At 40.8% G+C, this 55,405-nt stretch overlaps 2 protein-coding genes across 8 annotated transcripts; one reads left to right on the plus strand and one right to left on the minus strand.

Moving 5' to 3' along the window:
- Window positions 1–477: 477 nt before the first annotated feature.
- Window positions 478–26,918, minus strand: LOC149314001 (peroxisomal trans-2-enoyl-CoA reductase-like). 2 transcript variants are annotated; one of them, XM_089520346.1, is made up of 8 exons: window positions 26,765–26,918; window positions 21,170–21,303; window positions 8,586–8,751; window positions 7,192–7,273; window positions 6,674–6,770; window positions 5,231–5,338; window positions 2,958–3,069; window positions 478–936 (listed from the first exon to the last, which is right to left on the minus strand). In XM_089520346.1, exons 1-8 carry the CDS (start codon window positions 26,889–26,891, stop codon window positions 848–850), a joined length of 915 nt encoding a protein of 304 aa, XP_089376472.1. In that variant the 5' UTR covers window positions 26,892–26,918; the 3' UTR covers window positions 478–847. The 2 variants fall into 2 exon arrangements, with proteins under 2 accessions (XP_089376472.1, XP_089376473.1); XM_089520347.1 differs by lacking the exon at window positions 5,231–5,338.
- A 946-nt stretch (window positions 26,919–27,864) lies between these two features.
- LOC149314002 (transmembrane protein 169-like) lies at window positions 27,865–53,854 on the plus strand. 6 transcript variants are annotated; one of them, XM_089520351.1, is made up of 5 exons: window positions 27,865–27,962; window positions 34,326–34,440; window positions 42,824–42,950; window positions 45,302–45,737; window positions 48,390–53,854. In XM_089520351.1, the coding sequence occupies exons 4-5, from the start codon at window positions 45,434–45,436 to the stop codon at window positions 49,010–49,012; spliced, it is 927 nt and encodes a 308-aa protein (XP_089376477.1). In that variant the 5' UTR covers window positions 27,865–27,962; window positions 34,326–34,440; window positions 42,824–42,950; window positions 45,302–45,433; the 3' UTR covers window positions 49,013–53,854. The 6 variants fall into 6 exon arrangements, with proteins under 6 accessions (XP_089376477.1, XP_089376474.1, XP_089376475.1 ...); XM_089520348.1 differs by lacking the exon at window positions 42,824–42,950; XM_089520349.1 differs by lacking the exons at window positions 27,865–27,962; window positions 42,824–42,950 and adding an exon at window positions 29,186–29,210.
- The last annotated feature ends 1,551 nt before the right edge of the window (window positions 53,855–55,405 follow it).

The raw sequence follows: 55,405 nt of genomic DNA on the forward strand, positions 1-55,405 counted from the left end.
TCCCTTCCCTTACATGGGGGATCCGTTCCAGACCCCCGCGTAAGGGGAAAATCGTGTATGCTCGCACCCCATTGAAAATAATGGGGTGCGTGCACGTGGCACTCACACCATTCATTATATTGTGCCAAGGCTTCAGCGTATGCGGATAGCCGCAGATGGAGAGCCCACATATGGTGCGGGCTCACTGTATTTCACCTTCTCTCAACTTTAAAGGTTTACTTCCTTGACCTGGCAAACCCCAGAAGTTGTGGGCCATATTTCCAGCCAACAAGGCTCAGTACAGCACAGACAAGATGTTCTCAAGCTTCATGTTAAATATTTTTACTGAACATGGAAGGCAACTTGAAAACAGACATAAGTGATCAGTTTACTGTACTCTAACATGTGTCTTTTTAGGAGTTCTGGTATGCACGGGAATAATCAATGCAAAGCAATCAGAAAGCAGAGGATACAGAAAGAAGATGATAACGAACTGTAGACCTTTGACCTTATTCTCTTTAATTCCTTGCCAATAAAACATATTATAAACAACTTTGTTGTTGCAGCAGGAAGAGTTTAGAGTTCAAATTGCAAACAGAAAGATTATGAGACACATCTGCATTTTCAGATCAAAGCAAGTTAACAGCACGTTAACAAATGGTGGCTCCTTGGATGATTTTCCTGAGACAGAGTTTCTACAAGGCGTGTGTGTGTGTGTGTGTGTGTGTGTGTGTGTGTGTGTGTATTATAAAAGTACAGATTGGTATCCCAATGAGCTAGTGTTCCTGAAGAAAACTGCAATAAATTATAGAAAGGCAGAAACTATCTACTGACAATAATGGAAAGGTACTAATCCCAATTCATTGATTTATAGCTTTGACAGAGATTTTCCTGAAAGCATCTTTTTTAATGCTTTCCAATTGTCTCCATCTGGAGCAGGTGGCCACCTGTTATGATCTGTGAAAGAATAAAACACAGTTTGTTATCTTGGAAAGCAAACCACTGATAAACCTAAGTTCCATGTTCCTTAAAGGGGAAAAAGGCTTTATTAAACCAAGATTAAGCAAAGGCATTAATATACTCAAATGTTTTATCAAATGCCAGAAAATATATATTGAATGTACACAAACTGACTTTTCCAGAACAGAGATTAGGTTGAGACAAACAAGCAATATGACTGAGAGGACCATAGGGAAGGGGCAGGGTGAGAGTAGAACTATAAGAACAGTGAAAAAGTTGAAGAGGGCGCAGAAACACTTGTGCTTTCTGAGATGTCTCTAAGCTACTTATTTCTTCAGTATACACAATAGCCCTATTGATATACTACAATAAAAGTCACAGGAGGGTTCAGGCACCTCAGGCTGTGCCTGTATCAGCATGGTTTTTCCTCAATTGTCTAGTGTTACTCACATGAGTAACAGCCCATCACTCATTGTGCTCCATTTCCTAAGGTTTTTGTACCGAAGTCACATTTCTCATTTTAAGTGGTAAAAGTTCAAACATGATTCAGATGGATAATTTTTAGTTGATTTTGTGCCACTGCATCTGTGTCCCCGTTCATCTAAATATAACATTAATTTTGCAGCAACACTTTAAAATCTCTGCATTTTACTAACAAAATGGCTCTTTCCTTTACCAGCTAAACCAAGTGTGAACAACTTCCAGGCTGAGAGGACCAAACTGCTTCCTTGAACTCTCAACCTCTACCTTCACATTGTTGAAATTGAGCAGTGCATTGGCTAAATAAGACAATTCCCCTTTAAAGGATTTTGCTTTTCAGGTTAATAATGTTTCCAGGTGTGTTATTGACCTTGGTTGGTCAAGGGTTGTCAAGGATTTTTTGCTGCTGTAGTATTGTATAGCAGGATGGGAGCTTGTGGGTGAGGACTAGTATCACATGCACCCACATGTTGTCCTTCTCTGAACTGAACAAATAAATGGTTTTCTAGTATGCTGTGCTAACTGGAGATCTTGGCTTTTTGTTCCTGAACAAGCCAGGATTCCCAACCAAGAACAAATACTGATTTGTGATCCTAGTTCAGCTAGTTGTGCCATCACGAAAAGTGGGAGAAGTTGGGTTGTGCGTACCAGAATACATCTGTTTTCGCAGTAAGCCAGGGTTCTCCAAGATAATAATAATAATAATAATAATAATAATAATAATAATAATAATAATATGATTTATTTATATTTCCCACCTCTCCCTGTGGATCGAGGTGGGATTACAGCATAAAAAAATTACAAAAACACAATGAAAAGTTACACTAACCCTCCCACCATTAAAATTAATAAAAATTTAACAATTAAAATAATTACATCAGTAACTTAATCTACCAATAATCAAAATGGAATGGACTGTTAAAGGCAGATGGGGCTATCCTTTTTTGGGAGGTCAGTCTGGGAAGGCCCGCCGGAAGAGATCCGTCTTGACAGCCTTCTTGAAGGCATCGAAGGTAGTAATAAGATGGATCTCCTCTGGCAGGTCATTTCACAGTTTCAGAGCGGCAGAAAAGAAAGTCCTATGGGAAGTTACAGCTAATCTGGTTTTCTGTGGATGGAGTAGATTCTAGTGTGCTATTCCATTGGAACTTCATTTGTACTAAAAAACCTATCAAAGAACTACAGTGTTCCAATGCAAATTCATCATTTAGTAGGGAAAATGAAAATTCTGAGTCAGCCATTTTTAAAGAAAGCACGTATAATTGTAAAATATAAAATGATAACTTTCTGGGCCACTCTCTTAAATGAAATGAAACTTGATTAAGTTGATCACAGCCTTACCATGCATTGTACTAGAAAGGTAATTTCTAGCATGTGTGAGTGTGTGTGATAGAGAGAGAGAAACTCAGCGGCTTCTGTACCAGTTTCCGTATATCACACTACATGAAAATCTCTTTTGAGACAATACACCATCCTTTGAATGTCTGAGTGGCTAATTTTTTCCTTTAAGAAAAGTGTGTGTGTGTGTGTGTGTTTACCTGGAACTTCCCAAGGAGAACCATATAAGCTCTGTCCACCATCAATCTTCACTGTTTCACCAGTTATAAAGGAGGCAGCCGGAGAGAGCAGGAAACACACCAAGGGAGATACCTTGAAAGGACATTTATTCATTATTAGACCAACACTGTCTGCTATATCATACCTCCTTCATAAGTGAAATTGGTGCTTTACACATTCAATAACTGTTCATGGGGCAAGGGTGTGATTGTGGAATCAGGCTTCATCGCTATCTGTTCACAAAATGCATGTTTTGATGCATGTCTGCAACTTGTAAGCACTCATACATGTGCAAGTACAATGCACATATGTAACAATGGCCCTTCTCCTACTTGTTTCTTAAATACACTGTGCCATCCATGCACATATTCTACCCAGATTGTAGAAGGAATCATATTGATAAACTCTCAGAACTATATTTAAAAATTTGGTAATATCAGTTGTAACAACTGCAACTTTGATAGTTCTTTTAAATTGATTTTTTTTAGATTTAGTTTTACAGATCTGTTATAAAATTACGTAACTCAGTTATTTCCTGTGATAGCTTTTCTCTTGCAGAGAAACTGCATCCCTCCCTACGGCACTCTTACTTATTTGGCAATTGCGAATACGCCTCCAGCAGTAAATAAAGTATGAATGGCGCTGGCTAGACAGGCCCTATGGGGTGCCGTCGTGATGTGCAAGGGGCGGTGCTTTCAGACGCCCCTCACATGTGATGAGGGCATCAAAATGGCGCTGCCATTTGATGCCTAGCATCTGCACGTCTCTGCGCCCTTGTGACACTGCAGGTGCGCCATTGGTGCCTTGCGGCGTCACAACTGCGCTGCAGAAAGAACCTGCTTTTTGCGGATTCTTTTTGCTATGCGAGGGAGCTGCGCGGTTTGTCTGCTGTGGCTCCCTTGTGCAGCAAACCACAGCAGCCGGAGACCGCCCTTTTGGGGCGGTCTGTATCCTGCCTATAATACCAAGTGCTGTGTAGACAATGGCTGCATGAGTGTCATGGGTACATAGAGCATACAGAGAACACCTATGACAGAATGATAAAATATAACAGTTTCCCACATTTTAGCTTTGTGAATACACATCTTGATTTAAAATTCTTTACAGGCAAGTGCTCCTCTCCTTCTATCACTCATGCATGTGAGAATGCATGTAAGCTTAGGGATGGGCAAATCCAAGGGCTATCTAGAATAATGAGTGACAGGGAGCTGTCACAAGTTCCATCATGTTGAGGATAGTTATACTTGCACCTTATTCTCCTCCCCAGTGTAACTATGGAGCAACATTGCAGGAAGGAGGGATGTAACAGCCCACCCAAGCAGCTGCCTAGAGTTTCAGGTGGGTCATTGTTTGCCAATTTGTCATGTGCTACTTGAAAGCAAAAGGCCTTTTGTCGTAATTTTTTATCATTCTTTTAATGTCTTGCCTTGTAAGTATGGTGCATGTTGCATTTTTAATGCTGAGAGTTCCCTTTCCAGTACTGCAGCACAAGTTCCTCACAATGTAATACATATTCCACATATGAGCACATACCAGCATTTGGAAGTAACATATTCAAAGGTAACAACACTACTGGGCAACACTGTTATTTTTCAAGAGAAATGTAATAATAAAGTAGAATATCTTCTTTTAAACACAACGAGTAACATTCAGTCACCATTATTTGTTTACTTATATTTTAAAGTAAAATATACCCTTCCTATGTAAAATGTCACTCCAACAACCTTCTTTACCACAGATCAGATCACATTTCTTATACCACCTAGTGTTCTCTTAACAGAGCAATGGAGTTTTCTAGGTACTACACGAAATAGTAGACTGCTGCCTTCTCACTTACTGAACTGTGAAAAAGAGAGCTGTTGCTGGAGCAAAGAGTTTCCCTACTGCTCTGACCAGTGTGGGATCATTATATTCAAGGTAAAAATAGAACAGAGTCCTTTCCTGGGCTATCTTACATTAGGAACATAAGTGGTGACAAGTAAGATAACATCCAAAATTGCATATAATGTAGCATGCTGCTTTGATGGCCAAGGTAATAACAAGTACTTTCAGTTCCAGACTCCAGTTCTTTTTGAAAGACACATTTTAAACAGACACAGTCTCACATGCACTGGGTCAATACCATGTATCAATAGGTATCTTTCACTATGAAGATTGTTTGTGCTCAACTGGGGACAAATCAAGTCTTCTGAAGATTTGCAAAATCACTTAGAATGACCCTTGGTGCCAAAAGATCACATTGATACCACTGTACCTCTTCAGGAAGTCCTAATCTCTTTGCAGGAATCTTTTCAATGCACTGTTTAAACATTTCTTCACCACTGTTGTAATTTGCAACAGCAGTTTCTGAAAATATCACTCCCTGTAGAAAGGACAGGTTTACAGTTAGATTCCTTTATTATGTTTTACAATAATATAAACTCCAATAATTTTTTGGAACTAATGATCATCTTTTAGAACAATATGACAAATTGCCCAGGAGACCAAACATGGATTTATCTAACAATTAACAGATTCCACAATAAAAGCCAACCCTTCACTGCTGAACACTAGCAGTAATCTCTGCTGTTATTCACAAGCATTCATATTTGCCTAAATCCTGACTTGCATTAATTTGCGTATACTTTACCAAGAAACAGGGCTCTACTTGTGCCACGATTCCTAATATGACACTTTGTATTTGTGCAGTACAGTATTCACCTGAAGAACTTTTTTTTAATGAGCATGAACACCCCCATAATACAAACTGTGGGTCTAGTCTGTCAGCTATGAATATAAGCTTCAGGTATGCAGACATATTATTTTGAAAAAACTCAGAAGTCTCAGCAAAGATGGAAAACAATGCTCACAGGACAAGGCTCAATATCTTAAGTAGTGTCTTTTTCCTTCCCATGACAAGTCAGAGCATGGATCATATTTTTGCCACTCGCTTCTATGCCAATAAATGCCACCTACTCACCACAAAACAATAATTTTATTTAGACTTTAAACTGCTCTCTCATTTATTTGAGGGCAGTTAATATTTAATACTACTTTATAAACCACTAGATGGCTGCCAGAGCTTGAAAGCTCCCTTGAGTTCCAGCTTTGGGAGATAGACAAAATATAAATCAAAGTTAAACATAACACTGCTACCTTTTGTTATGTGGCAAGAGCCAAGACTGTTACTTTTACACATTTTAATGGCAATGTATAGAATTTTTGTATTGTTGTTGCTGTGTACCTTCCAGTCCTTTCTAACCTATGGCAACCCTAAGGCGAACCTATTACAGGGGTTTCTTGGTAAGGTTTGTTCAGAGGGGGTTTGTCTTTACCTTCCTCTCAGGCTGAGAAAGTGTGACTTGACCAAGGCCACCCAGTAGGTTTCAATGGCTGAGTGAGGATTCAAACCCTGGTCTCCAAAATCATTGTCCAATGCTCAAGCCACTTCACCATGCTGGCTCTCAGAATTTTTAAATACTGAGTAACATTCACTCATTTCAGAAATGTGTTTCTGGGTTTGGTTTGGGGGTTTTTTTTGGTTTTGTTTTGTTTTTTTGCAATTTAGTGGTTTGAGTTCATAGAATTATAGAACACACATATCTGCTCCATCTCAGCAAAAAATAAATTATTGTCAAATAATAATTTGGCAATTATCCTGTGCATATGACTCCACTCTCTCAGACACCAAAGTCTGTCACATATTTTCATCACCTACCGGAGCAACTGCATTAATTCTCACTCCACTAGAGGCCCACTCGATGGCTAAACTTTTGGTCAGGTTATCAACTGCAGCTCTTGCTGCACCACTGTGCCTGTGATGAAAGACAATAAAAAGGCAGAATCAGCTTCCATCACAATGGAGAATATGGCAACTTTATTAAGAATTGATATTATACAATCATGAGGCCAGTGTAATAAAACTGTGACAAAGCAGTCCTGAAGATGTTAGCCATAGCTGCTGGCGAAACATCAGGAATTAAACTCTTCCAGAACATGGCCACATAGCCCGAAAAACCCACAAAAAACTATAGTCCTCAGAAATTTCCCTGTTTAAGAATCATAACAGGGCAGTCAATTCTGGAGTATTTATTGTTCCAGAAGTACTTATTATCCCTAACAATCACTTGAAAACACACTTATTCAGAGCTTCAGCTCATATCAGTGTCCTTAATATATACACAAGTATTTGTAAGAATAGCATCTTAAGCAAAAAGAAAAAAGCAATAGCCTTACGACATGCCAGGCATCCCTTTCCACATGTCAGCCACAATGTTGACAATTGCACCTCCATGGTCTCGCATCCAAGCATTGTACACTGTATGGAAACAGAAAAGAAAATTAAGTATGAATATTTTTACATTCAGAAGTGAATGGTATCCAATGGCTAAAACACGCAGGTGCACTGAATGAAATCTTGGACTAGTGCTGGGTTTAAGAAATTTGAAAAAAATCAATGGTTAAGGCTATGGAAATAAGTCTAATCAACATGGCCATAGCTTTCTCATGTAAACATATATTCAGTAACAACAACGGTGCTGATTGCAGACATTCAACAGAGGATTCACATAATCTTTATATCTGCATAACACAAAGGATAAAAATGTAACTTGCTGCCTTTCTGGTCTGGTGATTTTAGAAGGAAAAAAAGTATGTATGGTGTTCCTACTAATAGCTAGGTCTGCAATCAGTTAAGCCTAACTGTTCAAGGCAAGAATGAGGAATCAAAACAAAAATGACTCTCTTTGGAAAATCAGAAAAAAGTAAGCTATTTTCTCCAGCTCTGCTTGTCCCTCTTTCTTAAACCTCACCAAATTAGGGTCTTTATCCTAAGCTAAGGCAATAGCAATCAAGCACTATTTTAAAGTGTCAAAATTAATAAATTAATAGTGTGTTGTTTTTGGCCACTTTAGTTGATCTTAATGTTTCTAATATATTTGTTTTAATTTCTATGGATAATTTAATTGTAGCTTGTATGTCACTGGGGTTGATCTTGGGCAAGTCACATGTTCTCAGCCTCAAGAGGAAGGCAATGATAAACCTCATCTGAACAAATTACCAAGAAAACCCCAGGACAGGTTCACTATAAGTCAGAAACCTAACTGGAAGGTACAGAACAACATAAGCCATTTTGGAAAAGGCAGGATATAAATGATATAAATGAATTGCCCAGTAACAATAAATAAGCCCAGTGGTTCAGGTATAGATGTACAGCACAGACAAATATCAAAGGGCATAGAGATGCTACATAGCCCTGAGTCTTCCATCTTCAGATTATTCTTGGGAAGAAACTATTGATCAGCTCTGAGGGTCAGGGGTAGCTTTTTTCTTTCATTCTCAAGGGCAAAGGAGAATTTCAGCATGAAAGACAAAAATAAAGGCAGCAGTCTATTTTATCTTTGGATTGAGAGCCTTTGCATTTGTTTCACCTTACCACACTATACCTCTATGAACTAGGTTCTTCAGTTAAAAACTCTTTGGCTCTGGCATCCTGCAATAAATGGTCTCCAAATGGAGAATACACCAGCTAGAATGTGTGAGAGAAGAAGTCAAACTATTACACAAAGAAAGCAGAGAAAAAGTTCTTCCAAAGCTTATTTGCTAAATTTAGAATTTACATTACTGATTACCAGCTTTACAGCAGTAAAAGGTCCCAGTCAAGTTGGTTTCTATCACAGCATGCCATCCTTTTGAACTGATTGCTTCTAATGGGCTAGGAAATTGGCCTCCTCCATTGTTGACCAAGAAATCTATCCTGCCATGAAGATCCAATGTTGATTTCACCAGTTCTTCTACCTACAAGAAACACTGCATGTAGTTTGCTCTGAGTGTTGGACTACAGTTCTGCCTTAATACATTCTGCATTTGAATATTCAGTGTTATGAAAACCTTAACAATGCATTTAAAACAGAAGCCATCCTCTTTCAGGGATGTGTCACCACAGAAAATTACATTCATGACTCCCCGAACCATCTCTAGAAGTACAGTGCAATTATACGCACTGTAAGACTACCCAAAGTACTTAGTACATTCATAACCACAGTAACAGACAAAAAGAGTGTGCTTGTTTATGCAGAATAACTATTAAGGTATTGTGGGAAAATGGTATGTTAAGGAGAGTTAAAAGGTGCATACGCTCAACTACTAAAAACACAATCCTACGCATGACTACCCAGAACTCTACCAATCTCCATGGGACTTGTTGCCCCGTAAGCACATATAAATCAAAATTGTTTTGTTCAGGAAGGAAGGGTTTTCCTATCCAGAGAATGAGATCAGCTATTTTTATTTTTTTAAAGTCTCCCAAAACCAGGATTTGAGAGAGGATTATGAGCTACAATTCAGCAACATACTGCATGTTTACATTCAACTACAGTTCAAGAATATATATCAGATTTCAGATGGCAGTCACTCATTTGAGCTGAAGATTGTACTTCCATGCCAAGCTATTCAAGGAACTACAAGAGAACTAAATAAAGCTGTTATATCAGGATTCAGAAGTTTGGAATCAGCTTATGGAGAGGCTGACTCAGCTGCAATATTTTACTTACATCATCTGCAGATTTGTGCCTGCAAAGGCTTATGCACAATGATGCTTCTTAAGCTATCTGAATGCATACCCTCCAACTGTTTGGCTCTGGCAAGAACAACCCCAATTAATCCTCTATCCTCCTACTTTTTCAGATGCTTTAAAAATGTCTCCCAGTTTATTTTTTCCCCTCCTCCTTTCTTTGTCCTTAGTTTGTTTCAGCTGATGGAAAATAAGTTAAAAATACAAAAGCAGTTTGCACCCAATTAATTGGGGTGGGGTTGAGAGCAGAGAAGGGACAAAATTTCACCCTTCCAGCTAGGTCCAAGCAAGGCAAGCTATTGCAGCCTCTCCTAGCTCATATGTTCTCTTATTAATAGCTTTTGCCATCTTGATCACACTTGCCATATATGTTACACTTTCATCTTTGAAATGTTGGAGGGTATGGGGCTGCCAGCATCCCCCACCCCCCCACCCCCATGTTCCAGGGACTGGTACAATTCTCGTGACTACAACTGTTTCTTTCTTTCTTTCTTTCTTTCTTTTTTAATTTTTATTGCTTAAAATATGAAGATATACAACATTCAACACGATCAACATAAATTAATCGGAAGCATCTCAACTCAGAACTATTACATATAATGATCCTGTATCTTCAAAAATCTTGATGACAAATAAACTTCCTGTTGTACAACATTTGCTTCTGTGTTTATTACTCTCCATATAATAGTTACCTTATAGCACTTCATGTTTCTTCTATTACTCCAGTCTATACATTTGCTTACTTATATTATAACACCCTATTTTCTATTTGTTAAATGAGATTGCTTAATAATATCAATTAAATACGCGATGATTTACATGCCTTTCCATCTGTCGTCACAAAAGTTTTTTAATGACTCCCATTCCCTTTCCACTTCTTCCTCATCTATTCCCTGAATAATTCTAGTTAATCTGTCCATTTCCATCATGTCGTATATCTTCAGTAGCCACTCGTCTATTGATGGTATTTCATTGCTTTTCCAATATTGTGCCAGCAATAACCTCCCTGCTGAGACCATGTATAGGATTTTACGCCAATGTTTTTTCTCTGTTTCCCAAGGGATTCTATTAGTCATGTTAAGCAAATAGATTTCAGGAGTCAAATCGAAATTTATCCCAAGACTTTTTGTTATGCATGCATGAATTTGGCTCCAGTATTTCTTTACCTTGGGGCATTCCCACCATACATGGAACCAGGAGCCTTTTGTATTTGCACATTTCCAACATTGACTACTGCTGTCCCTATGAATTTTAGCAAGTCTGACAGGCGTCAGGTACCATCTTGACTCCATTTTTTTGTAGTTTTCTTGTAAATTTTGACAAGCAGTGAACTTTCGTGTTTTTTCTCTGGCGTAATGCCAGCTTTTCAGTTCAATTGTCTTCCCTAGATCTCTGGCCCACTGTATCATCGAGTCCTTTATCACATTTTCTTCCACTTTCCTTTGCAACAAAACTTTATAAAATTTAGATGTTAATTTATTTTGTTCTTTTCGTAGCACGATATCCAATTCAGTATTTTTAATTTCAAATTTTTCCATTAGAGAGTCATTTTTAAATCTTTCTGCTAGTTGTTGATAAAGAAACCAATGCTTTTGGATGTCCATGTTCTTAATGTTCTCTAGTTTCTTAAACATGAAGTTATTCAAATTATCTTTTGAGAGTAGATCTTCATACCTCAGCCAACTGGAGATCTGAGTTCTATTACAAAACGCCTCGTGGGGTGAAACCCATCCTGGTATTTTAACATAAAAGAGATGCTTTACCTTGAGCCAAACATTAAGAATTGCTTTTCGCACAAAATGATGTTCAAACTCCCTGTTAACTTTATGTTTGTCGTACCATAAATAGGCATGCCAGCCATAGCGATTATTAAAGCCTTCTAAAGCAAGCAGTTTTTCATCTGTCAAGTTTATCCATTCCCTTGCCCAAGTAAGGCAATTTGCTTCGAAATATATTTGTAAGTCTGGCAGGTCAAATCCTCCATTCATGTTAAGGTCAATTAATGTTTTCCATTTAACCCGAGGTTTTTTTCCTGCCCATATGAATTTCCTTATTTCCTTGTTCCACTCTTCAAGTTTTTTCAAATTAGAGATTATTGGGATATTGGTAAACAGGTAGTTAAGCCTGGGTAGAACAGTCATTTTGATGGCGGCAATTCTTCCAGAGAAGGAGAGGTTTAGTTTTGACCATTTCTGAAGGTCCTGCCTTATTTTCTTCCAAATATGATTGTAGTTATTTTCAAATAAATCAATATTTCTGTTTGATATCCAGATACCTAAGTATTTAGTTTTTTTTACGACCTTACAATTTGTAATGATCTGTAATTCACTCTCCTCTTTAGGTGGTAGATTTTTTGTTATTATAACAGATTTTTGCACGTTTATTTTGAGTCCGGAAACTAATCCGAAATTCTCAATGACCTCTATTACTTTATGTATACACGAGTTTGGGTTTTCTAAAAATACCACTAGGTCGTCTGCGTATGTTTTTAGTTTGAACTCAAATTTCTTAATTTTCACACCGAGGATTTCTGGGTCTTTCCTAATTCTGTTGTTTAAATCTTCCATTACAGTTATAAACAATAAAGGAGACAGCGGGCATCCCTGTCTTGTTCCCCTTCGAATGTTAAATTGTTGCGTTCGCTCTCCGTTAATTATTAGTCTCGCAGTTTGGCTGGTATATATGCTTTTTATCCAACTTAAATATCTCTCTCCCACTCCGAGGTTTTGTAGAGTCCTCAGCATATAATCCCAGTTTAGGCTGTCAAAAGCCTTGTATGCATCAATGAAGAACATTCCGAGCTTCCTTTGAATGTTTTTTTCAAAGAATTCAACTAGATTTAGTACAGTTCTGATGTTCTGTTTTAGATGTCTTGCGGGCAGAAAACCAGATTGATCTTGATCTATTTGGTTTATTAACACTTTCTTCAGTCGCTCTGCCAGAATATACGCATAGATTTTATAATCTATGTTAAGTAGAGAGATTGGTCTGTAGTTCTCTACCGAAGTACTGTCTTTGTCTTCTTTTGGGATAAGTGTTATATCATTTATTGTCCAGGAGTCAGGGATGCCCTCCATCTCAATCTTATTCAACATGTCCTTTAAAGGTATTATTAACACATCTATTAATTTTTTATAATAAATTGCAGTAAACCCATCTGGACCCGGTGATTTATTCAACTTCAGATTTCTTATTGCTTTTCTTATCTCATCTTCTGTAAATTCTTCATTTAGTCTATCCTGAACTTGTTTCGGTATTTCCTTCCATTTTTGTATGCTAATGTTTTCTCTTATAAGATTTTCCCTTCCTTCTGAGGTTGGGGTTTTCCCGTATAGATTAGCATAAAAGCGTACGAATTCTTGTTTTATATCTTCTTGTGTTGTTATAATTTCCTTATTTACACATATCTTTTCTATTTGATTTCTTCTCCGATTTTGCTTCAGTTTCTGCGCCAACCATTTTCCATTTTTGTTAGCATTCTCAAACCTTTTTTGTTTAACTATTTTCATGTTTTTTCCCACTTCTCTAGTTAGATCAATTTTTAGTTGTTTTCGTAAAACTTCCAGTTGTGTCATTATTTTCTTTGATGTTGGATTTTGCATTAGTTCTTGTTCTTTTTGCTGTATTTTCTCCTCTATTTTTAGTTGTTTTTCGTTCCAACTGTTTCTTTCTTTCCTGGAAGCTCATCATGGGCTGACAGCCAACAACTCCCAGGGACACTGGCCCATGGACCACTACTTTGAGTAACACTGCGATACAGCACATTGGATAGTGTTTAACACAAGAATCTTTCTTGTTCTGGGGACAGGAGATTAACAGAGTTACATTTCTGGAACACTACCTCAGAACTGAGTGTGTTTGCAGAGGGATTTGAACCAGCTATTGCAAGATTGTTATTTACCCCCAAAGAAAGGAAGACATTTCCAGCTTTGTAATGCAGGACAGAAAAGGTCTGCAGAGAATTGATATACTGAATAATTCACTTTGATCATGGAAGAAAAAGTACAGAGATGTATCTAAATCCCTAAAGGTTAATATTTGAAAGGAAAGAAATGAAGAATATAATGAATTGCCAACTGAGCCATTATTTTAACAACCTTTAAACTACTAGTTTTAGTTTATTTAAAAACCATTAGTATTTCAATTAGGTCATTTAGTTGAACAACCCAATTCCCCAGGCCTTTTAAATTTCTATTTTTTTTCTTACTGCCTAAGATTACCTCACTGTCAACAACAAAAAAGAAAGGCTTGAGTATTCATTTGCCAAAGTGAATGGCCTAGCATTCCCATGACCCTGTTTTACATCTTTTCCCCCTGAATAATTCACTATCAACATAATTTCAGGTTCTGGTTTTTCCTGGATTTCCTGAATTTCACAGACTACAGCAGGTCAAGAGTTCATAGGGGAAAGGACCTTGATATTTTTCCTGAAATACACTAAGCCTATACTGGCTCCCACTTTATCAGAGTTTGCGTGTCACCCCACATTTTGACCCTGTTATAAGGACTATGAACCTAAAACACAGACTTAGATTCCACATTATATAACATGGGTGGAAATTCTGCAGCTCTTTAAATTTTGCTGGACTGCTACTCCTAGCAGCTGGAGACTTTCCTGGACATGGATAACACAGGCACCAAAGTCCATGCACTGGTAACTTCCCAAATAGATTACTGCAATGTATTCTAATTGATGCTCTTTGAATGACTCAAAAGCTGTAACAAGAGCAAAATGTAACAGCTAGTCTCCTGGTGGGAACACCATATAAACCACTGAACACTGGTTTTAAAGGAACTGAAGTGGATGCCAATATGCTTCCAGTATGAATTAAAGGTGCTGATAACACTTAAAACCCTCAACAGCTTGGGACTGCAACACTTGAAGGAGCACCTCTCTCTCTATACACTTACCTAAGAACGGAAGTTTGTTGGAGGGGTGCTCCTCTGTGTCCCCCATCAGTCGGAGCAATACACTGTGGGAGAGCATGGAAGAGGCTCTTCTCTGCTGTGACACCCTTAAAAACCTGATTTGCGCAAATGTAGGTGTCATTCCAGTATTGAGACAAAAACATGGCTTTTTGTTTACACTTTGAGACTTCACTGATTTTATTCAGTTTCAATATGTACTATGGTTTACATTATTATATGTCATTTTAACTGGTTTTAAATTGCCTTGTTTTGAGTGATAAACGGTTTCACTTGCTTTTCCTAAAAATTACTGTTATTGTTTTAAACTCATAAACTGATTTTATTGTACACTGCTGTCAAGTCCTTGAGTACAGGATGGAATATGAAGCACAGGTATATTTTAATACAGTATATGTGTTCCTAGGAATTGCTCCCTTTAACAGAAAATTTAGTACAAGAAACAGAAATAACATAAAAAGAATAGGAATAGGTTCCTACCCCACAGAAAAGAGCAGTTCAACATACCTCAGACATCTTTTAATCAAAATTAACAATATGCACATGTGAAATGAAACCACAAGGTTTGGTACATGTTGCATAAGTTTACAAAACATTTAGAACCTTCTAGAGATCACTTGAAAGCTTCTCCCAAAATATAGCCAGGCTTCATTTTTTTTCTTTTCTTTTTGAAGCTTCCACACTGATTTCCATTTTCGTAGCCAAACTTATGGGTCTATGTTTTGCTTTGTATGTTTGTATCATTGCTATTATTTTTTACATGTTGGGCATAGCTGGAGAGGCAGGTGTAGATGCTTTCCCCTTTTCTATTATGCTATTTGCGATTGCTCAGTAAGACATTCTAGAGGCAGCTGTTCTTTACCTTGCCTGTTGTAGGCAGGGACATACATCAACAGTAGGATCAGCCACTCTTTCTCAGCTCTAGCTTTACTGTACTGTTTACTGCATGCACTTCTGCAACATGTCTGTATTTCTTCAGCCTTTCTTCACCAGTCTTATAATGCTGATTCCTCAGAAAAAGGTCCAGCTAGACAGAGGAGGAAGAGGAAAACAGGGGGCTGCTGTAAAAACTTTGTAAATAAGAAGCTTCTTTTTCAGTCTTTCTGAAGTGAGGTATGTACATTTTAATAAATGGAAATATTTTAATAAATAGCCTGCACACAAGGGATGCTGGAAATACAGTCCAACCACTAGAGGGCCACATGGCTATTACTCCTGCTGTAAAGAATGTGACAAGCAGAACTCAGGCAGACAATCCATATTTCCTTATCAGTACAGAACTATAGCATACTTTAAAATAAGGTTTATTCCTATTTATCTCACTAGGACTCTTCCTTCTAATAGTATGGGACTAGGCTGCAGGTAGTTCAATATCCAACATCCAACGTAGGGCAATCAGATTACATTCTTCAATTAAAAGCGGGGCATTTTCTGCTTCACAATTAGCATATAAACACCACGATGAACGTAGGCAGTTTCCTTCTGGTTATCTTCCAACTTCCATATTGGAGCGGGCTACTGTGGCAAATACAATTTTCAACTCTCGATATCCTCATGGAGTCATATGGTCTCCCATATATAAAACAAGTGGCTAAAAATCTACTTTTTCTTTTGATAGATAGGGTTTTGTGGGGAAGCTGTGTATAGAGTCTCTGCAGCTTCTTTAAAAGGTGAATTTCTGTCCCTAAAGGATCCCAGGAAAGGGATTCACTCTTTTGGAGGGCAGAGCAACGTACGTCTAGATAGGCAAAGGGCTAAGAACAACTCCAAGAGCCACACAAGGTCCCTCCCCCTACTCTATACAATAATCTCTGGGAGCAAGGTTAGAGGCAATGTACCACAGAATACCAGATGTTGGAAACAACTGGAATTGGGTTGTTACATTCATAGCTTCCTTGCAAGCTTATCTGAAACATCTTGCATGTCCATGGTTCGAAGCAGAATGCTGGAAACAATGACTGAACTTCAGTCAATTCAGCAAGACTCCTATTCTGAGCCTTCCACAACACAAAGCGCTTCAGATCCTCTGGACAACTCCCACTGTAACCAGCCACTGGTCCCAATTTATTTACTTATATCCCATTTTTCAGTATACAAGTCCTTTCAGGGTAGCTTACAAATAGGAACCATTAGCATCAACTATAGTACTTCTAAAAAGTGATCAGAATCATTACCAGAAGACAAGTGACAATAAGAGGCCTTTTGCGTGGTAGAACTACAAAGAATTGGATTGTAAGCAGAAACGACATGCCCGTCTCTCTCTCTCTTGCAGAAGCTATGTCACAAACTATCTGGTGGTGGACTATCCTGTAGCGTATTATAATCACCTGCCTCCCTTTTCTTTTTGGAAGTTGCACTCCAAGTATCAGGGCTCTATTTAGTCACTCCAATTGGAGTTCAGTAAATATACATGGCTTTGCTCACACAAAAGACAGAGAGACTGAAGAGCTTTTTCTCTGATCCTCCATGATTCTCCATGCGCAAGTCATAATGCTGGACAGTCAGCAATCAAAAGCACATGGGGAGCCTCTATGAATGTATCAGGTGGTCCTCTTAAAATCTGCTACTTTTTCACATGAGCAAAATGACAGAACCAGAGGCGCTAACAAGCTTTCCTCTCCATATGTTTACTTGAAACCAAGAGGTCATCAGATTGGAGAAAGCTGCCTTATGAAAGCCACTGCTTATTCACCAGTGCTTGGCAACATGGTACAGATTTTGCTGAACTGGCCTATCATTTTAATCACTCCACTAAAACTAGGAAGCATGGCACTGAAAGATAACCAGCACCAGTTGTTCAATAATTATGGGGAGCTCATCCTGTTACTACAACTGCCCATGCCAGATAAAACCTATAGGGTGGGGGAAGGAGCAAAGAAAATTGAGGTCATTTTCATGCATGACAGCTCCCAATAGCTCCATGTTTCCCTTTCTTAGGAAAGGCAGGGAAGCTTAATTGGACTAGCTAAATATGCATGCTACTAGATGGAGAACATTCAAGAGCTAGATACTATAATGTAGCACCAGTGTCTTCTGAACAAAGGAAACTGGCAAGTTTTATGCAGTTTGAGAGCCCTGTGCTAAACAAGCAGAATTATTTATGGCACAATAGTGGAAAAGATCTTTGTTAGAAGGCAAGGAGGCCCCTGGGTGTATGGATGGAGACTCTGCAACTTGCATTCAATACATTATTCCCTAGATGCATTACATGAGTTTCCTGTTGCAGTTCACCTGGGGAAATGGTAGAACTCCAGAAGTCCATTTATGATATAAATACAAGAGAAAAAAACAGGCACTTAGGAAGCATAGCTCGGAAAAGTTATTGGCCATGCTAGATGAGGCATTTCTGGAACTATTTTTCAAAGGAGTAACTAGAATGGGTTAAAAGAAGGCTCACTATTCACCTTTAGAAAAGGAGACTATTTGGAGACCCACTCTGAGGCAGAGAGAGTAAAAAGTGGTATGGGAACCCCAGTTTCTGATCAAACATGAAATATTACTGCGTTACCCCAAATTAGACCACACTGACCCATTTAGCTCCATAGAGTATATGCTGACTGGTAACTGTTCCGTTTTATTCAAAATTTATACCAGCAACCTCCAGGGATTGAAACTGGGACCCTTTGCAAAGCACATGTGCTACCTTTGGCCAATCCCCTGAACACAGCTGGGAATTTTCTGCAAACAAGAAAAAACTGCTTGACCAGTTTTGTAGTAGTATGCTATCAGTTCCTGGTGACTTATTTCTCTGAAGTGCTCTGAGTGCAGCTTTCACTTCACTTTTTAATTGGAAGTTCTCATATGGTTCTTCTTTAAATGAATCTGTACAAGAATCATTTGTACAATATTATATTTTTCTTACCCCAAATAATTATGTATTCTCAACAATTCATATCATTCACATATAACAAACCACTGAATTTTTTTTGTTGACTGAATTCACGTAGATTTGTATTTATTTTTTATTATTAACACTGAAATATATATCAATATTATTTATTATTTTGCTGTGTTTGTTGCTTTATAGTTTTTTGAGTGAGGTCTTCAGTTTTCTCTTTTGCATTTTGCTTTAAAGCAATCACTGGTCAGCATGCAAGTTTTCTGCTTCACTAAGGCTTTTTCCATGTTGCACTAAGCTATGGCTAAGCATTATACAAGTCAATCTGTCATCTTGATCTATTGAAGAACAAACAAATTTCTGACTTCAATTTCAGAAGAGCTGATATAGTTAGAAACCAGTGTGTTGTAATGGCTTGAACCAATGACTAGGGCAGGGGTAGGCAACCTTTTTGAGACGGGGGCCGGGTTGCTGTCCCTCAGGCGACTGGGGGGCCGAAGCCGGGGGTGGAGCTTCCACCCTCCAGGGGCGGAGCCGCATGCCAGGGGCGGAGCTTCCACCCTCTGGGGGCCAGGCCTCCTCCTCTTTGCCGGCCCCTGACAGGGCCCCAGGCCCTGTCAGAGGCCGGCAAAAAAGCCGGCGGGGGCTGCCAGCGCTGGAGGCCTCCCCCTCTTTGCCGGCCCCTGACAGGGCCCCAGGGCCCATCTGAGCCCGGCAAAAAAGCCGGTGGGGGCCGCCAGCGCTGGAGGCCTCCTCCTCTTTGCCGGCCCTTTTGCCATCGCTGGGGCCCTCTTGGAGGGCCCCAGCGAAGGCAACCGGCCTCCCAGAGCCCCCCTGCTGCCGCCGGGGCCCTCTTGGAGGGCGCCGGCAACCAGCCTCCCAGAGGTCCCCTGCCAGCGCCAGAGCCCTCCTGGAGGACGCCAGCGCCAGCATCGGGCCTCCCAGAGGGCTCCGGTGGCGGCAGCGGGCCTCTGGGAGGCCCTTTTGCCATTGCCGAGGCCCTCTTGGAGGGCCCCAGTGAAGGCAACCGGCCTCCCAGAGGCCCCCTGCCGCCGCCAGAGCCCTCTTGGAGGGCCCCAGCGACGGCAACCGGCCTCCCAGAGGCCCCCTGCCCCCTCCGGAGCCCTCCTGGAGGCCCCCGGAGACGACAGCAGGCCTCCCAGAGGCCCACTGCCGCCGTCGGAGCCCTGTTCGAGGGCTCCGGCGGCCGCAGCGGGCCTCCTAGAGGCCGCCGCCAATGGCGACGAAGTCTTGCGCGACCTTCCCCAACGTCGTGCGAGACTTCACCTCTAGGCCACCGCCATTTTCCCCCCCAAAATGGTGGCGAAGTCTCACGCGACCTTGGGGAATGTTGCGCGAGACTTCGCCGCCATTTTTTGGGGGAAATGGCGGCACACAGAGCGGCGAAAAGCTGTAATTGGCGGCGGCAGCAGCAGCCAGGGGCCGGCCAAAAGGCCTCCGCGGGCTGCATCCGGCCCACAGGCCGGAGGTTGCCAACCCCTGGACTAGGGCTTTGGAGACCAGGGTTCAACTCCCTGCTTGGCTATGAAGACTGGGCAAGTGGTATTCTCTCAGCCCCAGAAGAAGGCAAAGATAAATCTCCTCAGAATAAATCTTGCCAAGAAAATGCCATGATAAGTTTGCTTTAGAGTCACGATATGAGAAATTACATAAAGGCACAACAACAGCAAGATGCAGATGAGCACGGCTTTGAAAGCCAAGCAGAAACCACCACCTTGGATTTGAAAAACCAAATGTCAGGTACCAAAGAACAGGAGGAAAAGACTGAGACTTCATGTTTTAAAAATTTATTAATGAATGCAAGATCAATGCATTTCAGGCTTCAGACAGAACTAAACAAAGCAGATCACTCTTGGCTAATTAACATTGTTTTCACTGACACACAATGGTTGAAACGACGCCCAACACGCATAGACCAATTAGGGAATGTATTAAAAGTCAAATTTACTTTTTGTAGCTGCTCTTTTACATGGTTCTATATGGCTGTAAAAAAAAAGTGCTAGTTCATGTGCGTGCATGTATCTTCAAGTAGCCTGTCAACTTATGACAACCTATGAATTGCATAAGGTTTTCTTGGTCAAGGAATCCTCAGAAGTGGTTTTGCCAGTTCCTTCCACTGAAACATAGCCTACAGCACCTAGTATTCATTGGTCATCTCCCATCCAATGAATACACGGTGCTGTAGAATACATTAATTAGTATAAATAAATATTTTTCCATTATCAGCCAGACTGGATAGTCAACGTCACACTAAATAAAACTTGTAATATTAAAGGAAAGTGACAAATATCTTTCTCAGAGAGTGCATCCCAATTATATTTCTCTTCCTAATAAAAGGAAAACCACAGAAAATGATTTTCCTTAATTGCATACATTCCCCATGACAGCTTAAAAAATAATAATTAGAGAGCTTAAGATGTACAGCTCAGTCAAAAGTCACTTCTAGATTCCCAATTGCAAGGGCCAGCATTTGCATTTCTCAGGACCTGAAAATCATACACAGATAAAACTGAATGATCAGGAGTGATTTCACTATGAATCAAGGCGGCTGCTACAGGGTAGAAAAACAGTGACACAAAATGTTGTCAGAAATCTTTTCCAAGAGCTGATAGAGCACTGCAGCACCCTAACAATCACCTCTGTGAAGACAACAGAAGTTAGCACATCCTTCAAGAACAGAGGGGGACAGTGTTTCATTTTATCCTTTCAAATAGATAGGGGTTTTTTTTTGGGGGGGGGGGAAGAGAAATACTATTTATTTCACCAATACAGAAGACACCCAAAGTCAATACACTCCAGCAGTGTATATACCATCAGTAGACCTCTGTAGACCTGCACAAAAATAAACTATTTTTTACCTCTTCTTCTTTGCGAATGTTGCACTGTACAGGGGTCACCTGAGCAGGATTTGAGGATGGAATTTTGGCAGCTAGCTCTTTTGCCGCAGCTTTTAATCTGTCAAGTTTCCGAGAGGCTATGACTACATTGCAACCTGTCAAGACAAAACCAGATTAATATTGGACATTAATAGTAATTGCACTGTGCTTTGGATAGGACAAATGAGGTCTCTTCCTAAAGAACTGACTGCATACTGATGGAAATAAGCCTCCTCCATCATCATTTTCCAAGTCATCAAACATTTTCAGTAGCTTTAAAAATTTATGAACATGGTTGAATGGGATCAAAAAGCTTCTACAACCAGATACTCAGTTTGCAAATTGTACAATCTCAACTCGTGGACTGGAAAATTACCTGACAATTTCCTGCAGCAGTGGTGGAATTTGAATGATAGGAAACAAAACTAGTTTTAGTGGCAACAGGAAAAGATGCTAGATCCTCTTGCCATCATTACTTATTGGCTAACAAGGACATTTTTTGTCTCCTAGGTCTAGACAATTTGATGAAATAATACAACAATAAACCTCATACCATCCTACTTTCGAGGAACTGATCCAGCCATTACAAAAGAATGCTAGGAAATCATAGATCACACCAAAATGTACATAGTGGAATCATCATAAGATACCTATCAGTTGTGCCTTGGCATCCAAGATTTACGCATAGGTTAAAACGTGCTTATCTCGTACCAAATAGCATTCAGTGGCAAAGAAGCTGCACACCTCTAGTTTAGGACTTTGTTTGCTTTCCATAAGTGTACACCAAATTATCATTGGGGTAGAATTCAGAGACACAGCCACGTTAGTCTGGAATATCAGTACACAAGGGGATCTTGTAGCACATTTGAGACTATGTAGAATAAATTGTAGCATAAGCTTTCCTCCATGAAAGCTTATGATACAACTTCTTCTACATAGTTAGTCTCAAAAGTGCTACAAGATCCCTTTGCATGTCAAATCTTCAGTAAAATACAAACACGTTAGTCTTATCACATGCTCAAATTAACACACAAGCACAATGGACTTCTTTTCCCTGATTTGATCTATTCATGCTGATAGGCTTTGAGAATCATTACATAGTTCAAACTTGTGATACAAAATTGTTCAAGCTGCCAAGATGCCAGTTATATATCAACCATGAATACAGCTTTAAAAAAATCAGAGTTTACAATCTGTCTTCTTAGAATTGTGTATAGGAATACCTCAATTAACAAAGCCTCTGAAAATGAAGCTGTTTTTAACAAAGCCTTTTTATGCCAGCATAGCCACACTGGTTCTTCCTTGTCCTGTTTAGCTCAGGAATGGACAACATGGGGCCTGCAGCCCACATTCCCCCATCTGTGCCATTCATGGTCCCATCATGGGTGACAAAAATTTGTTCTACAATTATATAGACCCACTTTTTCCAGGCAAGCATTCTTTGAAGATGCCAGCCACAAATGCCTGCCACGTCAGGAAGAAAATCTTCTAGAACATGGTGGCCACATAGCCTGAAAAACCCACCAAAAACATGTTCCAAAATGACATGCTCTGTAACCACAGGGGTGAGACTCTTTGACAGCAAAAAATATGGGTGTTATTTAATTAATGGAACAATAAATTCCCCTCCAAGATCTCCAGATGGATTACTGCAGTCTCCTAGCCTTCCACAGTTTCCTACCCCAATCCTAGGTGGAGGTTTTTGTGCAGTTTTTAAACAGCATTGGCACTGGGAGTATAGTGGAGGGCTGTAGAAACACAAACTATCAGTATCAGGTTGTAGCAGCACATCTACAGTGAACAGTGACATAAAAACTTGAGCTGCAAAAGAGTAGAATTCTGTTCCCGTTGACCCCACTGTAGTTGTGCATGCCTGTCTACAACAAGCAAGTTAGCTGCCTTCCAAATCCCTTACTGAACATATGTGGACAGCACAACCGAGAGAAAGGAGGAACCAGATGATCCTGCCTCACCAGGTACCTATTTTGGCAACCAAAAGAGAAATAATTAGACAAATGGAGGTTGAAGAAAGAAAAAATATCAGCCCAGGTGCATTTTGGGAAAAGCTTTCAAATGGACTCTAGAAAGTCCATAATGTACTGTTACCATCAGATTGTTTTTTTTTTAAAAAGTATGCATGTGCATTTTGTCAGTTTTCAGTAAAAAGCATGCTGAAACAGGTTGAAGTGCTCTTTTTGTAGCCTAGGAACCCTATTCTTTTCATGCTATTTCTGACTTTGGTACCAAATTTTCTATTAAAGTAGTAATGATCAGAAACACATTAACACATATTACTGATTAACACGAAGCATTAATTCTGTAACTGAGCTACCAAGGATACTGGCAGAACCACAGCCTATCAAGATACAGTAAAACATGAGAGGCCATGGCCTTCTAGATAGCCTACAATTTCCATTAGCCCTAGCAGTATAGCTAACGATGAGAAGTTATGGGAACTATGGTCCAAAAAGATCAGTAAATTCCCTCTTCTGCAGTAAAACCAGACCACACTACAATACTCCAGAAAGACAGCATATGTCAGGTAAACCATTTGTAAGTGGTTGGAGAGCCATCTAGATTCCCTGTGGCTTCACTAATGGTTTGACAGACCTACAGGGGTATGTGTTTTGTTTACGGGGTGAAACAATGTATTTGCATGTGTGACTGTGGTCTTGTATAGCACAAAAGACATAGAAAACAAGGAACTAATAGCAGTGCCTTAAAGCAGGATGCTAAAGTAGGCATTTGTCAAGTGAACTCCTTCAGAGGTGTATACATATCTGCCACAAAATGATCTCCCAAGATTTCTGAACTACACAAGCAGGGTTCAAACAAAGAGATGTGAATTCAAATGCAGAGATCAGAAGCTTGCATCACATCAATTCACATCAAGAACTGGGCAACGTTATAGCTATCACTACTTCAGTCAAGGATTGTTGCAAGAACAAATGCCTGTCTACCCATGCTTTTTAAAAAAGATATTAAATACACAAGCTGGTAACTCTTGAGCTAGAAAAAGAACATCTTTTGTTGTATAAAAACAGCTTTACACAATTATGTTCTAACAGAAGGATACTGCAGTGAAGTCATGCAAGTAACTTGGAATAATTTTTTTTCTGTGGAGAGATGCATTTATATTCCTAAACTTTCATCTTTACTGAGTCCTATCCCCTGCCAGCCCACCATTACAAAAAGTTGCAAAATCTATCAGTTGGTTCTGGCATTATTACAGAACCTTATTCAGTAAGTGTTCAAAATACTAGAAGAAACATATTTCAGATCAGAGGACTGAGGTTTCCCCAAGTTTTCCTTGAGCTACAGCAAAACTTGTAGTATCAGCTTAATTACATTCTTCAGAAGAACAGAAGGTGGATGCAATTTTGCAATGTGAACAATGGTTCCTCATCGCTTATAAAAAGTTATCTGCCTGCAGACAAAGCAGTATTGGAGGGGGGCAGCATTATAAAGGCAAGTTTTGACTGAGTCACAGTGCCCCAGAATTCAGCAAATGAGTAACAGTCAGACAACAGAGTAGAATTAAAGCTAGAAAAGAATGCATCCAATATCCGAGAACGTTTTATGTGCAGTCTTCAATTAAGAGCACAATTTATCACCTGCTATGCAGTGAACATCTCCAGACTACTAGTGTTTTGCAATAATCATGCTCTACATTAGCCTTTCTCATGCCATGTTGGATAGGGAATTGAGAGAGCTGTAGATTATCAATGATCAAAGTTCAAGATTCAAACATGGTTGAAAGTCCAGTGCATTTTACATTAGGGAAAGAGGAAAGCAGGATCCCAAATAGTTGAAGGACAAGGCAAATAAAACTGTCGCTTTGTTTCTTTCAAAGCCATCATTACACTTTCCCACTTGTTTTATGCAAGTGGGCCTGAGTCTCACTGCACCCATGAAACTTCAGCCTCCTGCTGAATTACATGGCAGCAAAACACTGTTAAAAGAAGTATGTTCTCCCTTCACTAAAGTGAACTCATCCCTCCACTTCTGTCTAGAAGGAACCCTTTCTCCTTAAGGATTCAATGGCTGTGTCCACACTGCAGTAATAAGGCAGTTTGATACTGTTTTAACTGACATGGCTCCATGCTGCGGAATTCTGGGAGTTGTAGTTTGCTGTGGCCCCAGAGCTCTCTGACAGGGAAGGCTAAAAATGTCTCACAAAACTACAATTCCCATAATTCCATAGCACTTAGCCGTGGCAGTAAAAGTGGTGTCAAACTAGATTATTTCTACAGTGCAGATTCAACTGAAGTAAATTGCACATCAGCACCAGTTTCTGGACTCACTGTTAATCCCATATAAAATGTCCTGCTTCATCCATAATGATATGTTTGGAAAGGAGCAGACCATCAAGAATGGATCTCCCTCCCCAAGTATCACTCCAGCATCTAAAAAGCACTTTTCCACAGAGGATTTCACAAATAATGACCTCAGGCTACTCTCTTGTAAATTTCCCCATTTCCTACTGTATATACTCATGTATAAGTCTAGAAATTGACCCCAAAAACCTAGGTCGACTTATCCTTGGGCCAATGTAAATACAATACTTTAACTCTTATTAAAGAGAGAACCATCCCTGGTGAAAAGCAAGAGTGGTATCTGTCTCAGAAGCACTGTCCTCTCTCTGCTCTCTCTTCCATTATCCTTTAGTGTGAGCCAAAACCATTATGCCTGCCAGAGTTTTGTAGGTTCTTTGGCATTGTTTTCCTTTGCTTCATCATTTGGATCCTTTGTTGCTTGCCCCTAAGTTTTACCCTGGACTTATCCAAGGGTCATATCAAAATCCATCATTCTGCCCTCGACTTATACATGAGGTCGACTTATAGACAAGTATATACCGTATTTGGTTTTCTTTGTCTGACACCAACACAGTGGAAGGTCCAAAACACACTGCAAAAAGAATCCCCTTTGAGGCCGCTTTAGCTGCCCTGGCTCAAGGCTACAGAGTCCTGGAACTGTGGTTTTGTGAGACATTTGGCCTTCTCTGTCAGGGAGCTCTGGGGCCACAAGGAACTACAAGATACTGATTTTACAGACTAACACGACTATGGCCTCTCTCTCTCTCTCTCTCTCTCTCTCTCTCTCTCTCCTGGAGACAGAGAAAGAGAGGGGCAAGGGCCAGGAACAAAAAACAACCTTGAGAGGGTGCCATGTCAGAAGAGACCTGAAGGGACACAACCTCCACAATTCCCCTAGGGACACATCCTAAAACAAATGGCAGCCCTTGCCCACAAAGGATCCATACTTGCCCATAGGGAACTATTAGGGATTGCCCAATGTCTCCCTGTGGGCAAGTACAGCACTCTCAGCCTCCAAAGCCTTATTATGTTTCTACCTGAGAGGACTCCTCTCATAATTCCCGCATATGCTAGGCACTGACCATAGAGTTGCGCTGGAGGCGCCACAGATGCCCAGCGGAGCGTTCTCTCTAGGAATCTCTAGAGCCTCCAGGGCAGCTTTTGCTTAAATCTGACCATAGAGATGTTATGGAGGACCCAGAGATTCCTAGAGAGGACACATTTCCCCAGGTCCCCCCTCTGGTCCGCCTTCTTTCCCCACCGAGTTGCAAGAGATCGGCGGTGATGGCCTTGCCGATGCCGGTGCCCCCGCCGGTCACGATGGCCACCCGGCTGCGGAACACCCCAGCAGCCAAAACGAGCCCTCCTCCGGACAGCGCGGCCGCCATCTTGGGACTCCCCCTTCCTTCGAGGTCCTGAGAAGAAGAAGAAGAAGAGGAGGAGGGAAAGTGGAGGGAGCCACGTGACCTACCCACCTCCTTCAGGCCCCGCCCCTTCCATTCCTGCTACTGCAAAAAGGAAAGAGGCTCCTCCTCCGTCTGCGCCTTGTGTGGCAGAGGAAGCCTCCCTCTCTCTGCAGCCCAATGGGAGGCCAAGTGTGCCGCTCCCTTCCTTTGGGCTGCCTAGCAGAGGACACAGGCCCCGTAAAATGTAGGACGCCACACAACAACAACGCCAAACAGACTCACGCTGGCGCTTTGCCACGCCCCAAATGGAGGACATTTCCGAATTCCTCCTCTGGGCAGAAGGTTGAAATGTAGGGCTTGTCCTGGGAATGGAGGACGACGCCTGGCCACCCGGATCTATCCTCATCGTCACCATTATTGTTATTACTCATCCTGGTCTGGGGGGAAGAGAGGCAATGGAGGACTTGTCCTGGAAAAGGAGGACGACGCCTGGCCATCCTGAACTATCATCATCACCATCACTATTATTAATCCTGATCGGGGGGGGGGAGGGAGAGGGAGGGCAATGGCGTCCGTCCCTCCCTCCCTCCCTCCCTCCCTCCCCAGAAACACAAAGGCCCCCTCCTCCTCCTGGAGGGCTCTCCCACCGACCCACCTCCTTTAAAGAGGGGGAGGAGGAGGAGGAGAGAGTGGGCGAGAGAGACCCTCCCCTCAGCCTCAGCAGTCCTCCTCCTCCTCCTCTTCTTCTTCCAGGGAGCACCACTGAGGCTGCCTCCTTCCTTCCTTCCTTCCCTGAATCCTGAGGAGCTTCTCTGTCCCAGTGCCTCAACCTCAAGGGTGAGCGATGAGGGTCTTCCTTCCGGGTGAAGAAGCCCCGCCGCCTTGGAAAGGCTGAGGCCAGAAGGGAGAGGCCCCCTTCCTTCCTCCCTTTCCTTCCTTCCTCCCTTTCTTTCTTTCTTTCTTTCTTTCTTTCATTCCTTCTTTCCCTTCAGGACGACATTGTTCTCCTCAGCCAGCCCTCCTTCAGGTGTGCTCCTTTTCCCCACTGAGCAGGTAAGCCCCACCCAGGAGAGTCTCCATCACCCTCCCTTCTTGCTGTTGTTGTTGTGTCTGACTCATGGCGACCCTATCATGGGTTTCTTCCCCCCCTTGGCAACATTCTTCTCCAGAATGGGTTTGAGGCTGAGAGAGTGTGAAATCTTGCCCAAGGTCACCCAGTGGGTTTGCATGGCTGAGCCAGGATTCAAAAAGCTCCAGAGTCATAGTGGTTTCCACCCAACCCTATCCTATGGGTTTTTCTTCTGGGCAAGGTTCTTCCTCAGAGGGGGGGTTTCCCATGGCTTTTCCCTCTGAGGCTGAGAGAGTGTGTCTTGCCAGGTGCAGCAAGGGAAGCATCCTTTGGAATAACCATGCTTTGCAAAGTGCCCTCCTCTGAGGCTGAGAGTGTGTGACTTGGCCAAGTAGGTTTCCACAGAGAATCAATCATCAGAGCCTGGTCTCCAGAGAGTCTGCCTGTCTTCCTTCGCTCCCTGTCTTTTACATCACAAGTGGCTTGAGCATTGGGCTACAACTCTGGGGAACAGGGTTCAAATGCCCACTCAGTCATGGAAACCCACTGGAGACCCTGGGCAGTTACACTCTCTCAGCCTCAGAGGATGGCAAGGGCAAACCCCCTCTGAACCAGTCTTGCCAAGGAAACCCCATGATAGGTTTGCCTCAGGGTCATGGAAACAACTTGAAGGCACACAAGGACAATATGGAAACAAAGAGAAACCAAGTGCATCTCTCTCCTCTCACCCCTCTGCCTTTGTAAAGGGGGTTGTGGTTTCCAAAGGCGCCCCAGCAGGACTAGTTTTAGGCAACAAGAGGTCTCTACCCCTTCACTAGGAAATCCTCTGGCCCGCTTAATTCATTTTTTAAAAACCAACACTGTTCTCAACATAGGTATCCTAAAGAAAGAAGCGGTCACTGGTACCCCAGCAATACACAGATTGACTCTTTAGGATGACATAGATGCATATGGGATGTTTTGGGCATATAGGTAAATTTCTTATTCTCGTGTATCTCAACATGGAAGTGAAGATTATTATTATTATCCCACCTCTCCAAAATGATTGAGGCGGCCTACAATATTAATAACAAAATTCATCTTCATCTTTAAACAGAAGGTGGATAAGCATGTCTCAGGAGTGCTTTAGATGTGTGTTCCTTGTAGATGGCGCTTGCGGTCCCTTCCAGCCTATGATTCTGCAAATCTCCTTTGCGTTGTAATGGGACTGGAGGATTGGGATGTGACTGCAGGTGAGGTTTGAGCTGTGAGGCTCCTCTTTAAGTCAATTGTGGTCAATTAAGTAAATGGAATTTACTCACTCTGCAGTTAGGTGAGATCATTTTGTAAGAGGAAACTAGCAACAGACTTTAATGCTTTTCTGGGCTTGAAATTGCCCTGTGTGTTTAGTCCTGCTCTTTGAGCATCAAGAGTGGAAAGAAAGTCATTTTCATGGCAGGGGTGTAGCCAGGATTTTAGGAAGAGGGGGGGGGGGGGTCCAGACTAAGTGCCACCATTATATTGGGGCTTGGGTGCAGCGGCGCAGCAGCACACACCATTCATTTTTCTAACGGAAGGGGGGGTCTGGACCCCAAGAACCCCCCCCCCTTGGCTATGTCCCTGTTCATGGAAATGAAACTTCTAATGTGGGAGAGGGGGGTTGAAGGCAGACCCAAAGCATAATGCTGTCTGAAGCAAAAGGCAAGATAGCACCTTCCCTATTTCATGTTCATGGTGCTGAAGAGCGGGGTATAAATACTCTAAATAAATAAATAAATGTTCAAGAGCAAGCCAGATTGGCAACTGAATCTTGCCTCAGCACTGATGACGGGACAGCATCTCCCACAAAATCTGTGGGCAGTTTAGGTGAGTGTAAAACCAGTCATATGGCACATGTAGATGCATCTATTTTGTATCTATTCTGTGCCCATCAACCTTTGCTTGCTAATATCGCTACCTCATTTTAGGACCAGCCTGTGAGGTCATAGTCTTGTACATGTCTAGCTGTGGATAAGCCCCTTCATTGAACTCTATGGGACTCACATCTTAGTAGTACAGTCGGTCCTTCTTATACACGGATTTTTTATACACGGATTCAAGCATACACAGTTTGAAAATGTTCAAAAAAGGTATAAATTTCAAATATCAAACCTTGATTTTCCATTTTTTATTTTTGCTATGCCATTATATTTAATGGGACTTGAGCATACACGGATTTTGTTATACATGGGGGATCTTGGAACCATACCCCAGCGTATAACAAGGGTCCACTGTAATTCCACTTACCTGAGTGTACGTTTTGTTGAATATAATATGACTTACTGGTGAATCAATGGGAGAGGATGTTAATTCTTTAAATATTTTACTGCTCATGTGTTGCGATGTTTTAAAATGGTTTTAAGCCATGGTTTAACAGCATCATTAGCTTATGTTGCAAGCCATGTTGCCTTCCAAACCTGAAAGAAAAGTGGTATCTAACTCAAATTCATAAATTCAGGAATATGCTATTAAAATACCAAATAGGAGAAGATGGCTGCAGCAGTAAAAATAGTTGGTTGTGTGAGTGTCCCCCATGACATACAGCCACTGAGTTTGATACATGCCAGTGTGGTGTAGTGGTTTAAGCATTGGACCAGTGTTCAAATACTGGCTCGGCCATGTAAACTCACTCAGTGACCTTGGGCAAGTCTCATTCAGCCTCAGAGCATGGCAATGGCAAACACTGTCTGAAGAAATTTACCAAGAAAACCCCATCATAGGGTAGCCTTACAGCTGCCATAAGTGGGAAACTACTTGAAGGCACACAACAGCAACAACACATGCTAGGGGCACACTGCAGGACTTTGATCAGTGTCATGCTGACTCTATACCCCTATTAGCCACTTCAGTTGGCAATGGTGTTAGGGTAACAGACTACACAGACTACTTCTGTGGATAAATTCCTTTATCCTGGCCTCTTCTTCCTGGAGAAGAGTAACACGTGGGGTGTGTCAGGGTCCTATCCAGGGCCCAGTATTGTTCATCATCTTTATAAATGACTTGGATGGTGGAAGAGAGAGCATGCTTATGATAAATTTACAGATGACTCCAAGTTAAGTGAGGTAACTAAAATCGCAATTCAAACTTGACAGATTGGAGCCCTAAACTAACAACATTAATTTCAACAGGAATAAACATAAAGTACTACATTTAGGCAGGAAAGGAGCAAATATAGAATGGATGACACATCGTTTGATAATACTTAGCAAATGTAAGAAGTAGCTAGGGCTCTTAGACTGCAGGTTAAACATGAGTGAAAAGTGTAATGCAGCAGTGTAAAAAAAAAAATGCAATTCTGGGCTGCATCAATATGGAGTGCTGTGTCCAGATTAGTCTGGTGCCATTTTATGCTGCTTTGGTCAGATCCCACCTGGAATACAGTATAAAATTTTGTACACCACAGGTCCAAGAAGGATACTGCCAGACTAGAATCTGAGGTCCTGAGGAAGATGAGCAAGAAGACAAATGGCCTGGAAACTAGGCTCTGTGATAAATGGCTTAAGGTACTGGGTATGTTTAGCTTGAGGAAAAGAAGACTGAGTGGTGCTGTGATAGCCTTTTAAAAATATCTTAAAGGATGTGATGTGGAAGATGGAACAAGCTTATTTACTGTTACTTCAAAGGCTAGAGCAGGGGTAGGCAACCTGCGGCCCGCGGGCTGGATGCGGCCCGGCGAGGCCTTGGGACCGGCCCTAGCCCAGTCCTGCCGCCGATTGCCACCGGGGCCTTTGGCATCTCGCGCGCAGGGGCAAGGGGGGCAACTGTCTATAGACGCCTCAGAAACATGCATTTATATTAACATTTTTTTAAATCAGCAATTTTTTTTGCGTGTCCTCCACTTTTTTAAAAAAAGTGTCCACCATTTGAAAATGTTGTCCTACATTTGTCCCAGTTTATTTATTTATTTAAATTCTTTTAAAATATTTAATTTTTTTTTTTTTTTTGGCTTCGGCCCCCCAGTTGTCTGAGGGACAGCAACCCAGCCCCCGGCTCAAAAAGGTTGCCTACCCCTGGGCTAGAGCGTGGAGCAGTGGATTCAAATGGGGAAAAAGAGATTTGACCTAAACATTAAGAAAAACTGATGGCAAGAGTGCTTTGATAGTTGAATAGACTGCATTAGAAGGTGGTGGACTGTCCTTCTTGGAAGATCTTTAAGTAGGAGTTGGATGGCCATCTCTCAGGAGTGCTCTAGCTGTGACTTCCTGCATGGGAGATGATTGGATTAAATGGCCCTTGTCATCCATTCCATCTCTTATTATTCTAGTTCTGTTTGGAGTCTAATGTTTCCTAGATTTGAAATAGGGTTCTTACATGATGCAGAAAAATAATACCACACTGTGCTCAAATAATCACCCTTTTTACAAACAAGAATTTTAAGAAGTTGTATTTCATCAGAATTGTATTCTCAAGTGCCATCACCTGTTTGGGTTGGTAGTGTACAAATCAGTCCCAACCTACAAATTCAAACTGTGGTTTTGGAGCAGTAGGACAAAAATTTTGTGGCCATATTCTTGCTCTTGTTGCAATGTTCCCTTTTCATAGCTTCAATTTGTCTTTGGAACACCGAGCAACTCGAAAAATAAAATGAGATTCTTTCTGTATGTGTGCATGTGCATACCTGTACACATGCATGTGTATATATTCCTTCTAAAAGTTTGCACAAGATTTTAATATGTCATCACAAGTGTTTTAAGGGTAGCAGTAAGTCACCTGTAACTCCTGTACCAGGGGAAGTATGAATATCCCTTAACATTGCAGTTCTAACTATTGTTGTTGTGTGCCTTCAAGTCATTTCCAACTTATGGCAAGCCTAAGGCAAACCTATTGGCGGGGGGGGGGGGGGGTTCTTGGAACGATTTGTTCAGAGGGTATTTTACTTTGCTTTCTCTGAAGCTGAGAGTATAATTTGCCAAAGATCACCCAGTATGTTTCCATGGTTTTGTGGGGATTCAAACCCTCTTCTCCAGAATCATAGTCCCATGCTTAAACCACTACATCAATACTCTCTCAGTTTTAAGTATATTGGGATAGACATAAGTCTTGCTGGGTGCAGTGGAAGTATCTTTTTGAATAAACAAGCTTTACAAAGTGCTGCTGGTCCTACTGGAATCAACGAAATGGAGCAGATTTAAATACAGTTTGCCATCCAAACTGATTTGTAGACTGCAGCCTTCGATCTAATTCCCAAAAGCATCACCCTAATGGAACCCAGTTGAGTTAACCACCAGTCTGAATCATCCATAAATCATCTAACATAATATGCTTCCTGACAGCATAAGTCCTATACATATCTATTCAGAATCAGTAGGAGGGTTACTCCAATGGAAGAGTGCCACAGAAGAAAACATCCCTTTCTTTCACTTATGCTTCCTTATTTGTATGGCATCAGCTCTTGTCTTCAAAGGCTTTAGTCTATCTCTCTTTAAGTACTGATTCTCATTCTTTATGACCTTTCAATATGGGTGTGTTTCTGATAGATGTGTACAGTCTTTAAAACTAGAACCCGGATAGAACAACAAAATAATTGGAAAATTCATATGGGTAGTGTTGATTATGATCATCTTCCTTCTGGGACAAAAATAGGTTTTACAGTTGACAGGGTTTACAACCTATTACACACTGAATGAAAAAGGTCACAGAAGCCTTAGTTTATTTCAAATTGGGGAAGGTTAAAGGGGTATACTCACTATTACTAAAACCTAGCTATGGACTAGGTGTGGCTTGTGCCTGTGCAGAAATAAGTGCTGCATGGTGTTAGATGTGTCACTGCACATAGGAAGGAGCAGAGATGGTGCCTAACTCACCAGGCCTCTTTCCTGAGTTGATTATTCTCACATTTCTTGGATTCAGCAATCATCATTCTGTCTTCTCTGCTTGTTTCTTTTCAAACACCATATTCCTTTAGGATTTGTTGATTCCTTGCCTGTCATGTTGCTATGACAAAGCCATATAAAGATCCCTTTGTTTCCCTAGGATGCCCTACATATCTCAAATGGACTATATAAATACAGTTCTTTAATCCCTGGAAAAGCACTAATCTGAACTAGGAAAACTAGGTCTTCATCATTCAGAGTGCTAGTTCTGCTGGTGAGCCAGCTCGGATATAAATGATGCAAAGATGCTTTTATATCTCAGAACCATTCCATCAAGAGTAATTGGGATGTTGTTGACTTCTTGTTAGGAATTTTTTTTTAAAAAAAAAAATCTTTTACTATTCTCAGAACCTTTGGAATATAGTCTGATTGAGGGGCTGCTTAAACATGTATCTCCATTCTTTTGGCTGTTTATTTTGACCTGTATTTAATTCTGAACTTCTCCATTTTTGACAGTGCTTATTCCTCAAATAACAAAGTTGGAAGGGACCACAAGGGTTTAATCCAATCTCCAACGATTTAGTACAGAACTAAAATTTTCTCTGAACAAGAAGAGTCTACCACCCTCCAGGTCAGTCTAGTCCACTGTCCAACACCTATGATAAAGAAGTTATTCCTAATGTTTGCACAGCGATTGATTTGTTTCTGGGAGTTTGTCTACATGAATTATTTATTCTGAATTTCTACTAGGCTCACTGCATCCTGTTTATACAACACAGGTTCAAACCCCCAAATGTCTTTGTGACATCCGCACCTGATTCAGCCTTTACTCCCCTTAACCTGAATGTTAAAACCTTACCTTTTGCTTGGGTTTTCACCTCTCTGTAGTGATGATGGGTGTCTGCCTTCCCACATGATCCCTGTGAGCTGCCTGGTGCTACTGCTGCAGGTGCAAGTTGCTGTGAGGTGAGAACGAGGCACCCAGCATCAATAACATGGCTGAGCACCTTGTTGTGATCTCAGCAGTGGTGCAGGGTGATGAACGATGATCATGTAGGAAAACAGATGTCCATTGTCTCTGTGGAGAGCACAGGTAATGGGTTGGGGGATTCACAGAGAATTCAGGGCCAGATAAGTCCAGGGGCAGCCCAGAGTATTCTGGCTGGTGAAGAAAAGCCCCTCATCTCTGGGAAAGCAGGAAACAAGTTTGCTCCATCTTCTACATTCCTTCCCTGCAGATATTTCAAGATGCCACCTCTCAGTCTTCTCTTTAACCTGTGCCCCCTTCCAAACATGTTTGGATTATAACTCCCAGAATTCCCCAACCTGATGACTAGAATATTCTAGGAGCTGTAACCTTGGCAGAGGTTATGGAAATTGTAATCCAATACATCTGGAAGTCACCAGTTTGAGGAAGACAAGTGCAAACTGACTCAACTGAAAAGTATTATGTTTTGAGTGATGGGAGATAATATTGAAGTTCTGTAGTGTGTGATCTGTATAGTAGCTTATTGACACATATGTATCATTTAATGTTATGGTGGTAAGGCACAATGCACTGAAGGTTTTCTCAAAGTGATCTTGAAATCCATTAACTTCTCTGGGCCTGCACCCCCCCCTTTTTTTTTTTTTGCAGTAGAGAAATGAAAATAGTTTTTTGTGGGTTTTTCGGGCTATGTGGCCATGTTCTAGAAGTGTTTATTCCTGATATTTCACCAGCATCTGTGGCTGCCATCTTCAGAGAATGTTGGCATAGAAGAGAGCTGGATAGATATACACACACACACACACACACACACACACTGTGTGACTCTTGGTAGGGAGGAAATTCCATGTTAATCTGTGTATTGTTCTGTTGGTTGATGGCAGGGCCTCAGGGTGGAAGGATACGCAAAGGAGGATCAGTGTCTGCTAATTGGTGATCATTATCTGCTGGGAAAGCCCTTGACCCTGGGTGATTTCTCATTTGCATTTGCTGAGTCCTCATTTTGCTATTCTTCAGGACTGGTAGCCAAACTTTGGCGGGATACAGACCGCCCAAAAAGGGCGGTCTGTCCATGCCTTGTTTTGCTGTGCGAGGGAGCCGCAGCGGACAAACCGCGCGGCTCCCTCGCACAGCAAAAAGGACCCGCAAAAAGTGGGTCCTTCTTGCGGCGCCATAAGGACATCGCAGTGCACCAATGGCGCACTTGTGATGTCCTTATGATGTCAGGATGTGCGGACGCTAAGCGTCTATCGCGTCAAAATGGTGGTGCCCGTGTGTACAGGGCACCGCCATTTTGACACCCCGTCATGTGCTAGGGGTGAGGCCAATATGGGCGGTGCGCCCTTGGCCAACACCTAACATGTGACGGGGGCACCGCAAAGGCCCGTTTGGAGAGGGCCTTTGTTCACTTTAAGGGTTTCTTCTTTCCGGTTAAAGTTATCCAGATGTTTATGTATTTCAGTTGTTTCCCTGTGCATTCTGACCTGATAATTGTTGGCATGGTCCAGGATTTCAGTGTTATCAAACAGTATTTTATGCCCTGGATGGTTTATAACATGTTCTGCTACTGCTGATTTTTCCAGCTGACAGAAATGAAAATGTTCGTCACCTGCCTTTTAGGTACTCTCACTCTGCTCTCTCAGCTTCTTCCCTGTGGGCACATTAGTTGGTGGTGACTTAAGTATACACTGTCCCATATTCAAACATCTTTTGCTCTTTCTGTTAGTTTATTTAACAATTCTTAACACAAATTGCAGTATATTGTAAGTGGGTAAGAACAGATTGGGAATGTGGGGAATGTGGCCTCCCAGCATTGTTTTTGAGGCTCCTAGCGGCATGCCAGCCCTCACAAAAATTGGGAAAAATAACTAAAAATCACTAAGTACACCCTCATGTATTTGTCATTGTTGTATGCCTTCAAAGTGACTCTGACCTAGAGTTTTCTTGGCAATATTTGTTTAGAAGAGGTTTGGTCTTCCTCTGAGGCTGAGAGAGAGAGAGTATACTTAATGTCTCCCAGTGAGTTTACAGTGACTGTGTGGGTATTCAAGGCCTGTTCTTGCAGACTCCTAGTCCATCATTCAAACCACTGTACAATGCAATGTGTATAGTGCTATCTCCAGATCAGTTCACTTTATCGATCTGGGGCTGGTAAAGTGTAGTGGAAAATAAAAGCCAAATTCATAAAAACAAAACAGGAAGATTCTCACAGCAGAAAGATTTATACATATAAGAAACCATACTATTTATTATTATAATAATTTATTAGTAGCCAGGGCAAGAAACCATACATTCTCAGAAGATGCCAGCCACAGATATTGGCGAAACGTCAGGAATAAACTCTTCTAGAACATGGCCACATAGCCCAAAAAACCCACAAAAAACTATGAATGCTGGCCATGAAAGCCTTCCACTTCACAAACCTGAATCTGCTTGGAGTGTTTTTATTATTATTATTATTATTATTATTATTATTATTATTATTAACCTTTATTTATGAAGCCCTGTAAATTTACACTGCGCTGTACATGCAATCTTTTTAGTTAGACGGTTCCCTGCCCTCGGGCTTACAATCTAAAAAGACATGACACAGAAGGAGAAGGGAGTGGTGGAGGGAAAGGGTAAGAGGTCCAGCAGTTCCTCTCTACCTCCGAGGCCTGGACCAAGGCAGATGGACTGGAGGGAGGGCTTGGCTTTTTAGATTGCTTTTAGGAGTCTTTAAAGAGTATTTTACTGCATTTTAAAAATGTTTTTATCTTTGCATTATTTTAATTGGTTTTTATTTGTTTATTGCCTGGGGAGTCCTTGTGGGTTGGGAGGCAATAAGAGAAATACTTATATAAAATGAAACTAAATTCCCTTTTTTCTTCTTCCTGGTCACATGGAGGAAGAGGAAGGAAGGGACATCCTGCAAGTCTGCAGTCTTTTCTGTTTGTACACATATCATTAAATCAGGAGTGAGGATTATGTGGCCTGTGGACTGCATTTAATCCTCTTTTTTAATTTTTAAAAATGTTATGCAGGAAGAGACTCCCTGCTGCATCTAACTGATATTGGCGAAATGTTGCCATATTGATGGATTGTAGAAGGTCTTTTTCCAAAACCCAGAATGATGGCACTAAAGGCAGTTGAGAGCTTGTACGTTTTTCGGGGTTTTTTTTAAACATGCAAGCAAACTGAAAATAGCACTAACAGAGAAACTGAATGCTAAAAGGGGAGCAATTGTTTTTGGAAACAATCAGTTTTACTGAGTAATTACAGCTGAGGAAGCTGCAGTATTTTGGGTTTTCTTTTTTTCTTTTTAGTTCACTTTTTATTCTGTTATGTCATTCTCATATAAATATAAAAGTAAACTATTTTATGTAATTAAAGAAAACTCAATAAATATAATTAAAAAACCCAGTAAACCTTCATTAGATGGTGAGACAGGTTAGAGTGGGATCCTAGTCTCTTTCAGACATCTGCAACCTCTCTGTCTAGCCCAGGGGTAGGCAACTTTTTTGAGCCGGGGGCCGGGTTGCTGTCCCTCGGACAACTGGGGGGCTGAAGCAGTGGGGTGGAGCTTCCACCCTCCAGGGGCGGGGCCGCATGCTCCGCCCCCGGAGTGATGATGATGATAATAATAATAATAATAATAATAACAACACTAACAGTTACTAGCATGGAAACTACTAAAATGCAATTCAGAATAGAAGGCTAACCCCCCTCCCCTAAAGAAGCAACCAACCTCTCTCTGGCTTGCTCTTGCTCTTGCTCTTGCTGGCCAGCTGGCTCCTCCTTCTTCCTCCTCCTCCTTTCCCTGCTCTTCTATTCATAGGGAGGAGGGCAGAGGGCAAGGTGGAGCCCGATGCAGGCCTGCTGCAGCCCCTGGAGCCCTGTTGGAGTGCTCCAGGGGCTGCACCGGGCCTCCTAATGGGCGCCGCCATTTTGTTTTTCAAAATGGCGGTCGAAGTCTCGTGTGACCTTTGCCATCCTGAGGTCACGCGAGACTTCGGCTGCCATTTTGAAAAACAAAATGGCGGCCAGAGTGGCGCGAAAACGGGGAAAATCGGCGGCAATCGGCGGCAGGACTGTGCAGGGGCCGGCAGGAAGGCCTTGGCGGGCCGTATCCGGCCCGCGGGCCGCAGGTTGCCGACCCCTGGTCTAGCCACTTTCATGTCTCTATGATCCTGGACCTAGGAATCCACCAGCAGATATAGAGTGCCAGTTGTCTTCTTTTGTCTCAGAGCTAGTAAGAATGTTTACTTTTGAAAATCCCAAATTTAATAAGTCTTGACATAGTTAATGTTTTCTGGCTTATGTTGCTTTCAATGGATCAGCAGGGAATTGAACCCTGGGCTCTAGAGTGGTAGTACAAAGCTCACACCACTACACACTGGCTCTTGTACCTTCCTTGCTCTTATAAAAATGAAAAAGACCTCTACTTATACCTGCATTTATTTTTGAATGAAGTACTATAAGAGCCTCCTGACTGGGAAGTGTTTGGGTGGAGTCTGTTCCCATGGTGAGATATAAGGCTGAGTCTTCATTAGTCCTTCAGGTGCTTTGAGCTTCAAGAAGAGGATAGCACTGGACGACAGGCATATAGTAGAATTTGTGTAGCACAATGTCTTTTGCTTGGTAGTGTTAGGAGATGTCCATCTGGAAGCACTCTTGCCTTTTCTAGTTAGATCTGGATTCTGCAATGCAGTCTCTGACTTCCCTTGAATGTTCCAGCACTCCACCTTGCTTGAGCATTTTAGCTTACCAGGATCAAATCTTTTCTTGGCCCTGGCCCATTGGAGAGTATGTTGAAGACTAGATACAACCCTTGGGGAAAGATTTCCCTCCATCCCCCAAGTGGTGAAATATACACACAAAATTAACTGTGGCCAACGGCATCACTAGGGTTGGCATCACCTCGTGTTATTCCCCACTCATATTGATTTCCTACCATAGCATACCATACAGAATCCTCAGCACTTTTGTCAAGGACCACATCTCTCTTTCTGTCTGCTTTATTAACTGTCCAGCTCTCTCATCCATACATGGTAATAGGGGATACAACAGCTTGCACTATTCTATCTTTCGTGCTTAGTTGTATATCTTTGCACTTTAGAATCTTGTCTAGTTCTTTCATAGCTGCCCTCCCCATTCTTAGCCTCCTTCTGATTTCTTGACTGCAGTTCTGGACAATGTGTCATCCCAGGTATGAGAACTCACAAAATTAAAATTATTAATTTAATTTACAATATCATAAGCACATCCTAAATATATTTATATTTTCATAGTTTAATGTGATTAAAGTGAAAATTTGGTAAAATATGTTTTAGAAGAAAAATTTAAAAGGATAAAATTTTTAAAGAAAACCCTGAGTCCTCTCCTTTCTCCACCCATTGAGCCTTGCACCACTCAATGCCTTCTCTTCCATCAAGCTCCAGGATTTTAAAAGGGACATGGGCAAATGCTACAGCCCATTTCTACCAAAAGACAGAATTTGGGGTGCAGTGGTGTCACCCTTCCCTGGGTGTCACCCAGTGCAGCCTACATCTCCTAGTGACTACTCTGCCTGTGGCAATCCATCACTGAGTGTAGACCTGAGCTTGAAGGGGCTAAAAATTTGGATTCCTCTTCCCAGAATTCTCCAGCCAGCATGGCAGTTAGATGAAGGACTTTGGGAGCTGATATCCAGAATAACAGTTTTTCTATATTCTGGTTAGGTGTCATCGAAAGGCCTTCCTTGGGATGTTTGGTCTAAGGCTAAGCCTTTATTGGTAGTCGGATGTTGTAGAGATCCATTAGGTGTAATATGTATTTGTGAATATTTTTCATTTGGCAATTTAAGCTTTTCTGAAGAGCAATATATATATATATATATATATATATATATATATATATATATATAATTTTAATTGGTATAAATTGAGATACTGATTTAAGTGATGATCGTTCATTAGTGAAAACATGTTAATTGCCACAGTGAAAACTGTCCCCAGTGAGATGGGGTGGAATAGCAGCATGTCCCCTGTTCAGACATGATTGTAATTTGCCAGTGTGTTTCTAATAATGTATGTTAATTAGGCGCTGTTCTGCTGCTCTGATATACTGAGACTTCAGCATTGAATAAAACTGTCCACATTTTCCCTTTTCTTTGTACAGTAAGAATTTTTTTAAAGAAATTGTGAGGACTTCAATGAACTCCACAGCTTCAGCATGAAGCCCTGAAAATCTTTGAAAAGCACAGCGGTAGCATTCTGCATAGTAACAGTTGATTCCTTAGTTCTAAAAATTCCCCAGGTTTTTCCAATGAACCACTCCTTGGGGGTTTTGCTGCAGATGGGCTACTGTTAACCGCTGCTACTTTTTGCAGACTTTTAAACATATTTTCTGCATTCTGATTTTCTTTTCTTCCCAGTCATTGCTGATAATGCCCTAATTCTCCTTACTTTGTAAGATACAGATTCATACTTGCATAAAGGAATATATATATATGAGAATGTGGGTATGGCTGTGTGAGGATATGCTTACTGCTAGAATAGTTGGAAAGTCTGCTACTTGAATTAGCTTCCCACATACTCTTATATCAAGAAGGTTAAACAGCTGACCACAGGAATGTACACATGAATATAAGGGCGTTTCTATACCTTAATGACACTCATCCACCAGCACATATGGAAAGTCCTCAGTACAGAGTGAATCAAAAAGAATTGTACAAAAGTAAAGCTGTTCTAATTTGGTTTTGCACCATTTTTTTTAAATAAAGGTAAAGGTTTCCCCTTTGACATGATTGTCTAGTTTTGTCTGGCTGTAGGAGGCAGTACTCATCTCCATTACAAAGACAAAGGAGCCAGCGTTGTCAAAGATGACTCTGTGGTCACGCGGCCAGCATGACTAACTGGATTACTGCACTACTCTCTTATAGTGCTGCTATTCTGCTTTAACTGCTCTGGCTGGCTCCTGTTGCATTCTGGGATTTTCAGTTTAAATTGGGGTATTTAGAATTCTCAGCCAGAGAGCTCTTAGGTCTCACTGAACTACAAACCCCAGAATGCAGTAGAAGGCAGTCAGAAGAGTAAAAGTAGAATAGCCACCAGGGCTGGGGAGTAGTAGTGGTTTTGGGGTTACTTCTTGCCCTACTCCAGAGTAAGATATTTTTTCTTAATGTTACTCCTCCTACTCCTAATGTACTCTTCAATAAAAAATAAAAATGCTGTTTGCACGTACAATATAATAACAGGAATAAGAAGTAACAAATATATATTTTGACTCTTTATTCTACTCCTGTAAAAACCTCTTACTCCTACTCCCCAGCTGTGATAGCAACACTATAAGAATGTAATGCCATAATGTGGTAGATGCCAAGGCACACAGAACTTGGTTACCTTCCCACCGAAGTGGTACCTATTTGTCTACTTGCACTTTTACATGCTTTTGAACTGCTAGGTTGGCAGAAGCTGGGACTAGTGACAGGAGCTCATTCCATCATGAGGCACTTGGCCTTGAACTGCTGATCTGCTGACCTTGCCATCGTCAGAGTCTGCATCTTAACCACTATAAAATATATATAGATATAGTAGTGCATATGAGGGCCTGGATACTTTGAAGGCACCAGATCCTGTCTGAACTTGGCAACAAAGCAGGATCAGGCCCAGTTTGTCTTTGGAAGAAAGACCAGCAAGGTATACCAAGTGTTGTAGGCTTTCTACAGAGGAAGGCAATGGCAAACCACCTCTGGATATTCACTGCCTAAAAAAAACCCTTGAATTCTTGGGGTCATCATTAGTCAACAGGAGGTTTGAAGGCACGTTATTCCTACAGTAGTGTGTCCTATCTTAGCTTTTAGTAGTCTCTTTAAGATAAAATAAAAGTCCTGGGCAAGGTAAGTGCTATTAATTTCAGTGAGTCTGCTCCAATCATGACTTACTGTATATACTCATGTATAAGTCTACAAATTTTAGTCAAAAAATTTACCCCAAAAAACCTTGAGTTGGTTATCCATGGGTCATTGTAAGTACTATGCATCCATTCTTTTCTTTTTTCTTTTTTAAAGGAACCATCCCCTGGTGAAAGTTAAGAGTATAATTTGTCCTGGTAGCGCTGACCCCCACCCCTCACTTTATTTTCTAATCCATCCAATCTTCAGTATGAACACAAACAGTTATGGCTGCTGGAATTTTGTAAGTTCAAGTTTTACCCTTGATGTATCCACAGGTCATATCAAAATCCATAATTTTAGCCCCAAAACCTGCCCTTGACTTATATGTGAGATCAACTTACAGTTGAGTATAGCAGAAATAATCAAAAAACAAAACAAACAGCTTCATTTATATACCGCTTCATACCAAATTAGCAGCGCCTAAGCGGTTTACAACTGTAAGCTAATTGCCCCCAACAATCTGGGTACTCATTTTAGTGACCTCCTTGAAAGGATGTAAGCTTGAGTCGAGCTTGAGCCCTTTCGCTGGTATTGGACTCGCCACCTTATGGTTTTGAGTGAGTGGCTGCAGTTCAGGCATTTAACCACTGTGCCACCTGGGCTCTTGCTTTAACTGCCCTGTCCTAGGGAATCATTTGAATTGTAATTTATTTTGGCGCCAGAGCTCTCTGACAGATTAGGCTAAATGTCTCACAAAACTACAGTTCCCAGAATTCCTTTGCATTCAGCCAGGGCGGTTAAATCAAACCGGATTATTTCTGCAGTGTGTTTTGAACCTAAGTCACATGGAACCTATTTTATGTTCCTATGTTATATAATTACTATAACATATGAAGGATACTTTATAATGCACGAAACATGCATATATGGAAAATAGGGTAGTTATTCTCACTACAGGTGTAAATATTACACTTCACTTACTACATTTTGTTTAACTATTTGAAAATATTTCTAGATCATATTACAAATGGATTACAGGGAAAGGCAGAAAGACATGGATAAATATAATCACAAAATATAAATGCAATACAGTAAAATATTTACAGGCTGCCAAATCTGTTTACAGGCAACAGGGAAGAAAAACAGTAGCAATCAAATCGTACATTGTAGAACACTATACATGCTTATTTTTCTATATGGTAGTACTTCCAGCATAAATGGGTCCTAAAATGTATTTATCACATGTACACACATTGAATGAAATGACAGTGCCTGAAAAAAGGGGTGATGCACAGAAGGGCCCCATTTTTTCCAAAAGGAGAAATACATATTTTTTATTATTCTTAAAGTGCCCATTCTAAATATATTTTCTCAGGGTGTATCCACACTGCAGAAATAAAGCAGTTTGACACCACTTTAACTGATGTGGCTCAGCTCTGTGGAATTCTGGGACTTGTAGCTTTGTGAGATATTTTGCCTTCCCTATCAGAGAGCTCTGGTGCTACAACAAACTACAGACCCCAGTATTTCATAGCATTGAACTATGGCAGTTAAAGTGGTGTGAAACTGCATTAATTCTGCTGTGTGGCAGCAGCCCAAAATACAACATAATAATTTTCATAAAGTTAATTTCTTCTGTGTGGATGCTTAGGACTATACCCCTGTGTTGACTTACAGTTGATGATTTGGTCACTTTGAGTAAGGAAAGTGTCCTTCCTTCAAGTAACCACAAGGGTCAAGGGGTGGGAGGAAATTTGTTTGGGGGAGAGGGCTGTGTCCCTCATCTTCTCCTGGTACTGCCTATGAGTGAAAGTTATCCCCCCTCCCCTGGTACTCCTTGTTTCATGTCTGTGTGGGTAATATGAAGGTCAATGCTTTCCCTTCATGTGCGTGGTCGGCAATTACTGTTTTTCCCCCAGTATGCCAGCGACTGGTACCATATTTATTCCTTTTGGCTACAAGTCCTTCTTGGGACCAGCAGCCAAGGGCTTGGAAGCTGGCAACACCATTTTGAGTAGCACTGGTGTAGATAGCATATAAAAAATAACCCCCATTTCCTGCCACCTGATAAATAGAAGTCTTAGGCACAACCTTAGGAGATTTGACAAACTTACAGTAACTGAATTTGAATTAATTTATCCTAGGTCAAATATCCTTTTTACTAGGCAACAATAAAAGAGAGTATAAATTATATTTAAGCTTTTATCTCTCTCTTCTCTTTAAATTTGAAATGTATAAATATAGAGCTTTAAATGATTTCCTCTTGCCTTAATATAGCCATGGGCCTTTGTGACCCTCTAAATATTTTAGGTTTACAATTTCCAGCAGTCCTTGCCAGCATACCCAATCATGAAGGATAATGAGAGGTGCAACTGAAAATATCTGGAGGGACACACAGATGCCCATTCAGGCCTAACAGAAAGTTAAATTTGAACCTTAAAGACATACTTGCAAAATTCCTGCTCACTAGCTTGTTTGTGTTAGTTTGTTGCCTTTATTTGTGTTGCTTGGTTATTTTTTTTATTTTAGCTATTTTTGTTGTAATTTGTATAGTAAGCTGCTTGGATTGTGAGAATTGTGTGTGAAAGGATAAAAATTAAATAATACTGTGTTCTTTTCCTTCTTTCTTTCTCTCCCCCCCCCCCCCTTCAGAGCTAAGGGTGGAATGTGTTAGTTCAATACTATGAAATGGTCACTCTGGATACATGGAGTGCATCTACTGGCAAATCACTTTAATGGCTCTGAAGTACCGAAGAAGCTGATCTAAAACAAAGTACCACCAAGATGCCCAGTGAGAGCCTCCAGACCAACAGTGGGCTGGAAGAGCCTGCGTTGAAGGAAAGCAAGGCTGGGATGCAAAGCCCTCACTGCAACTCCTTACGCAGGGCAGTGGCCACTGCAGTGACCTTTGATGGAGAAGCCACCACTGAGAGGAGAAAGAAGAGAAAGAAAGAGCCCCGCCCAGAATCTATCATAGTTTATAGGTCGGGGAATGAAAACAAGGTGGAGGAAGAACAGGCAGATGAGGAAGGGGGTGAGAGAAGTTCTGAGGAAGGCTCCAAATTCTTGGGGCATGCCATAGGAGATGGTAAGTAACTTGCAATAAAAATGGTTTGCTGTTAATAATGCTTGCTTCATTTCCTCCTAAAAGTGGGTTAGGGAAGAGGTTAATGTGTGTTTTTTTATTTCACATTAGACTATGGTTGTCAAATGATGATTTAAGGTTTCTGGGGTTTTTTTTTTAAACATCTGTTTTATGTGCCCAATATTTCTCTAGTTTTGTTGCCTGACATATGTAACTCTTCGTAGTTGCACTAGCACTGATTGCATATAAATGCATTGTGATACTTGAACTTTCATTTTGATTTTCAGGGCCTTTGCTAGCAGTTTCTAGCACTATTTTATTTTCCCTATCATATTGAATTGACACTTTCACTGTACACAACAATTCATTTATTTTTCTTTGCTAGACTCCCAGTTTGACCCCACCATTCTCACTTACTGGACAGCAGCTGTTGCAATTAACAGGGGTCAATTCCCCTATCACCAATGCAATTTTAGGCTGCATCAATAAAAGTATAGTGTCTAGATCAAGAGAAGTAATAGTGCCACTGTACTCTGCTTTGGTTAGGCCCCACCTGTAATATTGTGTCCAGTTCTGGGCACCACAATTCAAAAAGGACATTGAGAAACTGGAGCGTGTCCAAAGGAGGGCAACTAAAATGGTGAAGGGTCTGGAAACCATGCCCTATAAGGAACGACTTAGGGAGCTGGGGATGTTTAGCCTGGAGAAAAGAAGTTTAAGAGATGATATGATAGCCCTGTTTAAATATTTGTAAGGGTGTCACATTGAGGAGGGAACAAGCTTGTTTTCTGCTGCTCCAGAGAACAGGACCAGGAACAATGGATCCAAGCTGCAGGAAAAGAGATTCCACCTCAACATTAGGAGGAACTTCCTGACAGTAAGGGCTGTTCGACAGAGGAACAAACTCCCTCAGAGTGTAGTGGAGTCTCCTTCTTTGGAGGTCTTTAAGCAGAGGCTGGATGGCCATCTGTTGGGGATGCTTTGATTTGGATATCCTGCATGGCAGGGGGTTGGACTGGATGGCCCCTGTGGTCTCTTCCAAGTCTACGATTCTATGATTCTATCCTTGGGAAACAGCTGACTGACATTCCCACATCTCCTCCCTTGAATGATCTACATTGTGACAGGCAAAAGTGGGGTCCCTGTAACAATTCTCCCTCATACCAGAAATCACTTGTGAAAAAGAGGGTGGAAACAGCCCAAACAACAGGAAAACAGACTACTATCAGTCACAGTGGCTGCTTCCTGGTAAATTGGGATTGGGATTTTCATGGTCCCAAGATATCCCCTGAACTACATAGGGATTGTAAATTCAAAAAAGTCACGAATGTGTAACTCTAGGACACACAGTAATAATTGCCCAAGTGGATTGCAGCCAATATATTACATTACATTATATTATTATATTTTGTGTATGTATGTGTATTAAATATATATATTGAGGAGTCATTGCTCTCTTTGTGAAATATCTTTGATGCTATCACTCTTAATATTCTGTTTTTGGTGGCAGGCAAGGATATTTCTATTTAAACAAGGCTTCAGCCTTTAGCTGGCTGGGATAAAAGGATATGCAATGAGTTTTTAAATATGTTAGTATGTATTTTATGTGTTTTTAATTGTTTTAAGGTAATATCTTTAAAGTATTATTTTTATTGGGATAATAATTTAATGTTTTTTTTAATTTTATACCACAGATTATTTTAGCTATTTTGTGTTAACTCATATTGTAAGCTATTTTGAATCCCATTTTAGGAGAAAGGCAAGATCAAATTAAATAAATACTTGTATTCATATATTATTGGGAATTGCCATTCTGCATATGAGTTGTGAGGCTTAGGTTCATGAAATGGACCAGACACAAGGTTTCTCCAGTTTATCTCTTTTTCATAAGTAAAATCAGTTAAAATGGAATGAAGTTGTGGTCATGTCATGATGACAGGGCTGGGTTATCAATAGTTCAGCTGATGCAATTACTGAAAAATTCTCCCTGGTTTGGGAGCCAAAGGTTGAAGGAGAAACATATAATTTGTTTTCTGTCTTCAGTAATTTCCAAAAATTCCTGATGCTTCTGTTATCATCAGCATTTTGTGTGTTACTCGAGTAACTGAGGAAAATTGTATTGGATCAGGCTGTTCATCTCACTGAAGCTGCAGGTGGCCTGTGTGATGCTTAAAATTCATAGCCTTCCAACATTACCCTCTGACCAACTGAGTATATTGCTTTGTGTTAGGACTTGCATGAGTCTAAAATGAGTCAGTACCAGTTATACAAATTATGAAAATGTCCCAAGTTAGAAATTTATCCTATATCTGTACCTCCTATTATTATTATTATTATTATTATTATTATTATTATTATTATTGCATATATATTATTAGTTGATAAGGTTCAATGTGTTTTAAGTAATTATAATTAAGTGTATTTCAAATAATTATAAATAGGTATACAAGTTGAGTCCCCTTTATCTGAGTCCCATTTATTTGAAATACTCAGAAGTGTTTTGGATTCTTTAATATTTGCATATACATAATGAGGTATCTTGGAGATAAGTCGGAAATGACTTGAAAGCACACAACAGCAACAGCAACCTCATTGTGCACAAATTAAAAATCTAGATTGCTTTTTGCCTTTAATAAATTTTCTTTGTCTTCCTAGGTTCTTGGGCTATGCCTTTAGACAGCAGGTATGTCACTTTAACTGGGACCATCACAAGAGGAAAGAAGAAAGGCCAGATGGTAGATATCCATGTTACTCTCACTGACAAAGAGCTGCAGGAGCTGGCTAGATCAAAAGAGCCTCCAAAACCAGAAATGCCTGAAGGAAAAAAAGCTTGTCAGATTGGGCTGGATAAGGGCCCTCATGTCCTCCTCTGGAGCTTTGCTTGTCTCCCTGTCATCTTTATCATGTCCTTTGTGGTTTCTTTTTACTATGGGACTATCACTTGGTACAATGTCTTCCTAGTGTATAATGAAGAGAGAACCTTTTGGCACAAGATAACCTTCTGTCCATTTCTAATTATCTTCTACCCTATCATCATCATGGTGGTTTCCCTCTCCTTGGGCCTCTACACAGCACTGACCCAGATCTCTTGGGCCTTTGGGGATTGGTGGCATGCTGTGAGGGATATGGAAAAAGGATTCTGTGGCTGGCTATGCAGCAAGATAGGCTTGGAAGACTGTTCTCCCTATAGCATTGTTGAGTTGCTAGAATCTGACAATATCTCAGGTAGCATGTCAGCTAAGGGTTCAGCTCAAGGTGAAGAGATTTCAGCTGTCTGATCCTTCCCTTGAGTGAAGCTTGACTGTTCATGTTCACAAATGGAATGACTTGAGGAAGCACACACAGACATTTAGTCTTTGGGAATAAAATTCTCCCAGCCAACTAGAACATTCAGGAAAGCCACAGTGTTCTTCATGGAAAGTGCCACTTTCAAAATACAGGGAAGGGGATGACACTATACTCCTCCTCTTGTCAAAAAGTACCTTTTTGTAGAAAGCAAGAATGTCCATGGAGAGCCAGCCTGGTTTAGTGGTATGAGTATTGACCAGGACTTGGGGAAAGTAATGTTCAAATTCCCACTCAGCCTGGAAACACACTGGGTGACCCTAGGCAAGTCATGCTTTCAGCCTGAGAAGGAAAGCAATGGCAAATGTCCTCTGAATAAATCTTTCCAAGAAAAACCCATGATAGGTTTGCCATAAGTCATAGATGACTTGAAGGTACATAACAACAACAAGCATGTCCAGGAGTTGAGCTCTATCTGGTTGTATTTTTAAATACTTGCTTGTGTTCAACATGAACTAGTGCAGGGCTTGACCTGCCATTTCAAGATGCAGGTGAAGGAACCTATGTTTACATGAACCAAATATATCACACATAACTAAGAAGACCAGGCTGGAACTTCTTTTTCCTGCCATACTTGTTTCCTATGTGCCATTTTTTTTTAATGTATCTTTCTTTAATGAAGAACTTTCAGACATTCAACCCCTGCTTCCCATCCCACAGCCTGGTATGATTTAGTCCAAGAACAGTTTTAGTATCCAGTTCTCCGGACTGCACGAAGTTTACAGTCATCCCTCCATATTCACCTATTTTTTTATCCATGGATTCAAGCATCCACGGATTGAAAATATTCCAAAAAATATAAATTTCAAAAAGCAAACCTTGATGTTTTATATAAGCTTTGCCATTTTATATAAGGGACACAATTCTACTATGCCATTGTATTTAATAGGACTTGAGCATCCATGGATTTTGGTATCCACTGGGGGACCTGGAACCAAACCTCAGTGGGTACCAAGGGCCCTCTGTACTTTGTGATTCTTAAATGAACAAGAAGTACCCAATATGCTGGGCAATAAATCCTCATTCCTTGTAACATAAACACTAAAAACTGGTTTATAATGCTGCTGATCTGATTGGCATTTTTTGTTGCAGTTTATTAAAGCACATTGTTGATTGCTGAAGATTCTGTTTGATACGGGTTTCTTGGTGGGGAGGAAAGAATGCAAAAAGAACAGCCCTGCAAAATAGATCTTCCAGTGTAAATCTGCTGATGCATCTTACTGGTTGATGCCTGCCTCTCATTTTGCTGAAAATCAGAGGCTGCCAGATGCTGACAGTTGCAGTCTATAATGTGCTTACCTGGTAGTAAGTCCCATTAAGGCAGTCCTTCCAATGCAGTTAACCGTCGTGATGCAGGCACTGTTGAATAAATAAGAAATACCTTTGCTTGGGGGAAAAAGTGGGGAAACTGCGGACTATGTTAGGCTTTCTCCATTTCGTCCCACATCTTCTATTTTCTCTGTGGTCCTTATATGATTGCCACCAATTTAAAATATGCATAACATTTGTTAAAAGATGCTGGCTCTAGCATCTGGTGTAATCTGTGAGTACAAAGCCAAAATAAATCGGGAACTGGGGGTGAAGAGAGAGAACTTGTACAAAAATAGAAAATGCACTAGTGAAAATGAATGTGTGTTTGTATAGATTGTTAGCACGAGCCTTATTGTTTCACAGAATATACAATGGGTGGGGAAGGGAGATTATGCCATAAATTGTACATTAGAATGCCCCATGTGACCATTTATATGGGACAAATACTGAAGTATTTTTGGGTGGGTAGTAACACATCATCTACAGAAATCATTCATTTTCGTATGAGAGATGTATTATGGAGCGTTCTTACTTTGTAGTCTTCAGACTATGGGTTTCTGTGAAATAACAAGACTCAGCCCAATTACTGGTGCTAGTTATATTGCCTTCTGGTGCTATTTGCCTTTCTCCTTAAATATTATAGACTCTTTTCTCTTATGATGCAGCTTAAGTTGCCTACTATTGCAAAGTTTCTGTAAAGCCTACTGACTTTCATAGAATCATGGAGTTGGAAGAGACTTTGTTAAAAGCCATGCTGTAGTTGAAAAGCACAATGTTCCTTCTTTATTCAGTTCACAAACAATTGCTGATTGTATGCCATTGAGTGTATACAAAGGTAATATTATTTAAGAAATGGAACCTCTCTTCAAGTGTACTCATCGTTTTTTTCTCCTGATCAACCTTGAAGAGGGAGATAGAGAAATAGTTTTGCAAGTTTGCAGAAGAAGTCATCGGTTCGTTGCCTGTGCTAACTGGACACTTAAAGAACATATGTGTATACAGTGTTCTGATACGTTTTTCCTTGGAAAGATGTATACCCTGGCTGAAGTATACTGAGTGGAGTTGGCTGTGCAAGGTGGATGACTTAGTAAGTATTTCTGTAGTATATAGATGAACCAGTTTCGTCCAGTGGTCTTGGTTTCGTCCTATGGAATCCTGGGACTTGTAGTGTGGTGAGGTAGTTGGTATTCTCTGTTTCAGGGGTATGGACTAGAGCTCTCTAGCAGACTACAGGTATAATTCAGTTGATAAAGTTGGTGTGTTCCTTGACATTACCTCTTTAACAGAAAATTTGGTACCAGAGACAGAAATAACATGGAAAGATGGACCGTTCAACATGTTTCAGCAAACTTTTAAATTAGAACTAGCAGTATATATGTGTGGGTGTGAAACGGAACAACACTGTCAGATAAGCCTTGCATAAGTAAACAAAAACATTCTGAATCTTCTAGAGGTCACCTGAAGGCTATTTTTGAAATATATCCAGAGATGGCATTTTCTTTCATCAGCCCTAATTTTTCTTAGGATTTCTTATGGAAAAAACTATTATGTATCTAATGAAAGCTGTATATGTTTTAACATGCTGGGATTAGCTGCCGAAGCATGGTCGCCATCCCCTTTTCTTTCTTTAGCTGTTCCTGCATGCTCAGTAAGTATTCCAGAGGCAGCAGCTATTTACCTTGTGTATTGTAAGCAGGCACACACAGCTACATTAGGATCAGCTAGAACAGAATCCTGCACTTTTCCCAGCTCAAGCTTTCAAGCCTGTGTTTCTCCAACCCTCCTTCCCTCCTCTTAATGCTGATGTTGCTAAAAAATAAAAACAACTTCCAGCTAGACAGAGGACAAGGTGGGAAAGGGGTGGCTGAACAGAAATAAAAAAGACTTTGTAAAAAGGAACTTCTTTACCAAATTGCAACAAAATTAAGAATATACAAGCAGTGACACCTTTATTGACCCAACTCCAAAGCATGAAATACATTATGCAGGCTTTTGAAGCTTCACTGGCTTCTTTGTCAGGCACGGATATTAAAAACCAGATGGGAAGAATGGTGGCAGTGTCAGTCACAGGTTTATATTCTGCCTCAGATCTCAGTTAAGATGATATTGAAGGATTTTAGTTCAGACAGAGGCTATATGTTGCATTGGCCATGGAAGGACTAGGCCAAAGAACAATAAAAGAGATAATACATGTTCAGCTCTATTAGACACAGAAAAGTAACTTCTGAGATACAGTTGTCCATGTCCTGTGTGAAGCTGTCTGCTCCTTTCTTAGGCTCTGGGTGGCTCCTTTTTTGCGGTGTCATAAGGGCTGTGATGCAACCCTATGATGTTGCTTCTGCCGAGAGGTGCCTGTGTGCGGCGCCACAGCTGTGCAGCTGTGGCACCCGCTGTGTGGACATGCGCGCACACCTGTGATGTCACTAGGGCTGGGTGCATCTGGATGCCCAGCCCTATTGACCCCTAATATCACCGCAATGTGCCTGTCTATACCGGGCCTTAGGCAGAGCAGATTGAGTTTCTCAAGGTGTCTCTGTACTGTTACATCTGGATAAACTTAAATGAAATTGTTTCTGCTGCTAATGGGAGTTTAACTTGTACTACCTGCCTATTGTTTTGTTGCATGGCCAACACAGGCAGCTACCCCGAATATATATTTTTCTTAGACGTGCTGCTATTCCACTGTTACTGCTCTGGCTGCCTCCTATTGCATTCTGGGGTTTGTAGTTCAGCTCTCTGGCTGAGAATTCTAAATGCCCCTCCCTAAATTGCAAATCCCAGAATGCAACAGGAGACAGCCAGAGTAATAAAAGTGGAATAGCAGCACTGTAAGAAGGACTAGTGTGGTAATCTCCTATATGAAACACTTTATTAACTGAGACGTGCTTGCATGCCAAATATTTCACCAAACTAGAAAATGCAGGAAGGATGCCATAGGATGGAACTGTGGCAGTTAAAGCAGGATCACCTGTGGACATAGTCTGTTTGATTCACTGGTTTGTCTGTCCTTTACACTGTAAAGGAGATAAGTAGGGCCAGCCCTGCAGTTCAACAGACGGGCACAATCACTTCAGGCAGCTGACAAGAACAGCAAATTTTGTTTATCAGCAATTATTCATTATTTATTTTGTGGTGGCAGGGGGAGTGGGAATTCAGGGATGTTTCTGCCTCATAGGTCAAAACTTGACCAGTCATGTGCACTGCACCTTGGCCAGTGGGATTGGGATTGGCCTCTCCACCTCATGCAAAAAAATGCTTTGGGACAGTCCTGGTGGGACAAAGTTGGAGAAAAATTCACCACGTCTCCAGTATTAATGCTACATCTGTATGTATCTATTGTTACCTTGTATTTCCCCAAAGACGTTTACTAACTGAATATGTATAGTTATTCTTCCTTTTGTACTGGGAGATATAAAGGTGCTTTTCTTAATATTTATCTGATTTCCACCTCTCTGTCCTTGATCTCCAGCCTCAAAGTGTACCATAGTTCTACCTTGCTCTATTCGTATTAAAGTGCTGTTGATAGTATCTTTGTATCTATTGCTGCTTTATTCTTTCGCATGTTTCCCTTCAGTTTTCTTCTTTTTCCTTCATTCTCTCTCTTTCCTCTATACACTAAGTATTCCTGTACAGAGACTCAGGCCAACTTGATTTCCTGGCTTTTAAGTCCCAATTCAGTTGTCATTGCACATTCTAAAGCATTTTTGTTACTAAGGCCAAGCAACAGCAGAAAACACAAGAGATGAAGCATAGAAGATTTATGAATTGCTGCTCAGGCTTTAAAGTCTGTCTGTGGTTATTTCAATACCAAAAGAATCTATCAGTATCTTAGCTGTTTTTTTAATAGAAGGAGCATTTGAATGAATTACAATGAGAATAAAAGGGGTTTTGTTTCTGATAAAAATTCCTTTGTTAAGCCTGGGATTTAGAACACAACAGCTAGTTGTGGAAATGCCTAAACCTTTTATATATTTATGTTGGAGGCAAAGAATATACATTATATAAATAAATAAATTTGCTTTGGCAAGTCTCATTTTTATAACATACATTCTTGAAATGATAGGAACTTTCAGTTACAGAGAATATATTCCAGATTTAGTCATACTTAGAACAGATCTGTTCAAATCAATGGAGCTGAAGATAGTCATACATAAATTAAGTTCCATTGATTTCAAAGCATGATATAGCCCATTGTCACTATCGGGAGAAACGAAAATAAGACTTTCTGGTTTATATACCTGCACCTTTACCCTAATCTAGGCAAATAAGGAGTAGTATCTTTCTATAGGCTCAAGCATTGTTTCATCCCAAACTAGCTAATTGGTTTTCTGTGACCATTAGATAAAAGTTCTTAGGTCAAACTGGGTAGCATTCCTAGTATAATAGAAATCTCTTTTCATTGAAATTGTATTAGTAAGTTTAACATAACAAGTAACATTAATCACTATTTCCCAACACACTCAGCCCTAAAATTATCCTTCAGCAACACTGTTTATCAAATTATCATTGACTCTACAACATACAGTTCAGGCTTGCAAAGCAAACTATCCTAACACACTAAAGCAAGATGTTGGGACAGAGAGCTGGAGTGAATGGAACAGTGAAAGTGGCTTTTGAGTTGCAGTTTACATATTCCTTCATAGATCTGGGTTCACTGTCATACAGTTCCAAGAATATTTAGGCAAACACATATTTTCCTATTGCCTCCCATCTTTTATGGCTTCATCCAAGAATTACTCATTGTTCTACAAGTGGTGTAGTCAGGGACTTACATGTTCTATGTGTATGTTCACCATGTCTCCCTTTAGAACCAAAAGTTTATGTCCCTCTCCAATTCCCACTTCACTGGTTAGCATTCATAAGACCAGACCTATCTCACCCAACAGTGTTTCCACAGCCCAGACCTGGACACAATATTCCAGTTGGGGCCTGACCAGAGCAGAATAGAGTGGCACTATTGGTTCCCTTGATCTAGACACTCCAATGGACAGTTAAAGATTCTTAGCTGGTTTCCA

The sequence above is a fragment of the Sceloporus occidentalis genome, unplaced genomic scaffold, assembly GCF_023333645.1.
Source record: "Sceloporus occidentalis isolate IW3139 unplaced genomic scaffold, rSceOcc1.0.p SCAF_4, whole genome shotgun sequence".
Lineage (NCBI taxonomy): Eukaryota > Metazoa > Chordata > Lepidosauria > Squamata > Phrynosomatidae > Sceloporus > Sceloporus occidentalis.

What these genes read in the sequence shown, in the direction of transcription:
- LOC149314001 (XM_089520346.1), bottom strand. Translation starts at nt 26,891, where the DNA reads ATGGCGGCCGCGCTGTCCGGAGGAGGGCTCGTTTTGGCTGCTGGGGTG. An exon ending in CTTTTACTGCTGTAAAGCTG is followed by an intron (nt 7,274 to 8,585) that starts GTAATCAGTAAT and finishes GTTTCCATACAG; the next exon opens with TGTACAATGCTTGGATGCGA. An exon ending in AAAGGGATGCCTGGCATGTC is followed by an intron (nt 6,771 to 7,191) that starts GTAAGGCTATTG and finishes CTTTCATCACAG; the next exon opens with GCACAGTGGTGCAGCAAGAG.
- LOC149314002 (XM_089520351.1), top strand. Translation starts at nt 45,434, where the DNA reads ATGCCCAGTGAGAGCCTCCAGACCAACAGTGGGCTGGAAGAGCCTGCG. An exon ending in GGGGCATGCCATAGGAGATG is followed by an intron (nt 45,738 to 48,389) that starts GTAAGTAACTTG and finishes TTGTCTTCCTAG; the next exon opens with GTTCTTGGGCTATGCCTTTA.